General features: G+C 34.7%; 1 pseudogene; it reads left to right on the forward strand.

Annotated features, from left to right (window-relative positions):
* The first annotated feature begins 15,266 nt into the window (after positions 1 to 15,266).
* On the forward strand, positions 15,267 to 37,109 carry LOC129949164 (uncharacterized; annotated as a pseudogene).
* Positions 37,110 to 72,089: the final 34,980 nt, after the last annotated feature.

Genomic DNA, 72,089 nt, shown 5'->3' on the forward strand with positions numbered 1-72,089 from the left:
CCCGTCTGTCTATTTGTCTTGCTTAAGTTTGTAGGTTTTCGAGTTCCCTTAAAAAAGTTGTAAGTTGAATTACTATTATCTGTGAACTAAAAAAGTTTGAAGACAATATTTTTAATTTTTGAAAAGCTATTTGAGTCGAAAGTAAATTTTTAAAAAGTTTTAGTATTGTTTTTTGTTAGGTTTTTATTTTTTTTTGTAAAAAACTGTCAAATCGATTTTTCTCAAAATTTTACCAGGTGCTGAAAACTTTATTTTTCGTGACGCAAAATTGTTTTGGAGATAAAATCATTTTGTATTCGTAAAATTTTCGAGGTGACACATTTTTTTTTCAGTTTTTTGATTTATAAAAAAACCGTTGATTGTATATTTTTAGAAAAAAAATATACTTGTTTGGTATCACGTTACAATATAATTGTATAAAGTTTAATTCAAGCCTCTAGAGTTATTGGTTCGTGAGATATTTAGGGTTAACCAACATTTGCACCTTTTTTTTAAACTGCTGTGGTTAAAAAACCGACCACGCAATTTTCTTGAGAGCCCTTTCTTCATCTTTCTGCCTTATTATCTGTATAACAAAATTTATTTGAAGTCGACATCTCTTCTGGTCCTTCAGCTATGGACAACGAAAAAAAACGTAGCTAACGTAAGGACGTACGGGCGTTTGAACGTACGAACGTACAAACGCACAAACATACAAAAGTACGAACGTACGTACACACCCACGCACAGATATCATTCTAAAATTCTTTTATTTCGACTCTAGGAACCTTGAATTGTCGAATAATGTCAAAATTTTCAATTTGACAAATGGGACCCATTATGGGAAGCTAAAAACTACGTCACAATGTGCCGTAAGACAGTCCTAATTCCTAAGAACGGCGAGGTCTTCGACACATTCGGGTCTTCGGCAACACTTTCCCTTACAACAGCCATATTTTCAGTGATGCAAGGCAAACAATGATGCACTGGCCTTACAATATCTGTTACAAATCCAGTTCAAATTTCTTGACAGTTTTCCCAATTGCTTGCGTAGTTGGACGATTAAGTAAACCATAATCTCCTCTAAAGGCAAGGTATTTGCCTGTGCAGAATCATCATTTTGTGCGTTGTGAGATAGTTAAGCGATCCGTTTTTGTAAATTTCAGACTTTCAACAGAAAAAAAAAACATACAATGGTTTTAACAGCTTTGTTTGACAGATGTCGAATTCCAGCCCTTTACTTTTGAAACCCCGAATCGGATAAGGCGTTATAATGAATACGCGACACTTAATAAGTTTAACGTCTTATATATCTCTACGGAAATCAACTTAAGCTTTAATAATTGTTTATATATTTTTAAGACACTTAAATTTGTCTTTCCGTTAAAAATAATTGTTTTTCGAAAGGCATCAATTGGAAGTTTCAGCAGTTTCGAATCATAACCTCTTTTTATCATACGGTTTTCATTTTGTTTGCTTTGTTTCTGGCCTAAGTTATTTTTTGTAATTAAAATATTCCATTTTTTTCTAAAATTATAAAATTTCTATTGTGATATAGTCAATACGATTCCATTTTAATTTAATTTTGTATTCGATTCATCTCCCCCACCTACATACATCGAAATCTTAATTGGGATTCGACTCGATATCTCAAACTGCTCTTGTAACCATTGTAACCATAAATCGAAGAGTTTTGAATCCATCCATTTAAACTCAAAAAAGTATGTAATGTTGAACGCAACCATTAATCGCCATCTTCCTTCTCTTTATCTTTGATCTATGGCAATAACAGTTACAGTTTGTGAAAATCTTGTGTCGCGATCGTCTTGAATTAAAAAAGTAAACAAATTAATTTAAATATTTATATTTAACTTCCGGTAGATAATTTCCATTCAAAGTGTTAAATAAGTTCTAAGGCTTAAGTGTTATAAGAAAATATCAGTTATTCCAGAAGCTAAGTGTTTGTTTTTTGTAAAATATGAAATTGAATTCATTTAATTTTGTTGCATTCAGCAAGTAGAGTAGTGACTCCGTTAGTTCGTGTTTCCTCGGTTGGTTCGTGTATCTTCGTTGGGTTCGGTTCGGTAGTGTTCCTGTTGGTAGGCAATGCGATGTGATTGGCGGTTTAATTTAAAAATTTGAATTTCATTTCCGGTGGTCTATTCGTAGAATATTTTATTTTTGATTGTGCTTTAAGAAAAAGAATAAATATAATTAATGAGTATTAAAGTAAAATTAACAAAGTGTATTGTCTTTAGTTTTATGTTACTTTTTTGATACGTTATTAAAATTTTAAACTCATCACATCGCTTTTCACGGTCGGAGGTTTCAGTTATTTTGAAAAACATTTGCAATTTGAAAATAATTTATTTATACAGGTAAGTAACATTTAATTTGCTTTAAAAATCTTAACAAAAAAGTTGAAAATGCAATTAAGAGGAGGTATGCGTATGACAAATTATTTTAGGGGAGGTTTTTAATCTTATGTTTCATGAAATAAAAATTACTATGTAGATAAATTCTAAGAAAAGTTATAGTCTATTTCTGAATAATATGATATTTTTTTAGTAAAATCGTTTTAAAATAATTTTAAGTTAGTGAAACATAAATGAAATCAAAAAAAAACTTATAGATAAGTTTTTTTTTAAAAGGTTTTAAAGAGTTAGAGCATTTCCCAATCCTAATGATCCTTTTTATTCACCCTGGAGATAAATAGAGATTTCTGAGATATTTTTGAAACTTGACGATACGGGCAGAAAAGTGCGGTATCTATTTTTTTATCATTATTTTGTACCATTTTCTCTCTGATTGATACGATATCGACTTATCAAAAGCCACTTTGCTCACATACTGAATTTTCATGGTTTAAGTAAGGTTAAGTTATAGTGGCTGTCCGTGATTGTAAAACAAATTGGATATACAAAAAAAAAACAACCAAGAAAAATCACTCCAAGAAAATTTTCGACAGAAGACAAACAAAAATCGTAGTACCGGGAAAACAGACTTTTGACGCGAAGGTCAGAAGGACGATTTCGAAATAAATGAAGAACACCTCAAGAAAAACAATATTCTTGGAAACAAAGGAAAACACTACACTTACCTTCTTTTTGACTTTCTCCAACAGCTACCGTAGTCCTTTCTTAACAACTTTCCTCAAAGAAGAACAAAATCTTCAATTCACTAAAACTTAAAAAACTATCGTTCAAAAATTACGTCTTTTTCAAAAAAAAAATCCTTAACACTATTTTCGTTAATCTTCTAATCGGTTTGGGCGCAATCCAAAAAGTGGCCATCATCATGGCTTCCGGCTACTTGCCCTCAGGCAATCCTCTCGGATCTTTTGCGTGGTGATCGATTTGTCTCGGTCCCGCAATTTCATCCATCCATAAGATTGGGGTGTGCGACCGAGAAGCCAGGTATCTTGATATCTGAGGTATCTTGAGGTATTGATGCTATCACCCCGTAGCTCTGTGAGTGAGTTCAGCTCTTCACTTTCGAACCCATTTCAGCCAAGACTTTCTGGAAAATCGTGTGGAATTCCTCGCATTACCGAGTACCTACACGCGCTAGATTTTGGTTGTGGAAAAACTACTTATGTCGTTTTGGAGAAAGTCGGGTTCTTGGGGTGATTTTCTATCATTAATACTTTATGATGGGCTCTCGGCCATACTAAGTTACAGATGGTCTAACTTTCCTGCACACATTGTTGGGCTTCATGCCTTGAAGATCTTATTCAACAAATACGTGGGCCAACCGTCGCATAGTTCGTTGGTGTGGAATCATTTCGCACACTTTGGTAATACCTGTTAAATTTGCTTTCCCAAAATTCTAGGAGAGCAGGTCACTGGCTGATGGTCCAGGTTTCTACTAAATTCTTCTAGAATTTTGGGGCCGCAGTAAGAATTCGTTAAGGGTGATTATCAACAAAGGAGGTAAAACTTGTTGTGGTAAAATTTACCGCAACAATAGTGTTTTTTTGCCAGATTTTGTTTGGGACCTGACACGTGGTGATGTTGCTCCACCTGGTGTTTGCCTTCTTTATAGCGTCTTGCATTAGCAATAGTTAACATGTAGTGATTGGTATGCCAGCATTTTCCAAACCTGGTAGAATGGGTTGTACTGTACCGTTCCTGGCCAGTTAATTTAGCTAACAGTAAGATTTCATCTTCAAAACAATGTTTTTACCATCTGGTAAAATTTTGGGAAAAATCGAATTAACAGTTTTTGTACAAAAAACAAAAACCTATAAAAAAAACATTACTCAAAGTTGGTAAAAATTGAATTTCGTCTCAAATATCTTTTCACAACTTTGAGATTATGGCTTGTAACAAATTTTTACTTATAAGAAATATTGTTTTCAACATTCAATACAATTTTCAGACAAATCAAATTGAAAGTTTTTTTTACATAAAATAAAAACCTAAAAAGAAACCAATGCTAAAAATTAACATTTGGCTAATATACAGTGAGTGTCAAAAGTGAGTAAGCACCCATATGATTTCTGGATTTGCATGAAATCAAAATAGTTATATAAACAAAGATCGTATTTCAATTATAAAAAATAAAAGCTTTATTCAATAGCAATAAATTAAATCAAAAATAAAAATTAAAAATAAATATAATGCATTTTTTCGTAATAACAACTAAACATATCCTATATTTAACGGGTCAATAGTCAGTAAACATCATGTAGGGTTTAATATTAATCAGTTAAACGTTCTGTTATATTCTTTTATATGTAAGACGGTGGAGATAAGCCGTTCTTTTAACATCATGATCTTCAGAGTGTAAGCTTATCGTGTTTAAAGCCTTGATAGCACTGTAATTTTTGTTTTTATAATAAGAAGTCAAATTTGTTTGGAAACGTGGATTTGAGGAAAGAAAAATCGTACCTTGAAATTGGCAAAATTGTTAAGAAACCATGTTTCAGTGAAAAAAATAATTGATAAATTTGAAAGATTTAAGACAGTAGAAAATTTAAAACGTACAGGTAGACCAAAAATGCTAAACGAAGGAAAAGAAAGATAAATTGTGTCCGAAGTGAGAAAAAAAATCCTAGTTCCAGTGCCGTTAAATTTGCGGAGAACAAATTAAATAACTCTGCAGTTTCAATAAGTGCGAGTACCGTACGGCGAACATTGCACAAATTCGGCTTACATGGTAGAAGTGCCAGAAAAAACCAATGATATCTAAAGTGAAAAAAAAAAATATATAAATAAAGATATTGTGTTTTAGAAAAATATATTATTTACAGAAGAAAGAAAATTTGAAATTTTAAAAGTAAAACAAATAAAAAAAATTGGAGAAAAAAAACACAGAATTTAGTGAACAAAATATAAGAGGCACAGTAAATCATGGGGGAGGTTTGGTGATGGTGTGGATATGTATTGCGGCATCTGGGGTCGGGAATCTTGTCCTCATTGAAAGCACATTGAAGAAGGAAGATTACCTTGACATCCTGTTGTCCGTATGAAAAGCATGCAGTTCTCAAATCTAAGTCTCAGACGATATCGTTTCGCCTTAAGACTTATTGATAGTCTTTAAACTGAATTGAACAGGCACATCTGTGGGTATAATAGGGATTTGACGTAACAATATATTTTCACCTCGGAATTTGCCACTTAGAATTATGGCTTCAATAACATTTTTCATTAATTTTTGAATTACTAATCTCGTGCAGTTGCACAACCGTGGTGGGTTCAAAATACGAAGCAAAATTACCGGAGATCTAGCCTTCAGTTGTAAAGTTGCCCGGTAAATTCAATGGTTTCAAAAACTCAGTTGGATTTGCAGCTTCGGTAAAATCACAAACTGTATCAATAGATTTGTATGACACCAAGTCTCCTGGTAAGAGATTAAATACGTTGACAATCACATTTTCGGATGCTAAAATTGCACTTTCTGCCAGCCACTCAGGATTTGTATATTGTCGGAGTACATCGGGAAATAACTGGTATGTAAAAACATCTTGTGAATCAATAATCTTGCAGAAATCGACCGCTTATTTTATGCACCCAGTTTCATCTGTAGATACATCCGTCGCTTATAACTGACAGTTTTTTTGAGAATGTTTTAGCGGATCTATATTGAAGCATTTGGACACTTATATTTACTTTCAGTTTGTACTTTTTTAACATTAGGCCGCAGTGGCGATAATTTCAAGCACGCGTTGATCTCATCAGCGTACGTTGAACGCGGAATAACAGGAAGGGTTTGTCTGAAATCAACTGAAAGGAGTAACAGAGTGCCGCCAAATAGACTGATGTTGTTTTTTATATTTTGCAATGTCCTGTTAAACTCTTCAAGAAAATGTTTGTGTGCCATAGTGCATTCATCCCAGATGATAATTTTACACTGTTTCAGCACTGCGGCCATAGATGATTTTTTTTTATATTGCACAACGCGCCTGGGTTATTTTGAATATTTAGTAGCAGTTTAAATACTGAATGAGCTGTTTTGCCTTCATCCAAACAAGTCGCCGCAATCCCAGAAGATGCAACAGCGAATGCGGTACCATTATTTGATCATATTTAAGCAAGAATTAACGAAATAAATGTTTTGCCAGTTCTATCTGGTGTATCCAAAAAAACGAATCCATCTTGCCCTACCAAAACTGCGAGCATAAATGGTTCTTTGTTCTTTATTCAATAGTGGGACATTACGGGCAACAATCGATGCCATTTTTACAGAATTGTATTGTACTTCATGATTCAATTCAGTGTCTTTTAAATCAGGATACCGAAATGACTGAGTGGTAAGTTGGCAATGATAATGCTTAGATCTTCAATAGCAATCATTTCTTCATTGAACATAGCGTCACTGAATACTATCGTAGAATCGTTGCACCGTGTACGATGTTGATGCAATTGAATCATACCACTTAGGAATATAAAAAATCGATAAAAACCTTTTCTCAGACCTACCGAATGTATATACAAAATTTCATTGAAATTGGTTAACCCGTTTCGGAGGAGTACGGCAACTAACACTGTGACAGGAGAATTTTATATATTAGATAATGTCTTATTTCCATGGCGTTGGTGTTAATGAATCTATGCGTTCGATGATTAGAGTTTTGAGTTAACAATACAATGGGCTACGGGTATGTCACATTAATGCTCAGAGTCTTTTGCCGAAAATCGATGAATTCTGTGACTTGTTAATAGAATCTGGAGTGGAAGTCATTTGTGTTTCTGAGACTAGGCTGGTTGATAGTCTAAATGATCACATTTGTTCTTTGAGTGGGTTTCGTTGTTTTCGATCTGATAGAAATCGCCAGGGTGGTGGGGTGGCAATGTATGTCAAGGAAACCATTAAATGTAAGTTAAGATGTTCTTCTGAGCGTAGTACAGGTATTCAGTATGTTTTCGTTGATGTAATTGGGAACAATGATAAATTACTCATAGGTGAAATTTACAGGCCTAATAGAAATATAGATCTAGTGCCTCTATATGAACTATTGGAGGAAATTATTTTGGATTGTCCCAACATTATTTTGTGTGGTGACTTTAATTGCAATTCGTTATGTGAAAATATTTTTTCTAAGCAGATGAGTAGACTTGATCTAACATCATTTAATACAAACACCCCCACCCAATATTTTGGCGGAGAACCAACTTTTCTTCATTTTTTTCTGGTAGATGATAAGAATAAAGTTTTGCTCTATGATCAGCTTTCTGCACCTGGTTTCTCTAAACATGATCTAATTTTTCTTACCCATAGTTTCATCTTCAACCCATAGTAATCACACAAGACTAGGACTTAATACCGCGCGCCGGCTTTAATAACCGACAGCTGTGGAGTAATCTGCGTAGCATTGGGCTTGGTAAATCAAAAAATAGTCATATCGAGAATGTTGATGGTAACTTTTTAAATGGAAAATTTATCTGTACTCCTCTGCTGACTTCTCTATCTAACTCTGTGCTTCCAGTTCAAATTTTATCAGCGCAAAATAATTCCTCCAATTTTGGCTTCGCAGGTGTTAGCAGTATTGAAGTTGTTGAAAGTCTACTTTCAGTAAAGTCAAATGCCATAGGCCTCGATGAAATGCACCCTTCCTTTTTAAAAATTATACTTCCCGTTGTGTTGCCGTATATCACTCATATCTTTAATACTATCCTTACTACTGGAGAGTTTCCTTCTGACTGGAAATGGGCAAAAGTTATACCTATACCCAAAATTTTTAAGTGTAGTGAATATAGGCCAATTTCCATTTTAGCTTTTCTTTTAAAAGTTTTTGAAAGGATCCTGAAAAATCAAATAGGTGAGTTCTTTAAGGAGAACAATCTTTTAACTCCAAGACAGAGTGGCTTTCGAGAGAAACATAGCTGTGTTACGGCTCTGCTTGATGTCATAGAAGACTTCCGTCAAGCATTGGATGGCGATAAAGTTAATTTTTAAGTCCTCCTTGATTTTTCGAAGGCATTTGATACTATGGTTCACAGCAAACTCGCAAATAAACTTCGCCAGCATTATAACTTTTCCTCTGATGCAGTAAAACTTATATCTTCCTATTTACCTGGAAGAATGAAAGCAGTTGAGGTAGGTAACAGGTTGTCTGCCTTTCTTCCAACCACTAGTGAAGTTCCACAGGGATCTATTCTGGGACCATTGCTTTTTTCTTTATATGTAAACGACATTCCCTCCGATATTCATAACTGCAAACTACATATGTATGCTGACGAGGTACAGATGTATCTCGGCTGCGATCTTGGTCTCATTGAAGAGTGTGCTTACCGCTTAAATGAGGACCTTGAAAAAATATCAGGTTGGGCACAGTTTAATGGACTGACATTAAATGCATCTAAATCTAAGTGTTTAGTTATATCTAAAAGAGTTCTCGATTTGTCATACTTCCCACAAATTATTTTAAACAATGCAACTATTGAATATGTGGACTCTGCTCGGAATCTTGGAGTCATTTTTACTCGTAATTTGACATGGGATAAACATGTTAACGCTATAATTGGAAAATCATACGGAGTATTAAGCATGCTTGGGGTCTCGCAGGCTTATACACCTATGAAGACGCGTGCAATGCTTGCAAAAAGTTTAATTCTTCCAATTTTGGCCTATGGCTGCGAAATTTTTTCGAGTTGTAACTTTGCATGCAAAAGTAAGCTTAACGTCATTTTTAACAACATCATCAGATACATTCTTGGGCTTCGTTGATACGACAGAGTATCTCATTTTACAAATAGTTTACTTCACATGCCACTAGAGAATTATTTTCAGTTTCGTACCTTATCATTGTTTTCCGATGTCCTGCTTACACACCAACTACCCTAACTTTTTGAGAGAATAAGAAGGGCTTCTTCAGTTAGGTCTGATCAGTTGATTCAACCCCGATATGCTTCCTTAACATCTTAGCGCCAATTTTTTATTAATGCTACACATAAGTGGAATTCTTTGCCTCGCCATTTCAAGAGAATAAACAACATTACAATTACATTACATTTTATATTTTGAATCCCAATTACGTAAATTTTTATCAGTATCTTAGTTTTGTTTACTTTTCTTCTCTCTCCTGTCTAAACCTTTATAGCTTCTTTTTTCCTCTTCTTCTCCACCTCTTCCTGCTTTCTTCCTATCTACTCTTTCTCCCATTTTCTTCTTTTATTTCCAACAATCATTTTATTATAAATATTGTATAAATTTTGCCTACAACTTTATATTTCTTTTCTCCTCTTTTTTTTAATTCTTTGCTTTCATTGTTAAACTTTATAGCTTATCACTAGTTTATAAGATATTATATCTTAATGTGTATAGCCATATCGAAATAAATACAAATAAATACGTTTTATTTAAATTTTTTATTTTTGTTTTAATTTATTGCTATTAAATAAAGCTTTTGTTTTTTATTATTGGAATCCAATTTTTGTTTACTTTTTGGTTTAAATCCCATATATAATAATATAACTCCAGAAATTCTATGGGTGTTAACTCACTTTCGACACTCACTGTAGCTTTTTTTGCAAGAAAAGAGAACTACAGTAGCTTTTTTGTCTCTTTCTTGTATATTGTGTTTATCGACATTTCAACACTGTCTGTTCTATCTATGTTTGTACCAAGTAAAACGAAGCCCAATTCGGACTTTTACCTTAAGACACTTTTTGCAGGAAATTAGAATTTTTAAAAAAATAGATTGTTTCAAAATTTGAATATAAAAATTTAAATAGAAAAGTCAACAAAAATCAACAGATTCTATTTGTAGCTCTCTTAGGGGTGAATCCATGATGAATAAAATAAGCCGACAATATCACACAAAACATCACAAAACACAAAACTTCATGTGGAAAGCAAGAAACAAAATATGTCCTTTTTTGAATTAGAATCAATACCCAAACGACAGAAGTTGTCATATTTGCAATTATATCCCCTTCCTTAAATGAATATAACTATTTTATTTATAGATATATCATATGTCCTCAAAAACCAACCTAACCCTTTTATAGATTCCAAAATTAGAACCATCTATACAACATTACATTTGTACATTATACCTACCTATCCTAAAAATGTACGTAAGGAAGGTACTCGAGTCGTATGGTCGTATAGTATACATACGGAAATTGAAATGACACGAAATAGGCTTAAGCGGAATTGAAAATTCATCCTCCCCAAAGCCTACCTAATCAACTGTGGACATGGGTTCTCTATCGTGTTGTTGGATATACGATATACGATATAGGATGTAGGAATATCTCTATGTAAGGGTTTTAAATGTGGCAAATACTATTATCCTATCGAGCACCCAATTGTCCATCAAAAAACAACAAAATACAAAACCAAACAGAAACAGAAACGAAATAATAAAAAATAAACCAAGAGAGTTTATCGACTCCACAAAATGCCCATACAATCTGTCCATAAACATGGCATCAGAGAAGCATCAAATAAGAGTTTGGCCAACATACGGATTAGGGTTACACACGACGAAGACTGCGCCGCACGGGGAAGATATCCTGATATGGTTGTTTTTTGTTCTTCTTTTTTTTATTTAAGGACGAATAAGGACGACGTCTGCCACATCTTCCTGGGAATATAGAAAACCAACATACAATTACATTAAGGACTCGATTGTGTGCTCGATATGAAAACGAGTGCGCGCCCTCTCATGTCAAACAAACAACCAACAAATGACTCTCACTGGAGATATGCGGATGCGAATGCGGAGGCATCTCTGGATTCTATAGATTCTTCCTTCTATGGCTTCTGGTTTTAAGGTTTCTCGTTTCTGTGTCTTTTGTCCCATTCCAATTCCCAGTTCCAAGGTAATCCCGAATCTTTTCATTCTTTTTTTTCTTCTTCGTCCTCATCGTCGTTGTTTTGTTTTGTTTGGAGAGTTCCTTCTTACTCCTTCATACTTCACACAGTATACACGAGTAGAGAATCCCTTTTGTTATATCCTTTGTGGCTGTCGTTCCTCTTGTAATGCGCAAAATAGTATCCTTTCGCAGCAAATAAAGGGGTAAGCCCTATAATCTCATGGTTGTTTATAAGTTCATAAAAGTCAACGAGAAAATGAACGAACAGTGGCCCAATACCTTTACCCATCGCATCCCAGTATCCCACTCCTCAAACTAACCCTCTCAAGAATTGAAGAGGTTGACTTTGGGCGAGAGAGGGGGTTAACCCTCGAACTCACCCCGACCGACTTCGATTCATCAGCAATACGTTTTTTTCTTCTTCTTTTTTTGTGGGAAAAAGGACACAAAAACCGAATTTGTATCAAATCCAATTTCCCCACGATCAATGGTAATGTGTAATTGAAAACCCTCCGTGAATAGTACCCTTGGGTATATCGACTTCGGCTTCGGTATACCTTCATTATTTCTTCAACCCCAACCTCTCAACCTCTGGGCTCGAAGTCCGACCAAAAGACAGCGCGACGAGTGACAGTTTTTCCAAAAGTCGCAGTCTTGCAGTTTCAACAGTTTGTTCTAGGATAATAGAAGAATGTCCTCATTTATCCCTTTTTTTTCTTGTGCGAAACTAGCACCGCAACCCTCATCTGTTTCGTGATAACACTGAGCCTTTTTTTGTGTGGCTGTTGTTCTGTTTTGTGTTACATTTTAATACGACCCCATCCAATCTTCTTCCAAGCCCGCCTATTTTTTCGTCGAATCTATTATTATGGCTGTAGTGTGTGCTTAACCCTAAATATTGCCAAAGATTTACCATCGTCGTCCTTTTTTTTTCAAAGTCCTTGTTGTCCTCCATTTCGTGGTATCATCATCATTGACATCATCATTGTCCCATTCCACACCCACAAAATTTCAGCCTATACTGAAACTGATGTCGGATTCCTGGTCTATAGCATGGCATGGCCTGGCCTTATGTCCTTGTGTCGCTCGTTGACGCTCGTTGTCGGTTGCTGTCAAACGCTTGTCTCATTCTTATTTGAATAATATACGCAATTTATATTTGTAATCGCATTCGCTTTGTATTGTGTGATTTTGGATATCGCTGAACAAAAATAATGTGTCATGCGGAAGCAACAGTCGTCGTCGGTCGGTCGCTCGTCGGTCGTGAGCTATAATACAGATCTACAGCTATTTGATTTAGGTCTACAAAAGGAAGATGCTATCCTTTTTTAGGCTCGTTTTCTTTTTTGGGTCGTTTTTATATTTGCTTCCCTTTTAAGGTTTTTGACGTTTGTTCTGTTAAAAATTACATTTACATGCGATTGAAATTGGATCAGGTCAATTTAACACGAGTGGATTGGTGTTATTCCGAAGAAATTTCACATCAATTTTGCTGTCAGATTAAAATAAAGTAAAAGGAAAGGGTTCGAAATCAACAAAAAAAAAGAACTCATCTTGTTAAGACGATATTTATAGTTCGTGATGATGTAAGTACAGGGGATAGGGTATTTCTTGGACTTTTTCTCCTTATATGTAGATATTTTAAATCATAAGTGCGAAATTATCAGTTGTCATAGATTAATAAAAATTGTTGTTTACTGATTTCGAAACGCGACCAATTACCAATCGTAGTTAGAAATTGTTCTGATCTTTTTAATTTTTTTTGGCTCCCGTTCACACCATTTTTAGAATTTCCGAACAAGGATATGCTTTACCACGAGTCATAAGTTCTCCTAACCATTTTTGAAGTGAATTTTAAGAATTTCAACAGCCCAAATAGCCAACTACTAAAAACAAAACTCTTTATTCCGGATTTCATTTTGATTTAGAAATTAAAAGTAAATAATTTTTCTTTTTATTGATAAAAATCTTGAAGCTCAATTAGATGGAGCTAGAATTAAGTCAAATCAAATGACAACAAGTGTGGAGAGAGAAGCAGAAGTTGTAAGGCTGAAAATTAATTCCTGCAAAGCAAAAATGATCAGCCTCGGAACCTGACCAATCTTTCAAATAAATATTTCCTCGCAACCGGTGGAAAAGGGGAGAGGTTTCAATACCTTGGAAGTATCGTCTCCTCGAAGACGTCATCTGCCGTATCGGAAAATCAAAAGCGGAGTTGGGTATGTTGTCAAAAATTTGGAGGAATAACTTCATCAGCTTAAAAACAAAGTTACGGCTGTTTCGCACAAATGTCAAAACAGTACTTTTTTATGGGTGCACCACTTGGAAAGTTACTTCAGACATTACCAGAAAGTTGGAAACCTTCGTGAATAGATGTCTCCCTAACATTCTAAGGATTGTATGGCCAAACCGTATATCAAATGAGGTCCTTTATAGAAAGACAGGTCAGGAACCTATAGACTCTGTTATACAAAGGCGTAAGTTGCAATGGATTGGACATACGCTTCGAAAAGGTAACGACTGCATTGCAGCCCAAGCAATGCAGTGTAATTCGCTTACACAAGAAACAAGAAGAGCTGAACGACCGAGAAGGATAGTCGAGGCGGAATCAGCGTCACTAGCAACGGCGGCTGTACCTTAAGTGCGCTCGTGCGCTGAACACCCAATTCAAAAGATTCTATATTTTTATATTACCACATAAATATTTATTTTTTACTTTTAAACATACAAAAACATAAAAAAACTGAAATTTCCAGCTATGCCTCAACAATTAAAATGACAATAAGTTTTATTTTCCCTGTGAAGAAAAATTCTCGTGCGCTTCGGCGAGTGCACGAGAATTGCTTGTATAACTTGTATGAGTTACATGCTTATAGGCCTGACGCGTGAAACAAAAGATATTTCATTGAAATATACCGATTAATGAGTCTGCTCTCGTGCGCCGCACGAGCTCATCGAAAATTGCAGAAATATACCGATACCGAGCACCCGTTCGATGTTTGAATTTTTTGTATGTTTGAAGCTGGCAAGGATGACTAGATGATTATTCATAATATTCATAGTAGCTGTATTATGTTCTGTGCCGAGTTATTAACTTCAAATAGGAAGTTATTGTAATGGGCCTGATTTGTCAAATTGAAAATTTTGACATTTCTCGACGTTTCAAGGTCCCTAGACTCGAAATAAAAGATTTTTAGAAAGATGTCTGTGCGTGCGTGTGTACGTACGTTTGTACGTCCGTACGTTCGAGACGTTTTTTCGTCGTCCATAGCTCAAGAACCAAAAGAGATTTCGATATCAAATAAATTTTGTTATACAGATAATAAGGGACAAAGATGCAGAAAGGGCTCTCAAAAAAATTGCGTGGGTTGTTTTTTTTTTTACCATAGCAGTTTGAAAAAAAGGTGAAAATTTTGGTTAACCCTAAATATCTTACAAACCAAAAACGCTAGAGACTTGAATATAATCTATAATAAATTGTTGCGTGATATCAACATTTTTTGAAAAAAAAAAATCCATTTAACGGTTTTTTTATAAATCAAAAAAAATTAAATAAAAAATTTGTCACCTCCAAAATTTTACGACTTAAATATGATTTCATCTCTAAAACCATTTTGTGCAACGAAGAATAGTGTTTTTGACATCTGATAAAATTTTGAGAAAAATCGAATTAACAGTTTTTTTTTATAAAAAATAAAAAAACTAAAAAAACATTACTCAAAGTTGGTAAAAACTGATTATCGATTCAAATATCTTTTCAAAAACTTGTAATTTAGGCTTCAAACTTATTTTATCTTAAGAGAAATATTTTTTTTCAACATTCTGAAAAATATTGAAAAATATCGAATTGACAGCTTTTTTACAAAGAATAATAAACCTAAACAAAAAAATCAATATAAGTTGTAAAAATTGATTTTCGACTCAAATATCTTTTTAAAACTTTGAGATATTGAAACTGAAATCTTTGACGCATTTAAGTGAAAAAAACACGATTCTTCGCAAGTACATTTACAAAATGTAATGAGTTTGGCTGTGTTAGGCACGGTTAACATTCGTGATCAGCTTGATTCTGTGTATAGAAATAATATCCAAAACTCGAACAAACAAGTTGATAAAAACAGGTATATTTTATCACGTCTTATCGATTGTGTTAAGTTTTGTAGTGCATTTCAAATTGGCTTTGCGAGGTCACGATGAAACAATTGAGTCAAGTAATTCTGGCGTATTTTGCGGATTAGTAGACTTTGTATCAGAGTTGGATACAGTCATGAAGGAGCACCTCACATCGTCTACAGTCTTCAAAGGTACAAAAGTGTAAGTGAAAACAAAAGCGTACAGCAATTTTTTGCCAGCCTTCAAGCTTTTGCAAAGTTTTTTACGATCTCCGAAGCGTACAGAGATTTTGAAAAATATTGTATGAAAGAAGATTACAGCTGCTCCGCAAACGTGATGGATCTTTAATTCTTAAACGGTTAACATGGTTAACGGTTAACGGATACATGGAGCCTTTAAAAGAATGGCCACCATTATAGAAACGGAAAGTGATACAAATTCTGTAAATCAAGCTGATATGCTGCAAAGATATTTAAACGATGATACTTTTTTATATTGGCTTAATTTTTTTCAATCTATTCTGCCACATATTGAAATTTTATTCAAACAATTTCAGAAAAGTAATATTGATTTGGTTCATATAAAAAACTGTGTTAATGATGTTGGAAATCAGTATACAAAGTGTACGTAATACGTAGATCAACTTGAAGAACCTCAGGAAGAAAACGTTTAAATCGGCCATCTCTGTCATAGCAAAAGAAGTGTGCGATATATTATTACTCAAGTGAAAGATAGATTTAATTTTTGTAATCATTTGATTGCGGCTAAATTATTTTCCTGCAAAACTTTAAAACATACCGTTCTACTTTTCCCGATAAAGATTTCACGATCACAGTTTGCACTTACGCTGCTTTGGACAAAAAAAATCGAAAATCTACAATTACAATCGCAACGATTTCATCAGTGCAAATAGAGCAGTTGCAATTTTAAAATTGTTTCATAATAATGACCTCTCTGAATCATTTTCAGAGTCAATGCAACTACTTCGAATTCTGTGCACTATACCAATGACGTCGGTAGAGAGCGAGCGATGTTTTTCGACTCTAAAAAGAATAAAAACTTTTTTGCGAAACACCATGTCTCAGGATCGACTAAATGCACTTTCTGTACTAAGCATAGACAAAAAATGAATACAAACAATACCTGATTTCAATAAAAAAGTGATTGAACATTTCGCTTCCGAAAAATGTCGTCGCATTGATTTAATGTATAAAAAATACTAAAAAATTAATGTATTTTATTTAAATTGTTTTTTGTTTTCAATTCTAATCTTCAAACTTTGATAACAGGAAAAGTGCACCACCAGTTCGGAAACTCACCAGCCGCCACTGGTCACTAGGCAAAAGTTGGAGGGAGTTGAAACACATCTCCGGAAACCGTACACCATTTGGCGTACGAGTAGTAGAGGCGCCATGCCCCTCAAGAGGTTCCCAACGAACTTAAGGGCGGGTCTGAGGACCCAAGTAGTAAGTAAGTAAGGCTTGAAAATGTTATGATTAAACTTTATAAAAAAAAGTAAAACTGTGGTCTCTCTTTAGAACAATTTAGTAGAACCAGAAAAGAGTATGAATTTTTAAGAAAATTTACTTATAAAATATATATTTGGTCTCTGGAGACGAAAATAAGTCTAAAGTTGTTTGAACATTTTTGAATACTAAAAGAAAATCGATTGGGATTCCAATTAGTGTATCATACAAAGGGACCTATTCAAAGAACTTAAGTACTTACTTACTTACTTAAGGTGGTGGCTACAGTCCTGTGTGAACTAGGGCCTCACCCAACAAACTTCTCTATCTAACTTGGTTCCAAGCTAGATGTCTCCAGTTTCGCGCTCCAAGTTGGGTGAAGTCTCTTTCTACCTGGTTCACGGTCTTCCTTCCCTTACTGCGCTGTCCTGTTGGTGAGGATTCGAAGCCTTTCCGGGCCAGAGCATTGGTTTTCATACGCTCTAGGTGACGAAGCCATCTTAGTCGTTGGACTTTTACTCTTTTGGCCAAGTCTACTTCACAGTACAGCCCGTACAGCTCGTCGTTCCATTTTCTCCTCCCCTCCTCTTCGATGCATATAGCGATTCGCCCGGCAGCAAAGTCAATGAGCCTGAATCCGTTGTCGGAAGCGTTGTCGTGCAAGCTGTTCTTCCAGATTATTCCACCAAAGCTGTCTCCCCTTCCTAGCTTGGCATTAAAAGGACTATTTTAATATCGTAGCTAGGATACTGCTCCTATGTTTTGTCTAAGAGCTCGAAGGACATATCATTGGTGTTGTCATCTTCTCTTCCTTGTGCGCATATTACGCTGATGTTGCCGAATTTGGCCATGATGCGGATGGTAATGAGGCGTTCGTTGATGCACATATAGCTCAAGACTTGTTGCCTAAGTCTGGCTCCAATGACAATGCTGCATCTAAATAAGCGCTATTGTTTTTCTCGGTAGCAGTCACCATAATAAATGTCGCAGTTTTTCATTCGGCCCATCTCATCGTATTTCTTGGATGGCGGTGATGTCTTCTTTATAACAGTCTAGGGCCTACGCTAATTCTTCCGCAGCACTTGGTCTGTTAAGGGACCTAACATTCAACGTGCATATCTGAAGTTCGTTTGCGTAGGTTGTCAACAGTAAATCCGTCCGTATCCGAGTCTAGTCTGTGCTTCGCAACTGGGATATTTGTACGTAGTCAGGAAGTCACGCTGACGGCACAACTCCCAACCTGTAGGGCCAGATCCTTAGTTTAACTTCAAGGACGGAGAGCCATATAAACAGCTCCTTATAAGCTCCGAATAAGTTGTAAAAGCCCTATAAGGTGCTCACTGAGTAGTTTAACCTTACTGTAATTGTAGACGCCACCGTTGATTCCAACTCGGGATTTCCTCCGCTGCCGTCTAGATAAGGAGAGGTGCCTTAATGGAAATACTTGCTTCCACCAACAACTTTTCACTGGGGTTGGAACCCAATCTCCAATTAAAGTACTAGTCACCCGATGTTCACCACGGGGATGTGAGAGTAGGGCTCGTTTCACACCACATCGTTTTTACTGTTCGCCAAAAAAAACGAATGGTGTCATTTTGTTATAGGCGCGGAGAAGAGTATATACGCTTTCATATTATATAGTCACGACAAAATGCCGGCGCCGCACCGTGAAGCAACCGTCTATTGCCACTACAATATACGGCAGTCGGAAGGCGCGATAAGCTTATTGGCGTACGTGAAGAAATGCATGCTTTCACATATCATACGATTCGTGCGGCAGAGTTCTAACTTAACCTGTGAAAAAGTAGACTAAGCAGAGGAACCCTGCATGTATGTATCTTGTTTCACCGTACGTTTAAAACCGTATTATTTGTAATTAGTCATTGATCCGCTTTATACCATTCCATTCCATTTTTTGCCGTATAGTTAAAACTGTGTAGTGTGAAACGAGCCTAGGAGTTGATAGACAGAAGTATCGTTTGAGAAAAAACTTGTGGACTCTTTTGTCCTCTTGAAAACACATGTGTACCATTTGAACTTAAGTCATATTTGTTATAATTTTGCTTTATTTTTCCAATGAAATTTTGTTGACTTGATAATAAATTATGATCAACATATCAATCGTTTCAATTCTGTTGATGTTTTATCAAATAAAATAATAAACTTTTAGAAGGTGTACCACCAGGCAGCCACCTTGGGCTACTCCTTTTTATACGTTTTATTAAAGATTTATCAAATTATATGTATTATGGAAAGTGTCTCTCATATGCCGATGATCTTAAGATTTTTAGCTACATATCAAAGATCTACATTAGATGCCAATAAAATTAAAACTGATATTGACTGCATTGTTAACTCGTGTAGGTACTATAAATGGTTCATATTTAAATATTTGTAAATTCAGTGTTGTTACATTTTTAAGATACTAGATCCATTTAGTTTCAATAACAAAATTGATAATATTTCATTACAAAGGTTAACGAGACAAAAAGATCTTTGTCTATAAAATGAGTTTTTCGATTCAAATTGATTATGTTAATTCTAGAGCTAACGCGATGTTGGGTTTTATTTCTAGAACTACTAAGTCTTTTGCAGATCCATATAATTTAAGAACCCTTTATTAATTCCTTGTCAGATCTTTGTTGAAGTATTGTTCTATCATATTGAATCTCTTTACTCAATCAAGTATCATTAGGATCGAAAAAGTTCAGAAAAGATTTACCAAACTTGGTTTAGGTAAGGTGTTCAGAAACTCAGATATTACATCGTATGACCCCACTTACTTACTTAAGTTTTCGCTACAGTCGTGTGTGAACTAGGGCCTCCACCAACACACTTCTCCATCTAGCTCGGTCCGTAGCTAGATGTCTCCACTTTTGCTCCAAGTTAGGTGAGGTCACTTTCCACTTGTGCTCGCCATCTGATCCGCAGTCTTTCTCTTCTGCGCTGTCCTGTGGGTGTGGATTCAAATACTTTCCGGCAGGATCATTGGTTTCCATGCGCTCTACGTTACCCAGCCATCTTAGTCGTTGGACTTTTACCCTTCTGGCTAAGTCTACGTCGCCGTACAGCTCGTCGTTCCATCTTCTGATACACTCCCCTTCGATGCATACGGGACCAAAGATCATACGAAGAAATTTTCTAAACGACCCAAAGTGCTTTTATCAGCTTTTGTCATATTCCATGCTACTGCACCGTATATCAGGACGGGGATCTTATATAGCGACACATTGGTCCTTCCAGAGAGGACTTTTATACTCAATTCATTTCTTAGCCCAAAGAAACAGCGGTTAGCAAGAGTTATTCTTAGTTTGATCTCAGCGCTACTATTGTTTTCTGCGTTTAAAGCGGAGCTAAGGTAGACGAAGTCTTCGACTACTTCAAAGTTTCATCTGTCGATGGTGACGTTTTGACCAAGACGTCGGTGTTGTATGTCCTTTCTACATCATGTCATCAGCATATGCTAGTAATTGGACAGACTTTTGAAAGAAAAAAGCCTCTACTGTTGACGTGTGAACTCTGCACTATTCTTTTAAACACTATGTTAAAAAAATCGCATGAAAGCGCATAAACTTACCTAAAACGTTTTTTGACATCGAAAGGTTCTGTTTAGTTATTTCCAACCTTTATGGAGTAGCGTAAATTCTTCATGGCCATCCTGCACAAACGGACGAGTTTGGGAGGGATGCCAAAACTAGACATGGCTCTATACAGCTCGTCAATGTATATGCTATACTGAAGAAAGGAAATCCAACGAACCCAATTATCTATAGAGCTATATCTTTTCTTAAAGTTTTTACGAGGATCTTTTCAGGAGTGTTATTGGAAAGACTCACTAATAAAGAACATGAAAATAGTCAACTCTACTCAGTGAATAGCACAGTAGACAATATCTTCATCCTGACAGTATTGCCCGATCCCATATAGAAAAAGGAAAAAAACTATATGTCTTTTTGTAGACTTCAAAACATCTTGTGACGCTATTGATACAAAAGCCTTATTTTACAAACTGTCGAAATAAGGCATGTCTTTGAAGATGCTTAGAATACTGCAACAGAATTATTACGAAAATTGCTTTATGAGAAAGTAATATATTACCTAAATTGTTTTAAACAGAAATAGGAGTAAGACAATGCTGCCTCCTTAGTCCTCTGCTTTTCTCTCTTTTTAGATGACCTCAGTGTACACCTACCAGGAGGTAGGTCTTACAAGGAAACTAAAATGAATGTTCTGATACACGTGGATGACTAAGAATATTGACTGACAATACGAATATGATGAAATGATGATGATCAACAATTATCAATAGCTATAAACTTAAAGTTAAACACGAGCACGTCAAAAATTTTGATTTTCCAAAATGAAATGGTTTGCAAGAAATGAGAAATGGTACTGGAGAAACGAAGAATTAGAGAGGGTTAAACAATATTTTGTGTCTGGGCATCCTGCTAACACAACAAATTTCCTTGAAGCTTCTCTTGCAAGAAAAACTGAAACAATCAAAAAGAGCTGTTAACAGCACTATTTAAAACAATGGTTGGTGCAATTATGTGCTATGCAGCACAGTATGGGAAATCTGGCAATTCGAAGAAGTGCAAAAATGCAAAGATATTTTATCAAATCTATAACACGCCAAACTTTATACTACAAACGAAGACCAGATTACCACCATTGTTCATATTCACAAACACCCTAAATCCCCATGGTGACAGCATGAAGAAGGCGATGAACTAACCAGCACATCGGCTTACTTCGCATCCAAAAAGGTGCAACAAACAATGCTTTAAGGAATGGTCTCTGTTAGTGAACTAACTAATATACAGTGGCTACCACATGAACTCCTTAAAAAATTAAGTCTACTCAATTCCGCGATTAAATTCAAGACAGCCAAATTAGATTGACGCACAAGCATCTCAGGCATGACCTAGGACCTAGGAACTACTTCCACGATGAGGATAAGATATGATATAGACAATCTGTAAGACCAGACAAGGTGAACTCTTGCCTTTAAACCACAAACCATACGAAACAGACTCAGAATCAACATGCAACCTATGAGGCAACCTCAGATTGATAGAAAAAACGCCACGTTTCATCGCAATATGCCCAGTTGTGAAAACTATAACAATACAAGTGTGGGGAAACTCTATGCTTCAAAGGGAAAAACATTTCCAAAAACATAATAGAGAAAACTGGAACCTTCTCTACAACTATATCAAAAATGCATTGAAGACCGACCAACCACCTCTTGTGGAACGATCACATACGCGATGTCGCCAAAAATACAGCAATTGTGTTTGGGTTTTCTTAGGCGATGCAAGAAATATTTCGCCCCTTCTGATCTGGCTGTTATCTACAAGTCTTATATACGTCCAAAGCTTGAGTATAACTCATCTCTGCAGGGTTGGTGCTCCTGCAACTTACTTTAACCTCTTGGATAGTATTGACCGTAGAGCATTTAAATTGATAGATGATAATATCATCATAAGTTCATTTTCTTCACTTGAACATCGTCGTCAAATTTCTTGCCTGATCCTTTTCAATCGTTATTTTAGCGGTTTATACTTCAGTGAAATAAATAGCCAACTGCATTCCTCCCCTTAAACATTTCAACCGTAATACTCGCGTTTCTAAGAATGCTAATCTGTATACCCTCGAGCCCTACTACGGCCGTGCTGTCAAATAGAGAGATTCGTTCTTTAGCCGTACTACGCGAATGTGGAATGCCTTACCACACTCTGTTTTAGTGCAACTATATCTCATTTTAAACCCTCTCTCCTCTTTCCAGTAATCACAATGTGTCTGCACAATAAGGGTTAAATTGGGTCGGGTAATTCTGACTGATAACAGCAGCGGCAAGTTATGTAATCTTTGTAGAATACAAATAATTTTAAACAAATTTATTAAAAAAGGGTCAAGAAATGAAGCATTTTAATGCTGTTGTTCCAAGAACTTTTCTTCCATGGCAGTAGCATGACTAAGTCTTATTAGCCTGGTAACTTAAACCTTATTTAAATTATCTTCATTGGTTTTCATATTTTGAAATCACCTGATAAACTTTATGCACTTCAAACTCATCAAATTCTATCAAGTTCATAAACTACACCAACATTCCTAAGTCATAAGGTTCATCAGGTCGATGAGCAATCTTTTTTAAAATGTTTGAAAATCAAATAAATGTTTCCATATTCCAAAAATATTTCTCATTCGAATTGTAACCACACACACAAAATTTAAAACTTTTAAATATAATTTGTATTCAAAATTTCAAACGAAAAAAAAACAAACTAAGCTATTCAGGATCACCCTTATATGAAGGGTAGGTAAGGACGAGCTATAGGTATACCTTAAAAACAAGTACACAAGTCCAACTTTTTCTACAAATTGATTTATTTTGTTTAAATATTTAGCAAACAATAATAATTCGCCCGTAATAAGACACACTTCAACATTTACAAAAAAAAAGTGACTTCCAAAATGTACAAGAGTTAAGTTAGAATACATATTATGGAAGCCCTCTGTCAATGCGCACAACACAAAACTTTCTGCAGCATTTATTTAGTTTTGTTTCGTTTACCTCCGGCTCTGTTTTGTTCATGGAGGAGCAGCAGGAGCCAGGAACAGAAGCTGGAGCACGACACTAAGGTTAGGAAGTCGTCCTTGCCTCCAAGACCTGTATAGTGTATATGTGCGTTGTCGTCCCGCTACTGATGCTCCAAAGACACAGAAAGAGAGAGTGAGTGAGTGAAGCCAAACTCGAAAAAGGATTCAAAAACACAACAACGAGACAACACAAAAACAAAAACACAGGAACTCGAGCTCGAGCTGGAGCTGGAGCATCGAAAAACAGAAAAGTTTGTCCTTTCTAGAAATATCATCATCAGAGGCATCACCAGTATAGTAGCATAAGGAAGGAGAAGGAGGATGAAGGTATATAGTATAAAGCAGCTCACCTCGTTTATCCCTTACAACTTAATATTCATAAATTTAAATCGACCGTTGATGGCTTGTTGCCGGGCGGGGCGCCCTCTGGGGCCATCCTGCCTGTAATCCTTTTTCCTAAATGTATTTCTGTAATGCGCTACCCAGCAGCAGTAAACTTGGTCCTGTCGTCCTCTCGTTGTCGTATAACTCTTAGCTCATTCTCGTTTTCCCGGCTTTCTTATGCTTTGCTACATTACAGCATTACGTATCAATTGACTTTTTATGGACTATAAAATGTCCTTTTTCATTGAGAAGAAGTGTGCCAGTAATGAGGGGACCCAGAAAGGGTTTTTTGTGTTGTTGTTTATCCCCAACACATAACCTGTCGATGGGAGTTTTTAGTACATAGCAAACGTAGAGGAAAATGAGGTTCTCGGTCTTATTTTATATCATTTTCATAGGTTTTCACAGGCGAAAGGACACTTGTTTATGTATTTTTAATGATTTGAATTTCATTTGCCTTTTTCGTGTTCAGCTCTGCTGTAAAAGGACGAGCTTTGCATCGGAGGGAGATTCACCGCCAAAAGAGAAAAGACCAAAAGTATCGGTCGTGGTCGTCGTTGATGTCCTTACCGTCATCGTCGTCGTCGTCGCCAATTATTTTACTTTCAACCCATCGCTCGTCCACCACCCGAATCCTTTGTCCTTATAGTTTATTTGCAGAGCGTTTTACGATGATGATAGCGCGGGTTGCGAGTTCGGGTTCAGGTTTGGGTCCATATTGAGAGGGTATAGAGAGGCATATCAAATGCCCGAGATAACTACATGCTGAGTGAGTCCTAGGTATTGACCACAGGATTTAATCGAAAACGTTACTCCAAAGGATTTTAATGCCTCCATCTCAATTAACATGTCTGCACGTCTTCTTCCTTCAACTTCGTCATAGTCGTTGGTCGTTCGTCCTTTCGTCCTTTCCGCCTTTCGTCCTTCTCCGCCACTGTCCCCTTCGATCTCAGTTCACTATAATATGAAGGTATGTATAGGGTAGGTGTATAAAGGGTGATGACAAGCATTCTTAACCAGCCAGCCGGAAGACTCCTGGAACCCTGGATATAGAGGGTATGTCGTAGGTAGATCTATGGAATAAATTCCGAATTCACTGTTATACAAATGTAAACCAATATCCTCTGGAAGAGAAAAGGAATTCAAGGATGAATTCCATTTCGGAAAATTATCTGGGTAGATAATTGGTTAATGTGAGTTAATGGAATCGAATTGACTACTTTGGGGCTAAGAGTGAGAGAGAGAGATAGAAGGAGAGAAGCTATATGAGACAGAATGAAATAGAAGAATAACTTTAGAGATTCTTGATTATTGGTCAATAAATGGTAGTCACTTCATTTTCTTGCGGGGCGAATTACCTTACCCTGCCTTTTGCCATGGTATATAAATTTCCTTTCGCTCAATGAAGGTTAATTAACATTTAAGAGAGACACGCTGCATGAATTTATGCGATTGTTAATAGTTCAAAGCATCATCATTATTCTCATCATCATCTTCGTCTTCATCTTCATCTTCATCTTGAACATCATGACCTGAAGTTACATTGAATTGAAATTGTTATGCGGTCTGTCTACAAAATTAAGATGTTAGGTAGTTGATTTTACTAATTTGTTTGCAAGAAATATTGAAATCAAAGTTTTGAAATCATCTCACGTGGATGTAATTATACAAATCTTTTTGGAAATGGATAGGGAAAGATTGATTCAGGAAGACGGTAATAAAATTGCAGGACTTCCCTTATTTGAGTCAAAGACTTTACTTATGTACAGAAAGCTTATTTCAATATTAAATAGAAGCCTTTTAATTCAACATTTATAGAAGTCAAAGTCATGATGTTAAGTGTTATTCAGATTTTTATCGGAGGTATATTTCCTTCAATTTCACTGAAGTGGAAATATGTCAAGGGTTTTCTATGATGAGGTTTTATATCAACTTTAAAAAAGAGTATTTTGTAAGAAAACTCAATGGATGAACCATGAAAAACAATATCAGCAAAGTATCAAAAAATGACACCTTTAAAAATTAAGCATCTTATTGGAAGTCTTCTTTAACTTTGACAGTTCTCAGAGACCGTATTTGATTTTAAAGCTGCATATTTAGTTGTCATTCACTTAATTTATCAAAACTCATCATGGTACCGTTTAACACATTTCGTCAATTTAACGACGGATATCATTGCCGTCGACTTTTTATAAGTTTTGCCGAAAACAGCGCTCAAAACAACTAGGTTTCTTTCAGCTTCAGCTAATTGAATTTCGAGTTGCGATTTGGTCCTAAGCCGGTTTAAGAATTAATAAAGAACAACGCTTATTTATTTCTGGAGCAGTTAGAAATTGAACCTATCGTCTGCAGTGATAAGGCACATTTCTCAATAAAAGGTACGTCAAAAAACAAAAAAGGCGTTTTTGAGACAATACCAATGCACGTAAGATCCAAAATCTATCAATGTATTCCTGGACAGCCATTCATGCTGCGGATTTTTGGTAAATAGTGAAATCTGTCTATAAATTTTAGTTGGGATAATACACCAACTTATTTGTAAGATATGATCCGAAGAAAGCATGCCCGATGAATGGAACATCAGTATTGTTTGCCCGATCCTGAAAAAAGCAGACCCTCTAAACTGCACCAACTATAGAGGAATCAGTCTACTTAACAACATCTACAAAATCTTCTCTGCCGTAATATATGAACGTCTTAAGCCAATCGTCAACAACCTGATAGGTCCTTTTTAGTGTGGTTTTAGACCAGGAAAGTCCACAGTCGATCAAATATTCCCATTACGGCAGATCCTGTAAGAAACCCAAGAACAATTCTGCATATGACAGCATCTACATGGACGAGGTGTATATTGTATAGATCCATTGCAAACTCTTCCGTTTAAGCATTATATCCAAATAGAACCTGTACTGCTCCGTAAAGGTTGGAAACACCCCAATAGAACCTTTCGATCTGAAAAAAAGATGATGCGCTGTCATGTGATTTATTTAACATCGTCCTTGAAATAATAGTACAGAGTTTCCAAGTCAACAACACTAGATAAACTATCTTTTAAAAGTCTGTCCTATTACTAGAATATGCTGATGACATTGACTTAATCCGAAGAACTCAGCGTGATGTCAAAGGGGCTTTTGTGAGTATTGAGGTTGAGGCGTCGAAAATGGTTTTAATTTGTAATGAGGACAAAACACCGCCGTCTCGATCAAAAAGTTACCATCGACAGGCGTAACTTTGATCGTCAGCGAAACAAAGTATTCGATTAGAAGTAGCAGACAGGAGATCATTAATAAAAATGAGAAAGAGTGTTGGAGATAAAACAGAGCCCTGGGGCACACCAGCATTTATTTTGTGATTTTTAGACTTGAATCCATCTAATACAACTTGTATTGAACGATTCAAAAGGTAATTACTAATCCAATGAAGGAGGGATTCATAAAAAACCGAAAGCAAGCATTTTCGATAAGAGAGCCTGATGCCAAACCCTATCAAATGCTTTTGAAATATCAGTAAATAAATCTTATTTTCTCCAAAGCGATGTTAAGATTTGTTCCACTGTTCGGTGAGATGATCCGTGAGATCACCAGTGGACCTATTGCTTCGAAAGCCGTATTGTTGGTCATTAAGAAGCTTTCGATCTTCGAGATATTTCTTGAGCTGATAATTAATCAGCGTTTCCATGACCTTGGAAAGAAGGGACGTAAGTGCAATCTCAATGGTTTTGCCAGCTATGGAGAACACCTCTTCAGAACAATAGCGGGGATACCATCCGGATCAGCAGATTTATATATGTTTAGATCTTTTAGGACTCTCGCTACAGTACAAGTGCGAAAAAAGATTTGCCCCATAGAATCATTAACTCGCTCAAGTACAGGTGGAGTCATAACACTCACTGACAGCGTTGAATTGGCGGCGAACTGCCTAGCAAAGAGATTTTCTTTCTTTTAAGAGTTAACAAATGGAGTGTCATTCACCACGAGAGTAGGAACCGAGGAAGAGGAAGAATTCCTTATATTTTTTACAAATGATCAAAAAATTTCATTGTAGTATTTTTTGCCGAAATTTTTGGACATGTAAAAATTTGGTCCGTCGAATATGGGCGTTGCAAGCCTTCCTGGCTTGCTTGAACTTATTCCGGTTTTCCTCAGTTGGATTGGCTTTAAAACAACGGAAACTTACCTTCTTGACCCTAATAACCTTTTTACAGCTCGCATCGAACCATGCGTTTTCCTTAGGTCTGATGCTTTTAACTCTATTCGGGATAAAAGTTCTCATTCTCAGGAGAAACAAACTTGTGATCATATCAGCATTGGCGCCAACGTCACTATCGAGGAAGCATAGCGACCAGTTAAAGATCCTAAAAAAATTATTAAGACCGTCCCAGTTGGCTTTCTCGTATTGCCAAACGGTTCTGTTAGGAGCTCTTTCTTCAACTGGAGAGTTTTTACACGAGAAATTTGCTGATATGACACAATGGTCAGATGTGCGTAGAGGAGATAGAACACTAATAGTGTACTTCCCAGGGTCAGAGGTAAGAAACAAGTAAAGAGTGTTTTCTGCTCGACCTACCACGTCCGATATTCGAGTGGGCTAGGTGGTTTAACTCAGCGAAGATCTCTGCAAACACTTCTTCTGGTGTTGACTGCCCCAAATATTGAAGCCATGAAGAATTGTGTACATTGAAATCGCCGTAACAACGATTTCAGTACGAGGATAGGACGAAACAATTCTTTGGATGGAATCAGACAAAGCATCAAATTCACGAGAAGTTGACACTCTGTCTAGATTGGGGCTTCGATAAAGGAAGCAATAGTGAATACTTCGCTTATTCACGGAAAATTTAAACCACATAAAATTGAAAAAACAATTGGTGCATATTGTGGAACTTTGTAATAAGTTCCTGTATGTAGCCCGATAATTTCAAAAAGTCAGTAAACTAGGGTTTTCATCCACATTGATATTGAACTGGATATATCTATGATCAGAGAACGAGTGTTCTTTGGATACTTTCCAGTCTAAGACCATATGATGAACAATATCGGAGACAAGAGTTATGTCTTGGACGTCTTGTTGAATCTTAGTGATGAAGGTTGGTTCACTTCTAACATTACTTACCATGAGGTTAGTACCAAGAATATAATCAAAAAGGGACTCACCTCTGTCGATGATATTCGTTCTCCCCCTTACCGTATGATGAGCGTTGACTTCGTTCCCAATAATTAGGTGGGTCCTTTGCCGTTCCACTTCAGTGATGATTCTATCAAGGGTTTTTCCAGGGACCAATGTGGTCATCGCTAAGATGTGCCGACACTAGCCAGAAACTTCCTTCGGTTGTTTCCAGCCTAGCTACGATGATATCTTTGTAACTGAAAGGATGGAGTAAAAATACATTAATGCTACGTTTCACTAGTATGCAAGATCTAGGTTCACCTTTATCTGTCACACTAAGTGTGTAGTACTCAGGAGTCTTGAGTCCCTGAGGAGTCTTGGTCTCACAATCCATGCCTCTTGGATCAGGACAATGTTTCCCCCGTTTTTTGCCAGACGGAGAAGAAGTTAAGCCGAGGCCTTTATGGAGTGTTGGAGGTTAATCTGTACTAACTTCAGTATTTTGGCTAAAATTAGGCAGATCAACCTCCACCACGGTTTCGTTCCGATCCTCCGAGTCTGAGGATGAACCCAAGAGTTCATCCTCGCTCAGAAGGATCATGTTAAGGTCGTCTTTAGTCTCGATTAAGGATGGACTGGCTACGACTTTTTTAGAGGGTGGATTCGAAACCACAATTTATAGAAGCTTGACAATCTTGAGCTTCGCATCTGTCCAAACTTCGCCTAACCGCTTGACAGCAAGCTTGTACAAGTCATAAGACCTCTGATCGCCACAAAACATGAGTTTGACATGGCCCTGATGCCGTCCCCCATCACTTATGGAAGGAAGGAAAATGCTTCAAAAGCCACCCGAGAGCTTAGCCTTGATAACCTGCCAACGATCAGCCGGTATTTTGCCATCATCATCGTTCCTGTCAATGACCGCAACCACGACTTTGCCCTTCGTGACGTCATTCACTGAAACTCTCTTGTTTCCTGATGGGATTAAGGGGAGTGCTAGTGTTGTTTACATGAGGCCATTTTGGCGTCGTTATGGGTCCCTCAAATTACCTTTTAGCCTCCAGTGATTTACCAGAGGCCTTCAGGATTCTCGCAGCTTTCTGCCTTTGTTTAAATAGGCTTTTCGAGAGTTTCTCCTTTCCATTTCTGGATGAACTTTCAGTAGTAGTAGTAGGGCCATTCTTAACAACGCTGCCACTACTGGAATTAGGTATCGCTACCTTCCTACTCTCGTTGCTGACAACAGCTGCAGGAGATACGGCAACAGGCTTTGAAGAGATACCGGTCTCATCATTTTTTTCTTTTTTGTTAATCATATTTGGTCCCACGAGTTGCGAAAAAAGAGAGGTCCGTCTGTACAGAGATTCGCACTGTACAGATAAGGCTAGTTAATCCGAAGGTCGCCAGGTCTCCGCGTACTCTGTTAGGGATTGAGCTATTTTTTGAATTGGTCCCCCAGCCAGGCTAATCATCGGCACGGGTCGTTTAACACCTTAGATCCAGCTAAATAAAGATAAGAGATGTTTGGTAAGGAAGAGATAGAGTAGGAGTCAGTTGATATTAAGAACATCATTCTAATATGTAAGGAAATGAATAGAATCGGTAAACAGCAATTGAGCTTTGTTACCTAGGATAGGAAGGAGCACCGAAGAGAGGAGCGCTGTTCAGCTTTTTCGCCATCACAACGTGGGATTAGAGTTGGTGGCATAAGCATTGACTTGTATGCCTTGTTTATGTGGAAAGGGATGATGATTTGGAAAGGTAGAGGGATAAGAACGTCCTTTAGTTTCAGGACTCATCTGCAGAAAATTCTCGAGAATCATTGAGTTTACTTAGCTTCTTCAACTCAACAAGTTCCACGTTCAAAGTAGAAGGCCGAAATGCTTGCACTTAAAAGAATACTCTTGAGCTTAATTTTGTATGTACTTTCAAGTATAGAGATTCTTTTTTAGCCGTACATCACGAATATAGAATAATATTTTTCTTTTTATTCCATTTTAACATTTAAAACTGTAGACCCAATGTATATTTTCATAAATTCGTTCCTCTTTTTCAAACGTTCGTATCGTCGCAAACATATTTGATATAATGATGTGAGGTACATTAAACTGGTAGGAAGCATTCGATTGGTAGACCCTCCACCAAAGAGTTTTTTAACATTTGGATAAAATGTTTTGTTCGTATCACTTTTTGTTTTAGGTACATTCAATTTCGAAAAGCCAATTATCAATTTCTTGGTTTAATCTTAATTACAGTATAAAAATAGGGACTATTTTGAAATTTAAATAATATATCCATTTTATGCAACCCTAAACTTAAACCATAAGTCTTATTCATACAAAATTACAATACTTCCCAAAATAGCGAAAAAGTCTGCCTTGAGAATAATTTTAAACAAAAACTTTAAAAGAAAAATTCCTCCAGTAAAACAAATTGCTCTCGACTACTTTCTTAAAACACGGCAGTCTTATTAATCTAGACCAAAAGTCACTTGAAATTTTTGTTATACTTAAGCTACCTCTATAAATAAGTATTCCTAACTAGAACTACAAATAGTCCTTAATTTAAAGCACGCATATACAAAAATACAAAACAAAACTTAAAACACTTAATTAAAATGTCATAAGTGGTCTGACCTATATATTCCACCATTCATCTCCGAGTGCACCCTAATTCCACACAAAATCCCTAATTACGGGAGCTCTTCAGATATAAAGTTGTTGTTCCGTTTTATTTTCTTTTTTTTTCCATTTCTATTCTTCATGTTCGTTTAGCTTTTTTTAAAGTTATCATCATCTTCCAAAAGCTATACGAGAGCTAAAGAATGTCTTCATCGTAGTTGTTGTCGTTGTAGTTGTCGACGACGTAGTTTGTTGTCGTCAACGTTTTTCCCTTTGGAGCATTTAATTTGTTTAGATCTCATGTTTAATTGAAAGCTGAGCGAGGTGGATTCGTTTCGTTTCGTTTCTTGGTTTCCGAGTTGCAAGTTTTGAATCAACGCGCAATCTTGAGTTTCGCATTTGAAAAGAACATCCTTTGCCAAGTGAAAACTCCTTCTTCTGTTCGTCGTCGTCCTCGTCGTGTTTTCGTTTTCGTCTCCTGGGGTCACACCATTAAGGCACACCGCACAAAATGTCACCTAATTAAAGGAAAACTACCAACAACAACCTAAACAAAATATAACACTACAGCATCCATAGCAGAAGTCAGTTTTTCATTCTCGTTCCTCCCTTAATTTTTTTTTTTAAAGATCCTGGATCAACTTTATCACCGAAAGCTGGCTTTTGTTTTTCTTTCGCAACTAGCTTCAAGTATAATTGTCACAGAAAAAACATATCACTCGTCGTCTTTCCCAACTCCAGGACTCCAATCCCATCCCCAACCCCAACCCCAATTCCAACCCATTACAAAGAGTTAATTTGGTGTTACAGGACACACATGGCAGAGTGTATACGACGACGACGAAGAGTACGAGTATGTGATGTCCTGGAGTTAAAATATCCTTAATTCCTTGTGGGTGAACCTCTAAGTGCTAAGGGTGGTTGGTTGGTTGGTTGGTAATGGTAATCATTTCATAAGACGTTGGACATAAAATAAATTTGATTTTCACTTATAAAGATGAGAGAACAAACTAATAATCGCTCTTAGCTGAATAGATCCTTGACACTTTGGTGTGGTGGTGTTTGTTGGTATACACTCGTAGAGTGTTTGTATTTATGTATTTGTTGTTCTTATTGTGATATCCTTGTTCTATATTATAACATAGAGACAAAGTGAAAGTGAAAAAGGATATACCTCTACGTCCTTCATACTCTATTCGTATCTTTCTCTTAAGGGATTTTGTGTGCTTACTTCTTATAATATAACAAAGTAGCCTATATATTTATAAATACAAGTATGAGTATAAGTATAAGTATATCCTTTAGCTAACGAGTATACAATATGGACAAGTTATTATTAAAGAGGGCAATATTGGCTTAGAAATTAATCGTATTTATAAATATATACAAAAACAAAATAAATAGATATACAATTATTATGGACATACCAAAAGGATATGAATAATTTTCGAGAAATTTTTGAGGTTTGTATATATTATATAGAGTCGTATACTCGTATATGTACAGTTATGATGAAAATATTTTTGAACATCACAAATCACACAAAAGGGATTTTTGGAATTATTTATCTCTTATAAAAGCCTGATTGAGCTTCATTGGAAATTAATAAGGATATGTATGGTATGAGTATTTACCTATATTCGTAAATCTATTTATTATATTTTCTTAAGGAATGTTATTGTTTCAGATTGAGATTTGAGGATGTTTTGCTGGGAGATCTAACGAAATAATATATTTAAGTTCATATAATTACATATCGTATAAAAATTCATCTTAAATAATGTTAAGGTAAAACATTGTAGATAGAGATAAAAAAAATTATAAATTAATTTTTACAATTATGTTAAAAGACAACAATGTAAAATGATAAACGTCACTGCAATGTGTTCTGAGAGAGCTTAAATAACAAGGTCTAAATAATTACAGTCTGAGATTACAGACTCAGATTGATAGAGAAATTACAGTCTGAGAAATCATATGTTCCACAATGACAGTTTAAGATAACATAAAATCATTAGATTACAGTATACAATTTCTGACGTCAAATAAATACAGTCCGAGACAGAAGAATTGTGACTTACAGTATTAGAAAACAAACTTTACAGAATTACAGTGTAAGATAGCAGGTGCAACTAAGAACTCTGTTACTGATAAAAGATATTGTAAAATAACTGTGTAATATAATATAAAACACTTAAATAGACTGATTTATTAGATGCCGCCATACTCAAATGTGATATAATGGAATTTATTGAATTACAGTATTGGAAGACCTTCACCGAATCACAGTTAACGATGACAGAGATACAGAGTACACCAAATTACAGCAAAAGATGACAGTGATGAGTAAAGGCCCAACTATAATAGGCATAAGCAAACATAAGCTTATGTCAAAAACCCAACGAAAATTCACGTAAGTTTGCGAAATTACTGCATAGCCATAATGCAATTTTGCTCACGTATCTAAAGGGTGATTTTTTTGAGGTTAGGATTTTCATGCATTAGTATTTGAGAGATCACGCGGGATTTCAGACATGGTGTCAAAGAGAAAGATGCTCAGTATGCTTTGACATTTTATCATGAATAGACTTACTAACGAGCAACGCTTGCAAATCATTGAATTTTATTACCAAAATCAGTGTTCGGTTCGAAATGTGTTTCGCGCTTTACGTCCGATTTATGGTCTACACAATCGACCAAGTGAGCAAACAATTATTAATGCGATTGTGACCAAGTTTCGCACTCAGTTTACTTTATTGGACATTAAACCAACCACACGAATGCGTACAGTGCGTACAGAAGAGAATATTGCGTCTGTTTCTGAGAGTGTTGCTGAAGACCGTGAAATGTCAATTCGTTGCCGTTCGCAGCAACTGGGTTTGTGTTATTCGACCACATGGAAGATTTTACGCAAAGATCTTGGTGTAAAACCGTATAAAATACAGCTCGTGCAAGAACTGAAGATGAACGATCTGCCACAACGTCGAATTTTCAGTGAATGGGCCCTAGAAAAGTTGGCAGAAAATCCGCTTTTTTATCAACAAATTTTGTTCAGCGATGAGGCTCATTTCTTGTTGAATGGCTACGTAAATAAGCAAAATTGCCGCATTTGGAGTGAAGAGCAACCAGAAGCCGTTCAAGGACTGCCCATGCATCCCGAAGAATGCACTGTGGTGTGGTTTGTACGCTGGTGGAATCATTGGACCGTATTTTTTCAAAGATGCTGTTGGACGCAACGTTACGGTGAATGGCGATCGCTATCGTTCAATGCTAACAAACTTTTTGTTGCCAAAAATGGAAGAACTGAACTTGGTTGACATGTGGTTTCAACAAGATGGCGCTACATGCCACACAGCTCGCGATTCTATGGCCATTTTGAGGGAAAACTTCGGAGAACAATTCATCTCAAGGAATGGACCCTTAAGTTGGCCACCAAGATCATGCGATTTACCGCCTTTAGACTATTTTTTGTGGGGCTACGTCAAGTCTAAAGTCTACACAAATAAGCCAGCAACTATTCCAGCTTTGGAAGACAACATTTCCGAAGAAATTCGGGCTATTCCGGCCGAAATGCTCGAAAAAGTTACCCAAAATTGGACTTTCCGAATTGACGCAGCCGCGGTCAACATTTAAATGAAATTATCTTCAAAAAGTAAATGTCATGGACCAATCTAACGTTTCAAATAAAGAACCGATGAGATTTTGCAAATTTTATGCGTTTTTTTTAAAAAAAGTTCTCAAGCTCTTAAAAAATCACCGTTTACATGCCAGATTTTACTTATGCGGCGAGCGACTGGGATCGCTCTTGCTTGAGTGTGCTTAAGTTAACGAAACTGAGAAAAAATTGAACTAAACGGAGCTAGACTCCATTATGTTCACTCGTACTGAGATTCTTTGTATTCGCACGTTTACTTATGCGCGAATAAGCTAGCTTATGCCTATTATAGTTGGACCTTAAATTGCAGTCTGAAGTAGCAGCTACTCCTTACAGTATTGTAAAAGAGACATCGTATTATTACAGTATTAAAGATAATTAGACTGGGATGAAAGATATGTGAGAAAGAAGAATAACTTTTCACTATAAATTAGTTAATATTACAGTATTCAATTGTTAAAGCAAGCTTATAACAGCCTGAGACACTCACTTTTCACTTAATTACAGTATGGATAAACAGAATTACATTCTTAAATAGAAAACAACAGTTAATTAAATTCTGAGATAAAAATTATCTCTTAATAACAGTATTGGAAAACAGGCATACTTGGATTACAGTATAAAGTAGAACATGCCACGCAATTGGTCTTTGATAGTACAGAATTCTAGATCTATATGCCCTAAAAAATAATATTAATTGCAATTTTAGGGTGAGAAAAAATCTTTTTATATTTTTAATAATTTTTTAAAGTTTCACTTTTTCACTCAAAAAACACCCAATAAAGACCATTTTCCAGATGTTCTTTCTTATTTTGACAGTTCTTTCCAAATTTCCAGTGGTTTCAGTGATGCCAGACGTACTTTTTTGAGATTTTGTTAGAAATTGTTCCTTTTATTTGATTTTTTAAGGGAAATTTTGCATACTTTTGGGAGAAATTTGGGAAATATTCCTATTCTCACTTTTTAAAGATTACAAAAAATAGTAAGTATTTGCAATTGGCGTTTTTCTTTTTTAGTTCAGAGCTGAGCACTGAGTAGAGTAGAGTAGAGTTCTGAGCAGAGTATGTTCAGAGCTCTCTGATTTAATTATAAAACAACTTGAGCACTAAACTGTCATGATTTGAAACGTCGTCTGTTTGAAGGGGTTCAAAATTTTCTTTAATCAAATTAATTAAAAAAACAGTCAAAGCGTTGGTCCATTTTGACGATGAATTTTTTTCAATTTCTCGGCTTTCAAATATCAAATTGTTGTGTTCCAAAAAAAGATTAAATTCAAACGATGTTGAGACAAAAAAAGAATATTACCTTCTGTTGGGACGTGGTTTAAAGATTCACGTATCCCTGTGCAAAGAGTTATGTACTTGATGTACAGTTTCGCAAAAAAAGTTGAATTCGAAACGGTTATGTTGGAAGTTTTACTTCCACTTCAAGTTTTGTGTCAACGAGAACCATCGTGGATTGGTATAGCTACTGCCGTGAAGTTGTCGTTGATCGAGCACTTCTTGGAGCACCAAGAAATTGGTGCCGAAATTGGTGGAATTGACGAGAGTAAATTTGGACGACGAAAGTTCAATAAAGGTCTTAGGGTGGATGGACATTGGGTTCTACGTATCATAGAGGATGGATCTGAGGATCTCAGGTTAGAGGTGTGTGCTGGGAATGTACGCAGTGCAAGTGAGTTTTTATAATTATATAAACTCTGCAATTTTAATAATAATTTTTTTTATGTCAGGTGCTGATTCCATTGATAAGGAAGCATGTAGAAGAGGAAACGACAATCCACCCGGACTACTGAAGAGCATATGATTGTCTGTGAGAACATGGTTACATCCATAAAAAGGTGAACCGTAGCGATCCCTTTAATCCGTTTGAAACGGAAGATGGTACTAATACCCAATGAATTGAATCCCAATAGAAACATTCAAGTGCAAGCAACTTTGCACATACCCAACCTCGCACCCACCCCAAATCCTATAGTGGGCCAAAGCAAGAGGGGGGGGGGGGGTATGCCCCCTTACATACCACAATCTTTTACTGCGTTTGACTATTCATTAAAATTAACATTAAGTCGACGTATGGAGGAAATAATAAAAAAAAAAAGTGGGGTTAAATCCGAAAATTAAAACATTTTATGTGTTATTTAGGGAGGTTTCCTCGCTCTTCGAGGAAATTCTTGCTGCGGAAATGGAAAGTCGCTCCAAATTTTGAGTTGAAAGCCAATACCAATTTTAAAAGCATTTCCTAAAAGTTTGTATTTCTTTTTGTAGATTTTATTTTTTTATGAAAAGCCTGACTGTTGATTTTTTATTAAAAAATTAGCTGTGCGTCGAAAACAATATTTGCTATGAGATAAAATAAGTTTGAAGTCAATATTTTTAATTTTTGAAAAGATATTTGAGTCGAAAGCAAATTTTTTTTAAGTTTTAGTATTGTTTTTTTTCAGGTTTTTATTTTTTGTAATTACTATTCAGATTTTTGGCACGAGTACTATAACTTTGGCGACAAGATATAATAACGGTTTTTGGTAGAGGGGCTTAATACTAGCATTTTTTACTATGGGATAATTAAATAATTAAAAAATAATGGTATTACTTACAATTAAGTATTATACCTTTTTTTAAAGCCAACATTTTTGTCTATTAGTTTGTTTTTAAGTCAAGTTAAAACTATGCATAGTTTTTGAAAAAAAAAATAGGTTTAAAGTCAAAATTTGTGCAAAAAAAAGTAAAAAAAAGGTTAAAGTGTAGTTTTTCAATACTTCAAGATTAATTACCACTGCTTTTATTTTAAAATTTATTGCTCTTATTTGTTTTTGATCAAAAACTGAAAACTAGATTATTTTATTTCTTTCATTTTTTGAGAAAATTGAAAATAACCACAACTACTATTTTAATTTAATTCTTTTTTTTTTGCTTGACTGGTCTTATTTTGATAGTAACAATGGTAGGTGCGAGTTTGTTGGTATAAAACTGTGGGATATGTAAGTAAGGCAATGCTGCCCCCCTGCAACCCCCCTGCTTGGATACACTATAGGATTTGGGGTGGATGCAAGTTGAAGTGCGTGCAAGGTAAGGAGGGAGCAAGGTTCGGTGGGTTCAAGATGGTTGATTGATGGAAAAGAAAGTGTGGGTCTGCAACTAAAGCACTACCACCCCCCCGACGATCGAAGTGAACATATAGAAGATGTGTTACCGCCAAAACAACCTCGGCTCTTGACCATCAATGACGAACTTATCGAACTCCACAGTGACACTACTACGGACCATGAGTTCACTGACGAGACTTACATACCTTCAACACATTGAAAATTGACGTGACTATTTCTTACTAACTTCTGACTTACTTAAAGACTAACTGACTGGGACGCGGAATTCAATGCAATTCTATCTCCTCGTGTTGCATTCTGGGTTATGCTAAATGAATTGCTTTACTTGACTTTACGATGCAAACAGTCAGATGCCTATGGAGGGGGCATGCTGGCCCCCTGCAACGCCCCTGCTTGGCTACACTATAGGATTTGGAGTGGGTGCAAATTGGAGTGCGTGCAAGATGAATATATATTAATCCTTATTCGATTATTACTATCAAAATAAGCCTACGTTAATATTGAAGCAAGGAAAAAGTAAATTAATTGAAATATTTTGTTTTGGTAGTTCTCAATTTTCTCTAAAACTAAAAGAAATAAAATAATCTAGTTTTTAGTTTTTGATCAAAAACAAATAAAAGCAATGAACTCTGAAATAAAAACAGTGGTAATCAATCTTGAAGTATTGAAAAATTACACTTTAACCCTTTTTTTTTTACTTTTTTTTGCAAACATTTTGACTTTAAAACTATTTTGTTCAAAAACTATGCATAGTTTTGACTTGATTTAAAAACAAACTAGTAGACAAAAATGTTGGCTTTAAAAAAAGTATAATACTTAATTGTAAGTAATACCGTTATTTTTTAATTATTTTTTTTTCCATTTAATTAACATATTTTTTTAAATTGCCCCTACCGCCTAAACGGGTGGTGATAGACCCCCCCTCCCGTTGTAAAAAATGCTTGCTTTTAGCAGTTCTACACAAATCCGTTATCAAACTTTGTAGCCAAAGTTATAGTACTCTGCCCAGATTTTCGCAAAATTGTATCAAATGTTGAAAACAATATATATAAAAAAAATGACTTTAATGGCTATATCTCAAGTAAAAAATCCGTCCTTTCTGCATTTATATCTGTATAACGAAATTTATTTGAAGTCGAATTCTCCACTAGTTCTTAAGATATGGACGCTATCGCGAACGTACGTAAGTATAAAGACGTAAATACCTACAAACTTACATACACACGCACGCTCAGACATCTCTCTAAAAATCTTTTTTTCGTCTCTAGGGGCCTCGTTTACAATAACTTCCCTTGATAAGTTAATAACACAATCATGTTAGTAACAATCTGAAAGAGCTGAAAAATTCGATATTCACATCAATAAATTCCGTCAAAACTTCAAGCCAGTCCTTCTCACCCTCATTTTGAAGAAAAAGAACTTTGGATATAACAACAAACTGATTTTCAGCCAAATATACATCATTGTTTATGAATATTACCATCTATAAAAATTATAGTTTCGAAAAATTGTATTATTGTTGTTAACTAAAATATTGGTACAAACTTTGAAATGAAAAATAGGTTAAGGGCTTAACATAAAAACTAGTAAACATTTTTTTTTCTATTCCAAAATAATACTCTTTCCTAAGGAGCAAAAATGCAAATCCTCAAAGTAGCAGTTCTTGAAAAAGTAGTCCAGAAACCAAACCCAAATCTGTTGGACTGACCTTCAGATTGTTTGCAAATGTTAAAATCTCAATAATTGTTATTTTATGATTCAAGCTTTAGTTATTTTTTAAGTAATAAGTATACATTTCGTCTATTTGATATTTTGTATGTGGACTCGACATAAATTTGAAGTCGTTGGAAATTTGGACTCAAATCGGTTTTACTCTACATTTACTTTTGACATCCCTGTTTCAACCAGAAATTTTCATTCCAACTGCGTAACCAATTTTTCTGTATTTAATTGTGTTGAAATTTTAAACTCTTTAAATTACCAAGTACTTAAATTGTTAAAATAATCAATATTTCAAATTGGTCTTAGACTGAAACTTCTTAGACTTCTTAGATATTCAAAAATAAGGAATAATCCTCCAAAAATATTGTCAGTTACATACAACTTCTAAGAAAGTCTGGATAGCCTTGCCTTTTTGTAGTTATAGATGAAATGAAGGAAAAGCAAAGACCTGAGCTGTAAAAAAAATGCATTTATTTATTAGCTGAGAAATATCATAGCGCTTAGTACTTATGACGTAGCTAAGGATTTAAATGCTAAACCCGACTATCTCCACTTTGATATCTTCTGTCAAAACTTTGTGTTTTTCTTAAAATTGTCTACTTCATATGAATAAGGATAAAATAAGGAATGTGAAGTAATTTTTGCAAAGGTTAATAATGAGTTTTTACATTTCAGAACCTATTTTCCCTCTATTTACTTTTGTGTTTGTTTATTTCTACCATTATGATGACATTTCAGTCCTTAAGGACTCGTTACTTCATGTTACATTCTTTTTGTATCTATTGTTTCAATTTTTCTTCCCTCAATTAAACTATTTACGACCCACATTATATTTCCCACAAAAACCAAATAACAGACATAAGCCCCCATCTGTGGGTAGAAGTTGTAAACATACACACTCGTATATCCTTTAACATAGAATATCCCCCCAGATCAGGATCAACCCAAAAAGGAAAAAGGGTTTAAGCGGAACTTAAAATTCTCATATCCTTATACATCTTCAAGTATAAGAACACAAAACAACAAAAACGAAAAAAAAAAAACAATCTTTAAGGAAAGACATAAAAAAAAGTAAAATCCTTCGATTTCGGCAGAGATATAGAATGGTATTTTGCAACACTCATAAAACTGATCCAGTCTAATGAAATTCAAAATCCCTGTCATACCTACGAGGACCTTTAGCCAGAAACAGAATCAGAGCCAGGGAATATAGTCTTAGAGCCCCTATATGTTAAAAAGGACATACCTACAAATATATTTACTGCTTACTAAATCTGGAACCATGGAACCAACATGTTGCTAACAAAGCCACCACAAATATCTGGATTTTTATAGCAAACACCTCTGCCGCCATCGCCATCTTCATCTCCAACTCCATCTCCTTGGCTTTATGTGGTGTGTGTCTCTTAAGAAGCCTCAAGTCGAAGGAAATCAATAGTTTCATCCTTTGAATGGGATTCTCTAGGTTTATTTGCTTTCGTCCTTTCGTCGTCGTGTGATTTGCTGTGATGTGATGGGCCAACCATCAGCTACCAAAGTTAAATATAGAAGGCTAGGACATGCAGTAAGGTTGGTTACGAAGAAGGTAGGAAAGTAGGCAAATAGGCAGGGCAGGCATATCAACAGCAGCAGGTGACGCGACTGTGAGGGCTTGTGTTTAAACAGGTTGAGAGTTCCTTTACCCAGAAAGGATACATACCTTCATCTTAATCTTACATTTACAATGGTTGAGATTTAATGCAATTCTCCTTTTCATATTGAATGAATGCAGTACCTGTAGAACCTTTAGTATATAGTTTAGAAGACTCCATCGAACATCACAGAAGTTCTTGGGAGAGATTGCGGGATAACACAACCTCAACCGGCTTTTGATGCAGAATCACTATAATATTCAAAACGGTGTCACTGTCCGGATAACGTGATTTAACACTACTTGTGCTCGGGTATTTGTCTGGATTGTGCATTACTTTATAAATCCGCAATCAGACTTTGCTCCTCTATAAAGCACAAAAGTCATGGCAGAGTTATAAAAATGAAAATCGGGATGAAAAAAAAACTTAACCAAACAAACATATTTTTTGGTCTGGGATTAAATGTTTGTGTTGTAAAAGATTGGAAACAATATACCAGAAGTTCTAGACAAAATATGACTTCGGTATTAAATTTAACGAAAGTTTCATTCACTCAACAAAAAAAAATTGTGGATCAAATGAAAAGTTTCGTTCAGTTCTATTTAATATTTTATTAAGGTTTGACGATCTCAATGCTCAATCCTTTATCCTTGACATTGTTTGAGAGGTGATTTTTGCAACTATAATAACTTAAATCATAATAACAAAATTCTTATAAATTGAATGTAAATTTTCATTAAATCAATATCTTTGAAGGTCTAGAAAAAACTTGCTTAAGCTGCTCGAGAATTAAAGTATCTTTTGAAATTGCAATTTTAATTGAACTTAATGTCTTGGTTTATTTATAAGATTTTTTTATTATTTACAAGATGTTCATTGAAAGAATGAAAAGTTCATAAGCCAAACAAAGAGTTTCATTAAAGTTTATACATCATAGTTTATAAAAAAAAATCATTTAATTTAATTTTGACAATGTTCGTACATCAAATTGAATGTAGTTTAAAAAAAAAGTTCGTTTATCAAATAAAGAGATTCGTTAAGTATAATTCAATGTTGCACTAAGATTTACAACGTAAATGCTCACGCCTTAACCTTTAACAAACTTTATGGGTTGACTTTTGCAACTTTAACACCTTCAATATTTTTTACAAAACTCATAAAAATTGAATAAATGTCTCAGAAAATGTAGAAAAAACTTGTTTAGATGTGTGAGGAATAAAGTATTGTTTTAAATTGCACAGATAGGGAAATTTTTTCACTGAATATAATATTTCTTGGTCCAGTTATAAGATTTTTTAATTATCAACAGGATTTTCATTAAAGCAACGAAAAGTTCGTAAGTTAAACAAAGAGTTTCATTAAAGTTTATAAGATGTTTTCTGAAGGTTTTATGATCTTAACGATCATTTTTTAAACTTTGTTCTGAGACGATTTTTGTAACTTTAATAGTTTTCAAAAAAATCATGTACAAACTGAATGTATATTTTCTTTGAATCAATATTCTTAGAGTCTCAGAAAATAAATTTTCTTATAACTTTATATTAAGACTTATTTTTACTCAAAATAATATTTTTCACTCAATTATGAAATTTATTAAAGATTAACAATAATTTCATCGGCTTAACGAAAAGTTCGTAACCCCAATGAAAAGTTTCATTGAGTTATATTTTGTGTTTTATGAAGGTATTACAATCTCAATTTCTATTAAGTTACTTTTAGATGACTTCTTAAACTTGTTAGCAATTTTCATAACTTAATGTATTTAATTTAAATTGAGTCAATATTTTAGAAGCTATACATAAAAAATCTTTTTTAACTATATGAAAAATAAAGCACTATTCTTTATAAGATAAGAAGGCACTTTAATTCAATGAAGATGATATTTTTCGTTCAATTATAAGATTTCTTCAAGATCAATGAAATTTTCATTGGATCAATTTAACATTCGTAAGCCAATGATTAGTTTTACTCAATTATATTCTGTGTCTTATGAAGACCATAGTAGGTAAATGTTTATTCAATAACCTTAAAATAACTTTGGGACTAATTTTAATTTATAAGAAACTTCATAATTATATGGAAAATTTTATAATATTTAATAAAAGTTTTCATTTAATTTACAATAAGATAAAAATCATTTATATGTTCTTTAACGAAATAAGGCTTTACCAACGATAAAATTGGAACATTTTCTTATAAAAGTATAATTTTGTGTTTGAGTTCGTAATCTGGTATATACATTTATTAACTAACGGAAATTTGACATACTCACTTAAGGTGGCGCTACAATCCTCTATGAGCTAAAGCCCCACCCAACAAACTTCTCTATCTAGTTCAGTCCCTGGCTAGATGTCTCCAGTTGCGCAATTCAAGTTGGATGAGATCACTTTCCACTTGTGCGTGTCAACTGATCTTTGGTCGTCCTCTACTGCACTGTCCTGTGGGCGTGGGACTGAACACTTTCCGGGCCAGCCATCTTATTCGTTCGTAGTGCCCGTGGCATGATGGTTAGTGCGTTTGACTATGCTAGAGGTTTTGGGTTTGGAAGAGTAATACTTGTCATGAAAAGTGCTTTCTCAAATTAGCCAATCGGATTTAGCTTAAGACTGTAGGTCCCCTTCATTCTTAACAACAAGGCTAAGTCTACGTTGCTGACCGTAGATCACGTGAAGAACTTTTCTCTCGAAATTACCCAAAGTGGTTTTATCTGCTTTTGTGGATGGTGAAGGTATTTTATAGAGACTCTTTGGTCACTCGAGAAAGGGATTTGCTACTTACTTGCTTTCTTAGCACAAAGAAAAAGTAGTTAGCAAGAGTTATTCTTAGTTTGATCTCAGCGTTGGTGTTGTTTTCTGTGTTCTATAGCGGAGCCTAGGCAGACAAAGTTCTTAACTACCTCAAGGTTATATCTTTCGATATAGACGTTTTGACAGAGACGTCGCGTCGTCGTCGGTGTTGTAAGCTCTCTCTTGATGACAGCATGCACATTGTTTTGTCCAGATTTACCGTTCAACCCATTCTTGCCACTTCCGCCTCAATACTCACAAAAGTCCCGTTAACATTACGCTGAGTTCTTACGATTATGACAATGTGACAATGACAGATAGTGTCTCTAGAGTTGACGTGTGACCATTGCACTATTCCTTCAAGTCCGATGTTAAAAAAATGGGATGATACTGCATTACCTTGTCTAAAGTCTTTTTTGACATCGAAAGTTTCTGTTAAGTTGTTACCAACCTTTATGAAGGAACTCGAATTTTCCATAGTCATCCTTTATAAGCGAACGAGTTTAGCAGGGATGCCGAAACCATACATTGTTCTATACAGCTTGTTCTTATAGATGCCGTCACATGCGGCCATGAAATCGATGAATAGATGGTGGGTGTTGATTTGGTGTTCTTGGGTTCTTTCCAGGATCTGCCGTAATGTGAATAATTGATCGACTGTGGACTTTCCTGGTCTAAAACCACACTGATAAGGACCTATCAGGTTGTTGACGAAGAACTTGTAAGCGATGTTAAGAAGACTCATTCCTCTATAGTTGGTGCAGTTTAGAGGGTCTCGTTTTTTCAGGATCGGTCAACAATACTGAGATTCCGTTTTTCTGACATGTATCTTTTTACCATATCTTACAGATAAATCGGTGCATGGTCCTAATAATCTCCAGTAGCTTTGAAGAGATATTAATTCAATCATCTGGTTTTTTAGACTTCAGCTTAGATATGGCAATGTTGGTCTAAGTCGGGAGTCTATGTTAAATGGGTCATCCTGCCTGACAGCGAGTTTCGGTTCGTCGTCGCCGTTATACAGTCTGCAGAAGTGGTCCTTCCAGCATTGACTGCGGTTCCACTATGATGTTTCCACTTTCGTCTTTACAGCCTTCGGTACTAGGTTAATGTACCTGTGAATTTCGTTTCACCTGTTCACAAAACTTTCGAACTTCATTCTTGCTTTTCGAATCTAAACATTTTCAAACGCAATCTTCTCATTCTATATTTCTTTTTCCTTTTGAGAAGTCGGTGTTTAACTCGACTCTTCTGCTCATTGAGCTCATGAGCAGTTCTCGTACTTCTATGCATTGCCACTTTGTGTGCCTGTTGTTTGCCTGCCAACATTCCTCATCAAATCGGGGTTCCTTGTTGGTGATTGCTTAAAACCCAGCACTCCAGAGGTGGCTTCTCCGATTGAATCTTGGTAATGTGGCCACTGGTTCTCGAAACATTGTGTTGGTGGCAGAGAACTTCGAGAGAGGTTACTTGTAACTCGGTGGGAGGAGGATTTGGCGATCTCTTTTAATTGTTGCTGTTCAACGTTATCACTTCTTCTAGAATCTCCCTGTTTTGCTTTGGGTCTGGAAACCCGAAGTGATACCTTGGCTATAACGATGTAATGGTCCCATGTAGCTGGAGGCGTGTCTAGTGGCGATCGCAATATGGTCAATCTGCTTGTCGCTAGATTGATCTGGAGGACTCCAAGTTCCTTTGTGGATGTTAAGGAGTGGAAAACGAGTACTGGCTACCATGATTTTTCGCCCGCAGCAAAATCTATGAGTCAGAATTCGTTGTCGGAAGTGTTGTCGTGCAGGCTATTTTCCCGATTATTCCACCAAATATGTCTTCTCTTCTTATCTTAGCATTAAAATCACCCAGGTCAATTTTAATATCGTTGCTAGGACACTGCTCCTATGTTTTGTCTAAGAGCTCGAAGAACATATCTTGGGTGTTGTCATCGTTCTCTTCTGTGGAGGAGGGCATATAAGGCTTATGTTGACGAATTTAGCCTTGATGGGGTGGTTATTAGGCGCTCATTGATGAGGCTATAGTTTAAAACTTCTTGCCTAAGTCTGGCTCCAATGACAATGCCGCATCCAAATGAGCGCTGTTAGTTTTTGCTGTAGCAGTCACCATAGTAAATGTCGCAGTTTTTTTATCCTCTTTTGTCCCGGGCCATTCCATCGTATTTCCCTAATGGCTGTGATGTCTGCTTTATAGCAGTCTAGGGCCTCCGCTAATTCTTCGACTGCACGTATTCTGTTAAGAAACCTAACAGTCCACATGCATATCCGAAGTTCGTTGTCCTTAATTCGTTAGCGTGGGTTGTCAACAGTAGGCTTGTTGGTGCTTCGCCACTTTGATATTTTTACGTGTTCAGGAAGTCTCTCCGACGGCAAAACCCCCAACCTGAAAAGCTCAACAGGGAGCCGGATAAATCACCTGGGCTCCGAATAAGTCATATAAGCCCTATAAGGTGTTTACTAAGTAGTTCAAAATTGCTGCAACTGTGGGCGCCACAGTTGATTCCATCTCAGGAATTCCTCCGTTGTCTTCTGGATAAAAAGATTTGCCTTAGTGAAAACACTTCTCCCCCCTCTCTCTTTTGCTACCCGCAACAACACTGGCGTTGGAACCCAATCTCCAGTTACGGCACTAGGCACCCGATGTTTACCGCGGGGTGGTGAGAGTAGGAGTTGATAGAGAGGGGTGGGTTTTGAGAAAAACCTGTCCTTAAAGCAGCGGCCTGGTTTTTGTCAACTTTACGGTCATGTTCAAGTAATTGTCTCTTTTTAAAGTTGAGACTTGTCAGAATTCTTTATCATAACGATAGTATCTCTGCAAGGTTTTTTCTTGATTTAACGGATTTGACGAATTCAAAATGTCAGCTTTTAGTTGTTGTTCGTCAAGTATTTTGTTTTGATAAGCTGACCCCACTTAACAATTTTGATTTGAATTTTTTCAAATTTAATTACGAATTTCTGTAACAAGGTCCTGAATGCTACCACAAATATTTACTCTTACTTGCTGGAGAGCATTTTGTGATTTTGTCTTTTTTTCGTTAAATTACGCTGACTTTGGGTATTTTTTGTTTTCAATATCAATGAAATATCCATTCTCAGAATACTATCTTTAAATACTCAAACCCCAAAACCTATATCAATCCTCTTAGTTTAGCTTGTGGCATTTTGACAATCCCCGAACAAAACTTTAGCCGCCACGTCAGCCTCTTTGTTCTGCTTATTTTCGTTTGCCTTTTTCCCGCCATCATCACCCATCAAGGTTCTTTATTTTCTTCCTTTTTTTTGTGTCTCTCTGTCTCCGAACCCAAACCAGAACTCAGAACCCGAACCATAGTCATCACATAGAGAGTCCTTCTGCCTCTCTATTATCCAAATGAAATTGGCATGATATCGGCTCGTTGTCGGCTTGATGGCAGCTGGCATCACACAAAAAAAGGACAACAACAAGGAAGCAAATCCAGCCATTTACCGAATCCCACATTCTTCTTTGCTCCTTTCCCCCTTAAATCTCAAACTCCATCAGCTTCAGTTTTAGCTATAGGTATATAGATAGGTATAAAGCTTCAGCCTATGGCTCTTGTGATGCTTACAGTGGTAGCCTGATCCTGAGACAACTCTCATCCAATTCACTTTTGCGATGAACAGGAATTCCATTCATCTTGCCTCAGGATGAAGAGGATGAGCTGTTCAAGTGCGCCTTCATCTATAACAAACCAAAGCCTAAACCAACCCTCAAACATGAGCTAAGCAGAGCACACAAAAACCACCCCCTCTATTGTGGCATCGCGGAGGCCGTTCTTCGTCATCATATCGGTCGATGTGGAAGGCGGCGAAGGGAGAGTGTGTAGCGGGGATGATTGTAGTCGACGTCGTCGTTGTCGATGTCACTGCTACGTCAGCGGGAAAAAATGCGCTGCGGCACTTCTCCGCATTTGGAGTTTATTAATTTGTGCATAATGCTGAGCAGATTTGATATTATAATGCAAGAGTCCCCTCCTGAGCTGGGAATGATGACGACTGAAGGGATATGTGGGGACCAAGGACTTTTTTTATATCTTTCATTCTGTTTAATAACATGTGGATTTGTGGAAGCCTTAGCTTCGGTTGGTTGGGTATTGTTTGGCCTCGCTCTCTAGCTCGCATCATCACGAACCCACCACAATGCAATGTTTTCTAAGTCAAAACATTTTGGAATACTGCGGTGGTGGACGGTGAGGAGGGGGATGTAAGGGAGACCAAAATAACTGAGGTAGGAGGTGTTCTTTGTTAAATCAGGCGCAGAAGTTTCACTTCTTGTTTGACATTAAATATGCAGATTTTATTTTTTAGGCTCACCAGATGCAGTCTTCTTTTGCTAAAAGGCAATAAGAATCGAGAGATGTTGGTGTTGGAGTCGATGTCGATGGCACGACCGCGACTATGACGACGCCGACAACGACGACAATAGACGGTAGGGTGGCGGGCGGTAGAAGCAGAAAGGTTGAGTTAGAATGTCTAATTAGGGCTTAGAAAAATTTTAAAATGAAATTGACTTTTAATAAAAGTTTTTGCATTTCATATAATAATATATAAATGAACCAGAGGCTAGAGGGCAGTGGAATATTAGAACAAAAGTGATAGAAATGCTATGGGATTCAGGCCAAAAGCGAAAAAAGAAAATTTACAAACAAATATGTTTTGTTTCTTTCATTATTTCAAATTAAACTTCTCAAATTTATTTATGCAGTGGTGCTGAAGAGTAGACCGAGGGTGTGTTTGCTTGGGAGTTTTGTTTTGAGATAAAGGATCATAAATTTCTTAAAGAATTTGATTTAAAAGACTCTATTTAAAATAATCAAACCAAGTTTGTTTTTTACTAAGTGGCGCCCAACGTGGGGTTTTTCGTATTAATTCTCTGTACAGCACATCAAAGTTAAGTAGGTTGAAAAAATAGTACCTTAAATGCCGTTTTAAGGCATATCTCTGTTATGAGTCCTAAGAATTGCAAAGATAAAAATAAACAGAAACAAATGAAGACTATTGTAGTCAAGTCAAGTCATTTAAATGATTTTTAAAAAGTGTTATACTAATTTGCAAAGTAAGACTTTAAAAATGTCACTTGGGAGCATTTTGTCCCTAGTAATAAACATTTTTTCATAAATATATCAAGCCACTCCCACTTTTTGGGGCATCTTATGTACTAAAATGTTTGTTTTTGTATTAATTCAAAACAATTCAGTTAGGAGTTACCGTCAGAACTTAAATACAACTGATAACCAAGTTTTGTAGAAGCTAGCAATGTTTTGCTTAGAAAGTTACTTGCATATCCCTTTCAAGTAAAACTTATACAATACTCGCATTTTGAACAGTGAAATGTGGATATTCCTTATTTAACGGTACATCAAAAATGTGCAATACTTAACTTAACCCAAGTTTTCTAGGCTGATTGTAGAAGGTAGCAATGTTTTGCTTAGATAGGTACTTGCATATCCCCTTCAAGTAAATCTTTTACAATACTCCCTTTTCATACAGTGAAATATGGATATTCCTTTTTTAACCGCACATCAAGAATGTGCAATACTTTACTTAACCCAAGTTTTCTAGGTGAGGACAGGATCCACACTGATTGGTTTGCCAAATTGTGTGACTTGTGTCTTGTACATACGAAGGGCATCTAAAACTCCTATTAGCTTTACTGGAATGCCAAATTTTAAAAGAGGCTTATGTGATGGCATATGTAAGGGTCAGCTAGGAAACTCTACTCGGTATAAAGTGCTCTATTTTGATTCCATGATAGTGTTTGTTTACAAATACTCCCTCTTATCTCCTGCGACGTCATCCAATATGTTGGAATTTATTTTTAAAACAACATCGTTTCTTGGTGCAAAATGATTTTTCAATTGGCGCAGGTAGATTTTGCACCCCGTGGTGACAGCTGTCAAATCTTTTGTTTATTATTTAGTTGTTTATTCCAAATCATCCTGGCAAGTTACACGATTGAACAGCACAACGTTGGGCCAATTTTACGGTACACGTGATGGCCCTTCACAGTCGGCTCTTCAACGTTTGGTGGCCAAAATTGAGATGACCGGTTCAGTAAACAATCAGCCAACACCCGTACCTTCAAGGAACGGAAGATCAAGTGTACAGCATAACCTTAGGCATTCTATTCCTCAACATGCAAAAGAACTCGGCCTTTAGCAGATTTCAAATTTATGAATTTTGCGCTGGAACTTGGAACTACACACGTACAATGTCCAACTGATCCAGGAGCTCATAGTTCATGACCATAGACAACGCTATTTGTTCGCTGACTGGGCTTCCAATCCTTTGTAAGAGGACCCCAATATTGGTCGAAAAATCATCTTCAGTGACAAGTCGCATTTTTGGATGAATGGCTGAGTTAAAAATCAAAAATGCCGTACATGAGACGACAATGCTCAAAATCCTCAAAAAGTCTGGTTTGGATTTTGAGCCGGCGCGGCGGCAGCGTAATTTGTCCGTAATTTTTTGAAAACGACGGTGACGTTAGTTAGGCGGTCACCGTGACCGTTGTGAATGCTACATAATGATGATAACTAATTTCTTATGGCCCAAATTGAACCATACGAACCTAAACGACATGTGGTTCCAATAGAACGACTCTACGTGCCACACAGCAGACACCACGATTGACATTTTGCATGACCAATTTGAGGGAAAATTTATCTCCATCCATAGAGTTCCTATGTGTCGAAAGTAAAACCATCCGTCACTGTCACTAGCTCTCGGCATCGCTTTGTTACCATAAACCTCCTATTAAGGGTTTTAGTAAAGTTATAAGAGTGTCTGATAGGCAACTATGATAGGTCCAAAATCATTTAGAACCTAATGATATGGTATTAATTAGTGTTCTAAAAAAAGAATATATATAATATTTATACTTGAGTGTTAACGGGGGATATGCTCTAATAAGCTGTGAATGAGATATTTTACAGCGGTTAAAAGTAGCTTCAAACATTCTCAAGTCTTGAAACTACCTCCACACAAAAAATCATGTCAAAATATTGCTCTGTTTCAACGTGAAGTACCGACAAACAAACAAACAAGCAAACAAACAAAGAAACAAGCTGCTTTTCCAAACATTTATTCTGAATTTCAATATACGCTTTTATTCGAAAACAACTCAATAATTTTTAGTGAAAAATCAAAATGACAGGAAAGTTGAGCTCATAAGTAATGTTTCCTTACCTCAAGTCAGTCTCTTACCTTCTTTCTTCTTAGCCTCGTTCGTTTCTTTCTTGTTTCTTTTTTCCATATTTAATATTACAAATCTTATATAGCTTATCCATAAAATGAACCCAAAAGTAAGATGCAAATAATTCACGTCAAATAGATAAACCACACTCGAAATATCAAAAAATACCATCCCAGTTAGTCTTTTATTCCTTCATTCAGTTTCAGTCAGTCAGTCCTCCTCGTTCTCGTCATTGCTAAAAGGTATCTTATTTTTCAAATAATTCTCTCTTCCCACAACCAACTGAACGAAATGTGAGCACAGTTTGTTTTCTACTGAAAAACAACAACCAACTTTCAAAAAAAATATCCACAAAAGCGCAAGATGTTGAAAAATCACCAAGGACTCTGGATAACAATGAAAAAATATAAACCTATACCTATACCTTCCACAAGAACTATACTGACAACAAAAGTAAAAATATTAAAAAAATAAAATCCTACCTCTATCCTATACGCTTATGATGGAAGCCTCTTCCTCATCCTTAAACTCATCCTCATCCTGATCCTTCCTTCCTTCCCACTATACGAGTATACGATGCATGCAAGACAATGCAAGGTTTGGATTTGGCTTTTTTTTTCTTCGTTTACATCCTACCGAATCATGCCTCCCAAAGCTCAAAAAATAAAATATCCACTCCAGAGATTAGCCACGGAAGCTAAATAAAATGTAAATGGAAATGAAATAATAAATTCCCTTCTATTGTGCGCGACATTGTACGACATTGTATGATGTATTAAAATACTAATGTTTGTTATAAAAAAAAATAAAAGGATATACCTTCTTACCTAGCTCTATATGTTATATCTAATAGGTCCTGACTGATGAGGAAGGGCGATGTTATAAAAGGCCGTGTCGCTCGTCGTCGTTGTAGTTGTCATAGCTTGCATGCACATTAGTGCATCCGAGCACATTTTAGGCCTGTTTTTGTTCGTCCTTTTTATTTTGGAAATTTCATTCAAGCGCATAAATTTAGTTTCTAGACTAAATCACGCTTCTGTAGATTTTCTTTGGCTTCCTTTCCAAAAAAAAACACGACTTTGATTACGAAATGAAAGTATTTTCATTCATTTTTTTTTTGGCAAAACTATAACGTGGAAATTGTAAGTTCAACATTCACTTATTTTGGGAGGGTTGAATCGATACGAAAAATTTTAATCATTTTGATAGGAATTATGGAGAACTGCGGAATGTCCTTTTTTACAAGTTACGTTTCATGATGATTTTTAACAGAATGGATAACATCAAATTCTGCGATTAAACATCGGGTCGTCAAATTTTTAAATTGGTTTAAGAGGAGATTCTTCTATTTCCGATGACAACATTGATTTAGAGGAGTTGAATCGAAAGTTCTCTACTCCCCCAACCCAATTCCTAACTGGACAATCTGGTGTTTCGAAAATCGTTAGAGTGGATGCTTTTTCTGTTTGTTCAGTAGATGAATGTCAAGTAGGTAAGGCAATATTTTCTATTAAATTAAAATCGACTGGACTTGACAACATATACCCAGACTTTTCAAAAATCCTTCTTCCTTCCTCACATAACCCACATTTTCAACACCATCATAATGACCTCCATCTATCCAACCTCCTGGAAAAAATCTAAAGTTATACCCATCCTTAAACGAGGAAAAAATGCAATACAGACCAATAGCTATGCTTCCTTTTTTTATCTAAGGCTTTTTAAACCATCTTAAGTAATCAGATCCAAAATTATATTGAAGATACACGTCTTCTTAAGGGTCTCCAATCGGGATTTAGGTCTGGATACAGCTGCATCTCAGCCCTTTTAAAAGTTTCTGAAGATATAAGACAAGGTTTAGACAATAATTATACAACTGTGAAAACCCTACTTGACTTTTATAAAGCATTTGATTGATTTAACTCTAGCCTTCTCGATGATAAACTGACGACTTATTTCAATTTTACTGACACAACCAAATATCTTATTTATTCGTACTTGACTTATCGCATGCAAGCCGTATCTTGTAACGGTAAATGTCTTCGTTTCTTCCTGTCAATATAGGTGTTCCTCAAGGATCTATCCTTGGTCCTTTACTGTTCTCTATGTTTATGCAAAAAACCTAGATCACCTGCAGATCAGTTTTCAACCTCCGAAGATACGATCACGTTTTGTCTCAGGCTCGTCACCTTTTAAATTGCAACATGGAAGCTTTTTTTAAATATCGGTGTTGTTTTTAACAGGACCCCAAATTATTTGTTTAATAAGCTTCATTTTTGCTCTTCAAATCGTTTCACCTCACGGAGGCAATTTTTAAATTCCCATAGGAAGTTATTGTAATGGGTACGATTTGTCAAATTGAAAATTTTGACATTTCTCGACGTTTCAAGGTCCCTAGAGTCGAAATAAAAGATTTTTAGAAAGATGTCTGTGCGTGCGTGTTTACGTACGTTCGTACGTATCTACGTCCGTACGTTCGCGACGTTTTTTTCGTCCTCCATATCTCAAGAACCAGAAGAGATATCAACATCAACTAAATTTTGTTATACAGATAATAAGGCAGAAAGATGCAGAAAGGGTTCTCAAGAAAATTATGTGGGTGGTTTTTTTTACCATAGCAGTTTGAAAAAAAGGTGAAAATGTTGGTTAACCCTTAATATCTTACGAACCAAAAACGCTAGAGACTTGAATTAAATTTTATATAATATATTGTAACGTGATAGGTATATTTTTTGAAAAAAATCAATACAACGGTTTTTTTATAAATCAATAAAACTGAAAAAAAAAATTTGTCACCTCCAAAAATTTTACGACTGAAATATGATTTCATCTCTAAAATAATTTTGCGCAACGAAAAATAATGTTTTTGACATCTGATAAAATTTTGAGAAAAATCGAATTGACAGTTTTTTTTATAAGATTATTTTATTTTATAAGAAATATTGTTTTTAACATTTTAAAAAATGTTGAGAAAAATCGAATTGACAGTTTTTTTTACAAAAAATAAGAACCTTAAAAAAAATGTATAAAAGTTTGTATAAACTTATTTTCGACTCAAATATCTTTTCAAAACTTTGAGATAATAGCTTCTTACTAATTTTTTTCTATAAAAAATATTGTTTATAACATTAGAACAAATTTTGAGAAAAATCGAATTAACAGTTTTCTTACAAAAAATAAAAACCTAGAAAAAAAATGTATAAAAGTTGACAAATTGACAGTTTTTATCAAATAAAAAATCTTAAAAAAAAACAATACTAAAACTTGGTAAAAATTTACTTTCGGCTCAAATAGCTTTTCAAAAATTAAAAATATTGGCTTCAAACTTATTTTATTTCACTGAAAATATTGTTTTCAACATTCAGTAATTTTTAAAATCCAACAGTCCGTTTTTTCATAAAAAATAAAATCCAAAAAAAATAGTACGCAAATTTGGTAAAAATTGATACGAGTACATATAGACAAACTTTTAATCAAGAAAAATCGACAGACGGGATGGGAAGTTATCAGTGTGGGTCGCATCCCAGCCTCCTTTTTTTTATAGTCACAATATGGTTGACTTAAAAAGGTATCCCGAACGTATAAACGTACGAATAAACTAAAAAACTTTGATTTCGATTCCAGGGATCTTTAAACGTAGAGAACAAATACAGTTTTCTACAAATCAGATCGTTTACAAAAACTTTTTATAGGAGGTTGAAAAGTTAAAAGGGAACGAATAGTTATCGAAAGTATTTGTTGACAACTCATGATTTTAAACTTTCGACATTTTTAGCGCTTTTTATAAGGTATTTCCTTATTTTACCAAAGTTAACGAAACGGAGCCAAACCGATTTCTTAATGACATATAATACTTTGTACAACTTTTAACCATTCCTGGGTGCGAGTTATGTTTTTCGACGGAATGAAATACATTGCGAATATTATAATGTCAGTATGGGTCTGAACGCAATACTGCATGGTTTACAAGATTTAAATTGGATAAAAAGTTGTAAGCATAGTTAATTTGGCCATACTGAGAATAGTAACGTCGACAATAGTTATATCCGATACTCCAATGCCAGTATTTGAGTCAGGCCCTTACTGACTGGCGGCATGTACATTGTACAATGCTCCTAGTAGAAAAGTCTATACATTATTTGTATGTCCCTTATACTTACACTATTGACAGCAATCCAATAAGGGTATCGATTATCACGCCATAAATTATTCCGGGAAAAACTAGTAGCATTGCGACATCTCCGATGCAGTATGAGTCTGAAGGCAATGCTGTCTCGTCAAACGTATTATGCGCCCATGTGTTACAAGAAAAGAATGTATGATACAGTATAGTACATAATCCCGTACTTATAGGAGTTGTAGGAATACAATGTTGGAATATCACAGATACTTTTTTAGCATTGCCATAAATACTCTACACTTCTTTCCGTGTAGAAATAAAACGGTTATGAGACGTATTTCAAAATACACGTTGTCTTATAGTTGCTCAAGCCTCATTTTCCAATAAATAAGTAAGGCCTTATGATACTTCCATCGCTTATCCAAACATTAAATCAAACATTGACAGTTTGACAATGGAGAAGCTTTTCCAAAATCTTTTTTGATGCCAATCTAGCAAAAAGATCAAGTGTAAAGGCCAGACCTCACTTCTTGGGAACCGCTTTGTTGATCACGGTAGTCCTTAAGCCAGGTAATAATCGTACCTTAAGGACTGTCGATAAAGCATTGTTTTAAGGTGCTCAATATCCGATCCCATTAATGCAAATCCAGGAGTCTCTCAAGGGAGCCACCTTGGTCCTTTGTTATTCGTCGTAAATATCACCGATTATATTAATATCTTTTATTCTGTCTTACTAATGATCTTTACTTATTTTAGACTTGGTGCAGGAAAAATGTCCTTTAGTGTAGCTTAATAACAGTTTATAACATTCACCCGTAAGCGATCGCATCTTCAATACCGAACTTACAGTCTGCACGGTGCTACCATTTATTCTGCCTAGTTTATTTGCAACCTAGGAGTTATTTCTGACAATCAGTAAAATTTTTAAGCCCATTTTGATTATGGTTTCATCAAACATTGGTCGAAGGAATTCTCACCCCTAAGTCACTACTACGCTAGTCAAGTCATCAGAACTTTTACTCTCAAAGAATTGAATCTACGCATCGCAAATTTCTTCGATTTGAACACCGCAGTGTTTCTTCAGGTGATAAACTTTTCTTATCACCTTATGAAGATCGTTTAAAAGTTATTAATCTGCAAACGTTACAAAAATGCCATGAAGTCGCTGATAGTCTCTTCACCATTTCTTCTAGAAAGTATTCCAATTTATACTAATCCAAGAAACGTCAGACAGGTCCATTTCTTTCGCCTTCCTCGATGCTCCGTTTAGCTAACAACGGGCCTGCTACTTTTGAATTCCATATCAGTCCTTACTCCCTTAAATTTTTTATAGGTTTTTTTTTGTCATTAAAAACTAATATGTGGGCCTTTGACCCTATACCTAGGTATAACATAAAACTAAAAATAAAAATACATTAAAGTCTGGCTTGAAGAAGTTTTTTATTAATAGCTTGCATTAAGCCTGGATAAATAAATAAATACATATATTTAAAGGACTGAACTTTAAAAGCCTTAAGGCCTAAGTTTGTCTGTTGTTTGTGTAAACCTCTCATTTGAAATTCTTCTATTTCATATGACCTTTCTTACTTTTTCGAAAATTTAAGAAACTTAACGAAACATAATTAAAACGAGAAGAATTAAGTTTATACTTCAGAATTGTATCAACTGCTCAAATTGTCTCCGAGTTTTCTAAGAACCAAGAACACCCAAAACTCGTTTAGTTTTTCAAACTGCGACTGCAAAATGTTAACCATTTTTGTAGTAAATTTTAAGAATTTTAATGCGTTGTTGAAAAGTGTAGGGTTTTTATTTACTTGTCAAATGTCTATAGCTGACATGTTTAACAGTGTCAGATGTCAAAAAGTGGAATATTTAAAATAAATGTTCTTATCGAAAAATGGTCATGCTAAGTTTCGTTAAGTTTCAACAATTTAATTATTTTTTCATTGTAATGAAATATTCGTCAGGTGTGGTTGAGAGTTGTAAGTGGCTCGGCCACTTTACGTTTTGTTGCGTCACCACATAAACTTATTTCTTTTGACGTTTGGAAAAACACCAACTAAAAGAGGCCCAAAAGAATCAAAAGTTTTTGAAAGTCGTCGTTAAAAACTGCACAGATTTTAAAATATTTAATACAATTATTTCTCAATTTCTTCCTAAATATTGAAAAATTTAATGAAACTTAACGAAACAGCAGAGCTCATTTTACAATAAAAAAAATTGGTTTCAACTCGACATATCTGATCGGATCGGATACAATAACATTCTATTTGGGAGGTTCAAAAGCGCTAAAAGAACGAAAAGTCATCGAATAAAATCTTTGGCATCCCAAGGCTTTTAACTACTATAATTTTTAAGGTTGTTTAAAATGTCTTTCCTAATTTCCCGAAAGTTAACGAAATTTAACGCAAACGGGGTTTACCGATTTCTTGATGACATCTAAAACTAACTCCGTTGCTTAAGCTAAAATAAGTTAAGTTTCGTTAAGTCTCTTATAGTGGTCCCTCCTGTCTTTTATATGCAGTTAGACCTTAAACCTAATAAATTCTTGAACGATCAAACTAAACCATGGATTTCAGTTTGATACGCTACTGATGAGCTTCCTGAAAGGTGTTAAGAAGAACAATCCACTGTTCAATCAATCCACTTCTTCACTTTGCAAATTTCCATAAATCAACGACCACATTTCCTTAATTCACTTAATTCCAATTCAATACCAAATGCACATCAGCCATCAGGGGGAAAATCCAGACTCTTTATCCCTCGAATAAGTTCCCTTATTCCATCTGTCCATATGAATTTTTTTTTCGGTTTTGTTTTTTGTGGGAAGGGAAGCTAAGGTATATTTTCAACACTTCTCACGTTTGATCACATTCGTGATATTTATCTCACATATTTGCCCATTTCCTCATTGCAACGCCCATCAGGACATTTCCCAATTGAATTTCATTTTCTTATTTTGGTATTGAGAATTACCTACCTTATCGTCGTCAGTCGTCGGTCGTCGTTGTCCTGAACTTTGATTATTATTAAAATTGGAAGAACCAAAAGAAGAATCCAAAGCCAAACATTGAAAGAAGAAGATTGAATAACAACAGAAACAGAACATGAAGCCATACAATCCACCAGAGAATTTTATCCTTTTGTCCGGGTAGGGTCAGGTCGGTTGGGGGTGAATCCTTCGATGGAACCTCGTATAAGCCGCCGCTCCTGCCGCCGCATCTCAATGCCACTGATATCCTTTTGTTTTTGTATTTTTGTTAATTTCTGTCCTTTAGCCTGTTTTGTGGGTGACGAAAATCGGTTGGAGCTTGATACAGAAAGGAGTGAGGAGGATGAGTTCAGTATAAAGGGCTAAATGGTTGGTCGTTCCATTTGTGTGTGCGGTTAAAGCAATAAACCGCATGAAAAGCTGTTCGTTTCGGGTTCTATTCGGTTGGGGTATTGCCCCAAGAGTGCGCCGACGAGAGATGAGATGAGACTGAGAACTGAAAGGGAACTGGAACTCGAGGTCTACCGAAGGAAACCGCACCGTTAACTCTAATTTATCCTTCTCCGGAGACCAAGATCAGGATAAATTATAATACGACTCTTTTGAGGATTGTTTACTGGATTTTCTTGCATTAAACAAGGAACAGCAACACCACAAACAGTGATGTCGAACTCCAAGTCGAAGTCACCTTGCACGGATATACGGACAAGGATGGCATCCTCTTTTCACTTGCTTCCTTCCATAGCTTCTTTCCTTCTTCCCATCAGGATTGCAAACATTTGGCGCGTGTGTTGCCTTTCTAACATGGTCGTCCTGGTATTGGATATATATATTGGGCGGAACATGGACACGGTATGGTATGTCCTTTACGATTAACCATCGATGGGGAAGGATTTTACTCGATAAATCGGAATGAAAATTACTACACAAAAAGGTTTTAATGGAGGCTAACGATGATGAATGGGAACTTTATTGATTTGCGCTTTGAGAGCTGCTGGCCGAACCAGCATCAACAGCGGGGTTAAGTAAGAGGCAAGATTTTGTTTTTATATATACTTGGCGATTTGCGACTTGCGACTTGCGGATTGTCACTTCCTTATGGATTGGAACAAGGGATTTTACAACTCGTTACTGTGTGGTCATCCTCTGTACACATATTGAACTAAATTTGTGGGGTTGGTGCTCATATTCGAACAATTGGCTTTTTTTTTGCTTTTTTTCGGGAGGGATGGGGTTACAAACCTACATCACATAATCTTGATTTTCTCTTTAGGTATAGGTTTATAATGAATTGTCTAGGATTTTCGTGATTCCAATTTTTTGATATGTCATCGACAAACCTTATGGCCATGACCAATAAGAAGATCGATTATGAAAGGAAAAACTATATTCTATTGATCAAGATTATTGTATTCATCTTATTGTATAGACTTGTCACAAACGTTCAAGGTACATGTAGCTATTTGTATACGTCGTCGTTGGTGCATGGACATGCTTCAGGGACAACAAGATGGGATCTAAAAATGGGCTTCATGAATGAAGTCGATTGGAAAATTGTATAATTAAATTTTTTTGATAAAGAGGGTTGCAGTTGCTTAATATCTCAATCTCAAGCCTATTTTACGCAGAAAAGTTCAAAGTTCTTATTTAATAAAATTTTTATTTGTAAAACACTTTTACTTGAAATTTATGCAACTTAAGGATAGCAGCTTAACAACTAAAAAGTACAAAAATAGCGAATCAGTAGGTTATTCCCTGTTGCCTTTTTACTTGCGACGTAAAGGAACTGAATATATGGCAGGTATTGCATTCGTGACAAAATTTGAACATGTGATTTTAATCAAACATGGCATTACAAATCGAAAAGAGTGGGTCCCCAAATCCGTCCGGCTGTCTATCTGTATATAGGAGAGGCAGAGAATTGATTTATTTCAAAAAGATTTCAAAATAAATCGAAATTAGTGAAATTAAGTTTTTTTTTATTAAGTGACTGCCTTAAATTGCATAATTTATGAGTTTGACTAACTTAAAAATTGCAGTATTGAGCAAACGCTTTGAAATTTTGATTTCGAGTAGAAGAAATCTTAAATTATTTTTTAGTATGTTTAATACCAAAATTCCAAACCCTTTTACTTAAAGGTTTTAAAAGGCCATAATGCTTGCAGCAACATTTGTGACTAAATAAAGTGTGGTTTTTAAGCTATTATCGTTTTTGTCAATTTTGGAGTGAATATCAGCCAGAAGCATTACAAGAGCTACCAATGCATCCAGAAAAAGTCACAGTTTGATGCGGTTTATGGGCTGGTGGCATCATTGAACCGTACATCTTCAAAGAAGATGCGAATCGTAACGTAACTGTGAATGGTGAGCTCTACCGTGAGATGATATCCAACTTTTGTATTTGCCCCAAATGCAAGAGCTTGATTTGGCCGCCTAGATTGTACGATTTAACGCCTTCCTTAGACTATTTTTTGTGGGGCTATGTTAAAGCTCATAACTATTCAGAAAAGACCGTTTCAATTGAAGCATTCGATGACAGCATTGAAGCATTTATTCGTGAGATACAGAAATGTTGGATGGACCATTTGAGGCGCAGTCAAGGTCAACATTTGCATGAAATCACCTTCAAACATCAAATTATATAGACCGTACTATCAAATAATTTAAATAAAGATTACTTCTAGCTTTTAAAAAGTCACCCGATAGTTAAAAAAAAAAATTTTCAAAATAGTTAGATACAAACAATAATTAATTGATATATCTTTTATTAAGTTCTGATGAGAAGTTATTGTAATGGGTCCGATTTGTCAAATTGAAAATTTTGACATTTCTCGAAGTCTCAAGGTCCCTAGAGTCGAAATAAAAGATTTTTATAAAAAAAAGTTTGAAAAAAAATGTGAAAATTTTGGTTAACCCTAAATATCTAACGGTCCAAAAACACTAGAGACTTGAATTAAATTTTATATGATATATTGTAACTTAATATCAAAGAAGTATACTTTTTGAAAAAAATCCATTTAACTGTTTTTTTATAAATCAAAAAAACTGAAAAATAAATTTGTCACCTCCAACGACTGAAATATGATTTCATCTCTAAAACAATTTTGTGTAACGAATAATAATGTTTTTGACATCTGATAAAATTTTGAGAAAAATCGAATTGATAGTTTTTTTACAAAAATAAAAACCTAAAACAAAATTAATAAAAATTGGTAAAAATTGATTTTCGACTCTCAATATCTTTTCAAAACTTTGAGATATTGGCTTTAATTTACTTTTATCTTTCAAAAAATGTTTTTGTCAACATTCAGTAAAATTTTAAAAAAAATCGAATGGAAAGTTTTTTTACAAAAATTTAAAAACCTAAAAAAAATTTAATAAAAGTTGGTAAAAATTGATTTTCGACTCGAATATCTATTTGAAACTTTAAGATATTGGCTTGAAAATATTTTTATCTTTTAAAACATTTTGTTGTCAACATTCAGCAAAACAACATTTTATAAAAATAAAAACCAATACTTAAATTTTTAAAAATGTATATTCGACTCAAATAGATTTTCAAAAATTAAAAATATTGTCTTCAAACTTTTTTATTTTACGGAAAATATAGTTTTCGATATTCAGCAGTTGTTTTTTTATAAAAATCGAACAGTCCGTTTTTTCATAAAAAAAATAAAATCTACAAATAATTGAACGCAAATTTGGTAAAAAGTGAAGTTCGGTTCTTGATATCACTCAAATTAATTGCAATCATCTAATTTATAGAAATTTAAGAAATGGTACTAAAATTGGTAAAAATTTGTTTTCGACTAAAAATTTATTTAATAAAATTAGATTTTTAAACTAAAATGTTTCTGGATATAAAAACTGTTGTTGTTAATTTAAAAATTCGTAAGAATTATTCAAGTGACAACTTTTTCGACCAACACAAGACAAATCGGTAAAGGGGATGGGAAGTTATTAGTGTGGGTCGCATCCTAGCCTCTTTTTTACTTGCGACATATAGGAACTATATTTCAAGTTTTGTATTCGTAAAAAAATTCGAACTAGAGATTTTAATCAAACAGGATATTATGATGGTAGAGAAGTCGAAAAAAATGGGTACCGCGATCCCGTCCGGTCGGATTTGTATGTCTGTCCACGCTCCTAAAGCCTAAACCATTGGGTCGATTGAATCAAACTTGGAAGTTAGGTTTTTGGGGCAGATTCACGTTAGGCGTTTTTTTATTTCGATTTTAAGATCAAAACAGTGGCCAAATACAAACCGATAGATTTTTTTAAATTGTCTCTAAAATTTTATTTTTTAACTTGGCTTCTTAATAAGAAAAACATATTTTAGTATTGGACGGGTAAGGTCCCGCTCATAGAACCGTTATTTTGTTTCTTAATTTTTTTAGCAACTTATTAACTGATTTCAATAATTTTTTCGAATAAGCTCTTGTATTTGGGTTTTATTGGGTTTTAAAAAAAATATTTATTTTTTTTTCCAAATTCTGTATCTCAAAAACGGGTCAACATATTTTTACTAAATTCAAATGTAGAGCGTATATTTAAAATCACTTAACAACTGCTTATCAAAAGAGAAGAAGAAGAAAAAGCTCATTATGTTGATAAGATTTTAATAACATTCCTATCTTTTATCGAAATTAATGACATATTTATGTATTTTTATAACTATAACTATTGTAAATACCAACGATGGCCATGTAGGGCCACTGCATCGGATTAACGATTATGATATGTTTTATCAACAATCTATTTTAAAGTGTCTATCAAGAAGTAATATCCTGGTACCTCTGTATATATGATTTTAAAATATTATTCTTTGACTTGCTTTTGGCTATATAAAAGAATAAATACTTAGTACAAGTTTCAAAAACAGGCCAGAAAGAGTATATGACTTTTCTATTAGAATCACTTTTTCAACGTATTTATACTCATTATACCTGTATAGGTTTTACGTACAACCTCTACAACCAAAACGCATAAGAGTCTTACTGTAAGCAACACATGACTACCAATTTCTTGTACTTGTTCGTATGCTTGTTTCTTTTAAAATTTAACGAACAAAATAAACTGAACGAAACAACTCCATGTTTGCGCTGAAACTTGTAGGAAAGAAGGAATGTGGTTGGATTGTAGTAAGTGCCTTCTATCTAACAATAACATTCCTTAATTATCATCATAAACATGTTTTTATCTATCTGCATAAAGCTGAGCGCTCCAATGAACTATTCTTCAATCGCTTTAGACAGCTATGTTACTGCACAACCAATAGGCGACCGCTTTACAATTTAAACATATGTACATGTTCTTCCTCTTTCTTATCTTCAGATAATTTACTTTCCATCCTGGTTCTTCTAATATTAAACTAAAATGAAGATATCCAAAGGAAAAAATTTTGAACGAACTAGTTGAATACACAAACAATTGTTTTCGTTGCGTATGCTTACAAGTATTTTTTTTTTCTGCGATTAGTTGTCCTAGGATGAGTTGTGTCTTGAGATGAATCGCGCGGTTTTTTGGACAAGTCAAATGGCATGTATATCTTCGAAGACAATTTTATTTAACAGGTATATTTTTTCATCTCATAAAGGTACTTTAAACAGACTCTTTGCATACAGGAGCAAGTTCATGCAACCCAGTCGTGCATTTTATTAAATTTAGTTCCGAAAACGATGTGTGGTAACAGTTCCTTCTGAAATGAAGTATGTTGGTAATGCATGCTGGCCCTTACAAATCTTCCTGCTTGAGCAAACTATGTATAGGATTTGGTATAGGTGCGAGGTCTTGTGCATGCAATGTTTCTTCTGCAGTTAAAGATTTTGTTTCAAAACTATAAATACAAAATGTGGAACTTAACATTCACCAAGATTACAGTAGAATTTATATTTTGTTTTAACAATTTTTCAAGCAGCAAGTCTGTACCTCAGAATCTTACGTAAAGAACATTTTAGCTTCTTTTCCAAAAAAAAATTCTGGTACGATTTCTGAATAGATATTTTCGAAGAGTCACGGGATTTTTATTTTGATTGTTTTCAGAATTTTTTAAAGTTATTTTTGAAATACACTTTTCAAGACTGCGATATCAAACTGTAGTTTAAAGTTCGTTGTTAAATAGTTATTATTCATATTTTCGAGTGTAAACTTAAAACCCATAAGAAAGCATTTTATTTAAGTGGATTTAGATCCCACTGAGCGGGAACATTTATCGATGGGGGAAAATGGTCTCACTGGACTTCGGTCTTACTAAAAATTTATAATACAATTTTGAGAGTTTCATTTAAGAGAAGTTTTGTAAAGTCAAATTACATTTTGAAGCTAAAAGTTTAAAAATAAATTTATAAACAGTATTTAAGCAGAAAAAATTATCAAAAAAAAAAATTAAGAAAAAATAAAATGGTCAAGCAATTTCATCTCACTGACTCTATATTTTATAAAAGTCTTCAAACAGATAATGGGTTAGCAATATTTTTTAGTGGATTCTCCAAAACTTAGGCAAATTTCAAGCAGATACCTTTTTTTATTTTAGTAAGACTGTTAAATGGCTTTAACCGTTTTTCTAATAAGTCTTTTAAATAATGTTAATATTACGAGCATGATTTTTATTAAATTTTCAAACAGGTTTTCAAGGTGGACATTCCTAAATTTCAAATGCGTTTTCTTAAAATTACCAACATTTCATTAAACAGTTTTCAAATATTGTTTAAATATTGGAATACCTCCAAATCGTTGGGAAATAGTGGCTAAAGAATTGAATTTACGACTTTTTTGACAAACTTTAAGAAAAAGTCACAATTGTAATAGGCGCGGGGGTTATTAAGTACCATTGTCATATAAGTCCTTGCTTTAATTAATTCCAACCTCCGAATTGAAGAAATACTTTACAAATTCAGTTAAAAATACAATGCTTTTCTGGCTGTACAAATAATTGTACCTTTCGACAAAAATTTCAAAATGTCTCTTACCGCCACATACAAATTGGCAAGAAAATATATATATCAAAACCTACCACTTTAAACCCTTGTTCGAAAACAACATGAAATGCCATCAAAATTGTGATTCCATCGTTAAACGTGACGATGAAAATCAAATAACAAAAGAAAAAAATAAAACAAATTTGGGACTTTGTGTACCTTTGCATCGCAGCCGAGCCGAACCACATTATTGGCACGCTCGAATCCCAAATCCCAGCAAAACATCAGCAGTAGCAGAGCAGCAAGCAGCAAGCAGCAAGCAGCATCAGCATAAGCATCAGCATCGAAGGCCAACATCACTCGAGCATCAATTCAAGCCACTTTACCACTTTGCACTCTTGCTGCGATGGAATCTTAAGATGATGTTAAACGTTTTCAAGCATCTTTCTCCCATCGCATCGACATCGCAGAGGACCGTTTTCCCGCAACAGCCATCCAAGCTAGACATCATCCTTTTTTGGGAAAAGCATCACTCTCTCTCTTTCTCTCTCTTTCTCTATTTCTTTATCACACACTTGAAAGAGGGCAACATTTCGTCGACCTTTATTTCGATTTTCGTACAAAAGAACACATTTTCTGTGGCAGAAATTTTGTTGCCAAAAAACAGTTTTCTGATGGTTGTTCGAAGACGGAAAACCGGAAGTGAATAGAACCGCGCGTCTATCGCCCAAGGGGAAGCCAGCAATTTGCTATTCGTATGCTAAATAGGGTCTGAGTTGTCACAATCCAAAAAAGTAGCAGCAGCACTCTTCACCATGAAAATTGCCGGTTTAGCGGTTTTGTACAATAGAAATAACAGTTTAGGTGTTTTTTAGCAGCTTTTCTTCCTTATTTTCAATCATATCGACTTCACTGATGGTGTTTGGGGATGAGTTCACATCGCTCCAAAAAAACACCCTCACCCCAAATGTTTAAGGGAGGTTGTTTTTCCTTAATTTTTGTACTCAAACATTTGCATATGTCAAGATGACTTACGTGTCTTCCTCAAATCGACTGAGGAAATATTGAGTTTACTTGTGAGCCAACTTGTATACTCGAAGGTATAATACTGATGTTGCGGTGTTCCTGGAACACATCCACTGCTTGCACCACGCCACTGCCATCGTTATCCTGGCACATATCCTTGAGGAACATTTTTTTTTCTTGAAAAATTATTTATTTGCTTTTGTTGGCTTTTTGCAAACAGTTAATAAATATTCAATTTACAATGCATTCAGGCTCGAGATGATGGGAGGGGTGCAGGGGGGGGGGGTAGCGGGGTTTGTGATTTTTATCCGATTTTGCACTTATGGTAAAATGTGACTGTGACAAACGACGGAATGTTCTGTGTTCCCTGGAACGTGTGTCTCTCACGATGTAAAGGAGCAGTGTTTCTTTTAACAAAAATTTATTGAATTTGTTCGATATAATATTTTTAAGTTGATGAAAAATGTGTGTCGTATAATAGATTTTATAATCATATACAATATACATACATATATATCGTAAAATGTGTTTATGTATTGTGTAAAATCATATTTGATAACAAAAGGTAGGTTTTATTTCGGAAAAAAGTGATAATGAATATTTTTTGATTTAAAATCGAAACACGAATATCAATACTCGTATAGGGGGTCACACGTAACCTACTTCTTGCTTTTAAGATTTCAAGCTGAAGGACTTTCTAACTCAAACTCAAAGGAAATGTACTCATGGTCTGAGATTATTAATTACGAAGTAAACTTATGGATGCTTTAACAAGAATTTTATGACATAAAGTACATGAGAGGCAGGGAAATTTTGAAACATAGCAACATCTCTGAAGGACTCTAGTTCAGGGTCGAACATTTTTATAGATACTTAAACATTTAATCAATATTTTAAAATCAACAAGGATTTAAATTGAAAATGTTATGTAATTAATCTTATTAAATGAGCAAGTTGGTCTTCTATTTTTGTTTTATTCATTTTTTATTTTTAGGCTCTTCGTCTTCAATGAATCAAAAATATGATTGAAGCTTAATTAAAGTTAATATATAGAAAAAAACAAGCTAGGATGTTACCCTTACTGATAACTTCCCCATCGATGCCCTTAAACAATTTACAAATATTATTTTTTTTACATTTAATTAACATTTAAGGAACTTCAAAAGTTTGCTTTTAAAAATTGTAGGTTTAGGTGTTTTCTGGCCAGATATTTGAGATGTTATGTTGATTTAGTTATGATTTTAGGGCGACTTTAATTCACTTAAAAAAACTGTCATTTTTTTGAAAAATTTTACCAAACATTTTTTCGATTCTCAATTCAAATCAAGTTTTGATAATTTTAAGTAGTATTTTCTTTAATGTATTCGATTTTTGAAAACAATAGTTATTCTTTATTGCATAATTTGTTTGGGAGTTGATATCATTTACTCTTAGTCAAATATTCAAGGTGACAAATATTTTTCTTACTGTTTCTTTGATTGCTTTGTAAAAAACATGTCAGTTGAATTTTTGTTAAACTCATACTAATTGCTTATAAGGTCACAATGTATGCTATTCATTTTAACTGAAGTCGATAACGTTCTTACTTCGTACAAAATATTTGAAGTGAACCTAAATTTTCCAATACTTTTTAAAATTGATATGGTAAAAAGAGCATCCACTTATATTTTTAAAAAGGTCTTTTCTACATGTTCTGTTGTTATCGATATCTCTTCGGATTCTTGAGATATGGCCAACAACAAAAAATTACCGAAATTACGGACGTATAGACGAACCACTGTGTGTCTTTGAAGCATATGACAATTTAAACGTCGAGAAATGTCAACATTTTCAATTTTCCCAATCAAACCGGTTACAATTTTTTTCTAATGGGAAGTTTTGGATAAAAATTGAAAATTCAAAATTTACCTATTTGATTGAATAATTTAATAATTCGATTTTGTCGATTTGTCTTACTTAAAAGTTTGAAGGTTTTCGTGTTTGGTTAAACAAAAATTGTTAGTTTTATTATTTTTATTATTCTTAAAAATTTTAAAATTAAAAACAATATTTTTCATATAAAGAAATAGTTAAGTTTGAAAATCTAGTGTTCTTAACAAGATTTTCTTAAATTTGTATAAATTGGATGAATGCAATTATTTTAAGAGATATAAAGAACCAAACATCAATTTTTACCAAATTTTCGAACTATTTTTTGAAGATTTTATTTTTTTATGAAAAAACGGACTGTTGGATTTAAAAAAAAAGTTTTGAGACAATATTTTTAATTTTTGAAAAGCTATTTAAGTCGAAAGTAAATATCTACCAAGTTTTAGTATTATTTTTTAGGTTTTTATTTTCTGTGAAAAAAAACTGTCAATTCTATTTTTCTCAAAACTTTACTGAATGTTGACAACAATATTTTTTAAAAGAAAAAAGTAGTTTAAAGCCAATATCTGAAAGTTTTAAAGAGATATTTGTGTCGAACATCAATTTTAACCAACTTTTAGTATTGTTTTTTATGTTTTTTTTTTGTGAAAAAACTGTCAATTTGAATTTTTCTCAAAATTTTTCCGAATATTAAAAACATATTTCTTAAAATTAGTCATAATATCAAATTTTTTAAAAGATATTTGTGTCGAAAATCGATTATTACGAGTACTTGTTAAATTTTCTTTTAAGTTTTTGTTTTTTGTAAATAACTGTCAAGTCGATTTTTCTAAAAAAATTTCCAAATTTCGAAAAAATATTTGTTATAAGATAAAATTAGTAGATTTTCTAGACGTTATTCTTTGTAGCACAAACTTGTTTTGGAGATGAAATCATTTTTTATTCGTAAAATTTTCGAGGTTACACATATTTTTGTTCAGTTTTGTCGATTTATAAAAAAGAAAGTTAATTCGATTTTTTTTCCAAAAATATATTGGCTATGGCTTGGTATCACGGTACATATCCAACGTTATTGGTTCGGGAGATATTTAGGGTTAACCAAAATGTTTAACTTTTTTTAAATTGCTATGGTAAAAAACCTTCTATTTTTTTGAGAATCCTTCCTGTATCTTTTTGCTTCATTAACTGTATAACAAAATGTATTTGAAGATGATATCTCTACTGGTTCTTGAGCTATGCATGACGAAAAAAGCTTCGCGAACGTACGGATGTACAGACGTACAAACGTACGTATACACGCACGCACAGACATCTTTCTAAAAATCCTTTATTTCGACTCTAGGGATCTTGAAACGTCGAGAAATGTCAAAATTTTCAATTGGACAAATAGGACCCATAACAATAACTTTCTATCTGAAGTTAATAACCGGAAAGTATGGACGTATAGACAAACCGATATGTCGATAAATGTCAACATTTTCAATTTTCCCAATCAAAACGATTTAAATATTTTCTAATATGATGTTTTGGATAAAAAGTAAAAAAAAAATGTTTGTAATTATTTAATTCAATAAAAATATTGAAATATATAAATATTCTGGAAAATAACACAAATTTACAATACCCTTTTTTTGTTAAGCAAAAGCAAACTCTTTTAGTATTGAGCTTATTTTTGAATTCTTGAATTTTTTAAACAATGAAACCAATTAATGCAAATTCTGTACTTACTTAATTTTGAAAAACATTGTTTTTATTTTCATGGAAAATGATAGATTTTTTAAAATTGCTGTTCTCTTTATTTAAATTCTTATGAATTTTGAATTTGAAGACTATTTTTACATCGATAGAGTTTAAGGAGGGCTTGTTAAATTAATATTTATTTTATTGAATATTGAGCATGGGTTTCAAATGAGTTTTTTAAAATTTTATTTCTTTAATGGAAAAGTATCCCTAAATACCTTAGATTAAGCGAACAGAATTTTTGAGAAATAAAATTAAACATCATTATTTTTAATTTTTCAGATTAACTCCGGAAATGTTGTTTTCATATAACTTTCCATTTTGTTGTGTCTAATATTGGTCTGAGTTTATCAGTTATGTTACAAGTATAAAATACCAGTATTAATACCATAATTATATTATATTTTCTATTCATTGTTGTTTTATTTATTTGGTCATAATATAATTTCAGTTAAGAAAATAGTTTTACACGAAATGACTGACCTTATCTTTATTGAAAGCCCTTAAGACCTACTATTTTTACCCTAAGGCAATTTTGTGATGTCTTGGCTTTGTTTGTCTCACCAGATTATTATAGAAGAATTCATCTATCCCCCTTTAAAAAGGTATTTGTTGACCAATTTACCAACACCTTTAACACTTCTACATAGCATAACTTGTTAACCGTTTTCACATTTGTTCCCAAAACTTGCGTTAAGGGACACTTTGGAGTGAGACTTTCAATCATGGTTAATTTTTATATCATTTTCTTTGTTTTAAACTACTTTATCATTAAAAATCTTTTCATTCAAAAAAAGAATTATTTCATGCTCATTTCTCACGTGCCACAATCAAAGTACTTTGACTCTTCCCTCGATAGTTTTTTGAAGTCAGGGTATGAAAATATGATCTGTAGATCGTCGATTGGCGTTTCTATGTAGATGCTGTCAAAATTGGTATTGAAATGGATCTGGTGAATGTATCCAACTCTGTGAACATTCTCTTTCTCTTCCGAAGTGGTTTTAATACTATTCGTTTTCGAACTGCTTTCATAAGCATTGAAATGTGGACAACGCGAAGACAACTACGTTTTGGGCTAGTCATCTTCTCTTGAAGATATGGTAAACTGGAGAAGAACCCAAGTCCTGACAAACTTTATGGTAACAATAGCGAACCTGAAACCAAATTCAATTTATTTTATTCTTTGATTAAAAAAATATGATAACCAATTTATATAAAATAAATATTTTGGCCAACAAGGTCTTGAAGTTTTGTAAAAGAATTTATGGCATGGCTACGTATATGCAATATATGTTTATTCAAAGTTTTACGTTTTAAGATCAGCTTGAGTTATTTAGACTTAATTTTGAATTGAAAACTTAAATTTATTGACTTTTTTTCGTATTATCACAAAAGAAACTAATGAATGATGATTATTTTAACTTTAGTTGAAAATCAAGGACTGGTGGTTTGCAAGATGGCAATGAGTTTGTAGTGAGATTAAATGATGACTTGAGCAATATAAACCATGTGAAAGAACAAATGTATAGCATCATAGCGAAAAATGAGGACAAAATGAGGCATTCACTGATAAAAGAAGTTTAAGATTCATTCTGTAGAATAATCTAAGGTCAGCTCAACTATAATCTTGGTTCCAGAAATTATTTCAAGGATTCACTTTGTTATGTAGAGATATTCCTAATAATAAAAAGCAAAATGTTAAGTTCCTAACTAAAACGAATGTCCTTAAAATCGTAGTTTTAAATAATGCTGTACTTAAAAT

Source organism: Eupeodes corollae, chromosome 3, assembly GCF_945859685.1.
Source record: "Eupeodes corollae chromosome 3, idEupCoro1.1, whole genome shotgun sequence".
Taxonomy (NCBI): Eukaryota; Metazoa; Arthropoda; class Insecta; order Diptera; family Syrphidae; genus Eupeodes; species Eupeodes corollae.